General features: G+C 44.6%; 1 long non-coding RNA gene across 1 annotated transcript; it reads right to left on the bottom strand.

Moving 5' to 3' along the window:
• Positions 1-16,860: 16,860 nt before the first annotated feature.
• LOC138521579 (uncharacterized) lies at positions 16,861-60,476 on the bottom strand. Its single transcript, XR_011283076.1, has 3 exons — positions 60,396-60,476; positions 43,373-43,604; positions 16,861-17,530 (listed from the first exon to the last, which is right to left on the bottom strand). It is a non-coding gene; the product is annotated as an uncharacterized lncRNA (long non-coding RNA).
• Between the last annotated feature and the right edge of the window lie 11,613 nt (positions 60,477-72,089).

Below are 72,089 nucleotides of genomic sequence, written 5' to 3'. Positions count from 1 at the left end.
TCTAGGCCAAGCGCGAGAGGTGAAGGACGGGAGCCTGGTCTTCCATTCTCCCACTTCAACATACTAGGCATCAAGTTCCATCCAAGTAAATCTCAAAAATTTCGGGCTTGCATGCCCTTTTTGTACACCCGTGACGTCACAATCGTCGTCATTTACCAAAATCCTTTCCCGAACATAGCGCCACTCTGGGTTGGCTCCCAGAGTGGTAGGTCCAGTATGGAGATATACTGGATGTTTGGTTTTGGTGGCCATGATGTCAGGTGGTGCACTTGGTTCATTCCTAAAAATTGCTACTTGAAAATGTTTACATTAGAACCCCTGATGAGTGGCTGGAGATTCCGGCCACTGCCCCTGTCCCCCAGTGTCCTTATTGGTCAGGCAGCAGGCCCCCAAGCCTGGGAGCAGTGTTGTTCCCAGCCCGCGACACACCTGCTCTCATGTAATGTGTATTAACAAAGTGTGACTATGTGACAGCGAGTAACAATTAGGTCTTTTCTAATGCCATGACAGAAGTCCAATCCCAGTGCATATTGTAGATGAATTGTTGCAATTATGTGGCAAGGTTCACGCCCAGACTTGAGACAGCTGTATCTTCCCAGCTTCCAGGTCTAGGCATCATGTCAGGTCAGCCGGATCACGTGTGAGGAGACCGCTGGGGAAGTGAAATTACTTCAATTTGATTTGTATTTTAGCTTGAGGTATCCTGCCCTGTAGCTGGGCTCATCGTGTCACCGTGAGTGAGGAATGTCACTTGCAACATTGTGGCCTTGGCGGTGACAGTCCCAGCCAGGGTGATTGTGCTGGCTCAGCAGCTTGCAGCTTCGAGTTCCCTGTAAAATGATTTTAGTGTGCTGGATTGTCTGCGGCCTACCTACGTTCTGGTTATTCTTCCAACATGATTTTTCAAGGGTTAAAAGCATGCAACTTGTGGTCAGGTCTCTTGAGTGCTCCTGTCCATCTATAGGGTAAAATGCGAGTAGCATCTGTAAGTGTATTCACAAGCTCTTCTGGCATCTTGCGTTTCTGCGGTGTGATAGCGGGGCTATATGAAAAATAACAAACGTGCAGGCAGACAGGATGTGCGTCACTGTCCTCTAGCTCATAGAACTGTACGCGTATGTTCTTCATGTTGATTGGTGTGTGAGTGCCCTGACTGTGCCATCTGCACGTGTGCTTCCGGTCTAATGTGGCTATGTCGTCTAACGACCTGCAGCATGGCTTGCGGGGACGTCATTCGGGTTGGTCCATACAGTCATATAGTCATCTCCAGCTCGGTCTTGATTGTCGTTGGTTGTGCTGGCTAAGGCTTGTGCCATTGCAGGATTGAGTGGGCGGATGGCTGGATGTCTGTCATGCTGTGACCTAACATTGGGAGCGGTGGTACCGGGCGCTATCTCGGAAAGTCGATAGTTGTTCTGTCGGGAGTGCTTCTTCCGGTTAGGGGCCCCATCAGGAGGGAAGGGACATTCAGATTTTCCCTCTTCAGTCCCCCTCTGGTTGACTTATTGACCACAAAATGATCGACTCTCTTGCTATCCCTCAGGCGCCATACCTTTGTAATTCCTGCTAGATGTCCGTAGTGGTTCACATGATCTTCGAACGACCACTACATATTGTGGGATGTTTTTACCCATGCATCCGAGCCCTACCTCAAAAACTGTGCAGTACTGACATGGAAAACATCATGATGGCCAGAGCTTCCCAGAAAATGCACAGGGAAATGCATGAAGAATAGGCTGCCACTCATTTTTGCCGATGTTATGGGCACAGAAGGGCACTGCCTAAAACCACCATTGGACTACCCACACAGTAGCCTGAAACCATTGGGAATGGCAATGCTGATTGCCAAAAACAACCTAGAATTGTGGGGAATTCATTTTCTTAAATCCCAAAAATGGGTGCATTACCAGTACTCACCACTATCAGAAAGCCGGCGTTTTAAAACGACACCAGATTTTTTTTTTTGTGTAAAACTGAATAAATGAACCCAAAGCAGGCCAAAGAAAGACTTACTGAGGGGTGGATACAATGTAAAGTTATATTCTGAAGTGACTTGAAGGTTTATAACAAGACTGGCTGAGCTGTGGATTTCAGCAGTTTAAGTAAATTTGGACTGAAAGACATTAAAAATCTAAATGTTTAAAAGAAATGAGTGACCTACTTTTGAGTGTCACATAGGTTGCAATTGTTTAAATGTCATAGTTTTAAACTTAGAATCAGCATTCTAGCTGCATATGTAAAAATGGTTAGTTTTATTTGAATGCAGAAAACTGGGTAACTAAAAGTGACATTAGCTGGGGCCTGGCTTAAGGAACTGAATTCTGCCCACCAGCTACCCCCGACAGGAGTTGAGACTTGCACAACTGCTGTGTTCCCAGGCCTAGCTGCCTTTTGCTGTTCCCACCAAAAGGGATATGACACTTCTCTGATTGAATTACCAAGGGACTGGTAGAGACTAAACATAGGACCCAGGCAGAGGGTTTATTGAAGTGGCCATAAATGGCTTCCTCTTGAACAATGGGCCTTCCAGGGCCCAGGCAGATGGTTTATTGGGGGACCGTAAAACAGCTTCCTCTTGGCAGAAGCTGGGAGGGGCAGGGCCTCTGAGCCTGGCAGAAACTGGACAAACTGGTTTCTACACCATGTGACGTGGGAAACCACACCCCTGTAGCCAGAATATGGTTTTAGAAAAAGATGAATAACTCATAGTACAGACTTGTCATAATTATTTAAATGATACCATAATGCTTGTGATTTTTCTGCCCACATTTTAAGAGGTTTTTAGAACCGGTGGCATGATCTGGGGGCAAACTAGCAGTTAAGAGGGTATTACTTAAAATGTCTGCATGTGAAAAGTCTGATACTTCATCAATTAATGCCTGCATGCCTTGCACACATTTGGGTAAATTTGAGTAGGAATCTGATATTGGTAACTTGACCAAAAAGTGAAATATGTTGCCATTTCTCAATGCAAGCTCTCAGGAAGAGCAGATTTGAACAGGGTATATCTCATGTGATATGCATGATGGGTGCATGTAATTTCAAACCACTGTGTAGCTATGAAATATGTCTTTTTGATCAAATATAGATTGTGTGTAAAGTTGACAGGGGTGGGTTCTCTGTATCATAAACAGACCTCATCATGATGACACTTCATTTCATTCCCCCAATCAAGGGGAAGAGGAGGAAGTGGCCAATGACAAGTGGAGAGGGGTAGGGCCTAGGAAGCTAGCATCTCCACCCATTTTCAAAACACATAAAAGCAGACAGACAGGACATATAGGGACATTCTATTCCATCTGCTGCGGGACGCTCTGCCGGGAAAATCCATACTTTACCTCCATCAACCTCCAGAGAGCCAACATAGAGACTTCAATCTATCCACCTTCAGAGGCCAAGACTTTACTTCAGAATTTGTAGCAGAGAGGTCAACTACAAGCTAAATCCCTCTTTAGCAGGCCTCAAATCATTGCCATTATCACAGCCAGGCGAGCTGTTTGAATTCTTTGCAAGAACTCTTGCCATTTGCCAGAGAGCAGTGTTGTATCCAGAGAGAGACCAGCTGAACCGGAGACCGCTGTATCCGGACCCACAGACCTGATCAGAACCAGAGACCCAGACCAGCAGAGTAGAGCTGACCCTGACGCTGTGCGCAGAGACCGTCCGTGGCGAGTGAAGAAAACCTGACCAGATCCGTGGCGAGGCCCATTCTATTTCTAAATATATTGTGAGTATCTCTTAGTTAAAATAATATAATTCAATCTATTTTAATCTAACCAGAGCTGCCTCCTAACTGTCACCTTTCATTTTGTAAAGCTGTCACCTGTCATTTCTAGCTGCTAGCTGTGACTTCTCACTTTGAATTTTAAAATTTCAAATCTGAAAAACGACCTTTACCATATCGCTCATATCTCCGTGACCGTTTGTCTTAGAGACTTGCAGTAACTTTCCTCTGAAAGCTGGGAATCTTGGCTTTTCAACGAACCTAGAACCGTATCCCTATACTTTTGCCACAGTCGCGAAGAACGCACTCGCGAATTTTACCGAGAGTTGCAAATTTCTCCACGTGTGAAAACAGCAGCTTCCTTGCTTTCTTTGCTAAAAATTCATTTGCCTCTTAAGAACCATCCCTGAATCATTGCTAGAGTGAGCCTGGACTAATATTAACTTGACACCACTCACCCTGAACCTCTAGAGGGAATTAAAAGCATTTTAGCATATTTTTCACTTCATTGCCAGCACATATAAAAGCATTTTGGGCCTGTGTTTCAAACTTCTGTAGTCTAAGCTTGCTGGGGTGAACTGAATTACATTTGATTGCATTTCTGAGAACTGTGTGCTTTCCTTCCATTTCCTTGCATTGCATAAAAGGGGGGGTGAATTGCCAGAGAAAAGTGATTACATTGTTGTGTTGAAATCATATTGAGTATTTTCTGTATTGCATTTTTCATTCAACATTACATCCATCTGAACTTATATAAAGTATTCTTTACCACCTTATTCTTCTGTTCCTATTCACAAGTGTGCTAGTGCCAGACTATCCATTATTGATTACTGCTCAGATTAAGTGTGATATTCAATTATTAATTATTATAAAGTGTGATATATATCGTTTGTTTAAATTATCAAATAAACCTTTTAACTTGCAAAACAGAACTTCTTCTTGGCTCAGTGGGGTCAGGGGGATTCCAAGAGAGGGGTGTTATATAGGGGTAGTCATCCAGAGTGCATGAACTGGACATAAAGATATATCAATAAGGGTTTTCATTCAGTATTCTAGACTAGGCGTTGACTTAGCTGTAGTGTTGAATTGAATCCTCTTACAATATACACGCATCCCCTTCCGGGTTTGTAGTACACCCATTTTCCGACATATATTTTTGGGATTCCTTGGGTTCTCTAATTTCATTTATGGCGGGTATTTATCTTATTCCATTAGCTGTTGTCTAAGTCTCTCTCGTTCCATATGTATTTTGTCTCTTTGTTGCTCATTTTCTGCAGGTAGGAATAGCTACATCCCAATCATTTCTTCTGCAGTTGTCTTTGATTTTGCCATGCATGCTTTTATCCCAAGAGGAGAAGCCAACCCCAGGATCAGGCCTACTGCTAGTATTTTTAGGCCATCAGCTAGCCAGGACGGCATTCATGACCAGAGCTATGAGAGCCAACATCCGTCCTTCTTCGTGCATGTTGATTCTTCTTCCATTTTGGCGTGCATTTTTGCAAACTGCGATACTGCTTCTGATAATGTTCGGTTATCCTCACATTTGCTGGTATGAATAAGCAGCAGGAGCGTCCATTTTTTGCGCATACTCCTCCTTCCATAGCTGTGAGCAGGTCCAGAACGTACCTGTTCTGTAGGGCCACTAATAGTATAGCTCAAAGCTCTTCTTTCATTGCATTGAATCAGTTAACTGTTGAGTTTATTGTCATCATTAGCTCCCACCGCGTAATCTGGAGCCATTTTGCATTGTCGTATATCTGGAACCCTGGGTGTACTATTGCCAAGAAAATCATGGCAGCCCTGCTGAACAGCCGATGTGATGGCGGTACTTCATCGAGTGCAGCTCCTTAAGTAATTTCCCTGTTGCTTTACTTTTCGTAATTGTGTTTCTTTTGTGATGGCTTTGCCAGATGGTAGTGTGGTAGGTGATAGCGACCGCTTCCTTCGATTATTGCCTTCATCCATTTTCGGGAAGTCGTCCATCTTGACATGTTTTTGAGGCACTACTAATGAGGGTACATTGACATGTGCGAGGGAGCAGATCACTCCCCAGTTAGGTGGTAGTTTGTCGTATTCTTTTGTCCCACATGCCCAATAATGGTCCATCAGTACCACTGTGCCTGATCCCATGTCTCCTATCTTCTCTATTCTCCTACATCCCTCGTTTGCCCACTTCCATATCCCCGTCGTGCTGGTAACATACAGTTGGTGTTATAAGAGGAATGATTGTCAGTGGCCCATCTTCTTTATCCAGCCATGTCAGCAAACTTGCACTCTTAGCCCATTCTTTGAGACACTTGTCATTTTCTTCCTGGACCTTGTTCACTGCAGCCTTTATTATTGTTAATGGTTTGCCTCCCACCACTCCACCCACCCATCTTTCCTTAGTGTATACTTTCCCAAACAGCAACATTTGTGGGCATTCCCAGCAACCAGGTTCTCCGCCTGTTTCTCTGGTGTTCCATTAGCATGGCAGATAGTCTAATGTCACCTCCTTTGTTTCTCCTTTCTCTGGTCCATCAGTCATATATCGTAGTGCTTGAGTGTGTTGCCAGTAGTTGTCAAACATAGGTAATGTCTTTATGAAGCTATCCTCGTACGGGTATGTTGCTTTTGATCTCCACTGGAGGGTTGCTGTTTTCCCGTGGAATCTCCCTCGTGTTTGGAACAATGTGAGGTATAGGAGGCAGTGTGCCATTGTTGCCGGTATTTCTGTTGCTACAAAGGTTCTGGAAGCGCTCATGGCATACGAGATCAATGAGCAGACATAGCAGCTGTCCCGTGTCATGTGTCTTTAGCAATTTTTGACATGTGCTTTGTCTCCAAAAATGAAAAGATAAAACAACATAATTTTGGTCTATTTATTAATACCTTTCTTTTCATTTTCTTTTTTAGCCATGTTTACATTGTTCCAAGAAACCTATGTAGGTATTACTCAAGCTCTGTGCACAGAGATGGGAGGACAGAGGGTAGGAGGGAGGGTGTCAATTATTTGACCATATGTGCTTATCAAAGCCTTTCAGTATTGGACTGCCCTAGTGGGTGGGACCATACTCATATACAAATGGGTATTTCTCTTCTGTGGAAGGTGCAGTGAGCTAAAACGTGTTTGTAGGCCCTTCTGAATGGAAGAAATTCCATAGAACAGGGTATTTGACCCATGTTCCTTTTTTCGTAGACTGGCTCCCACACTCCTCATTAATTTTGTAAAACTTGTTGTTTCACTCTAAGTAACTAAGGGTTATCCAGACATGGACCCCTTGCTCACTGTGCCTTAGTAATGCTCAGCTTCACCTCATGGAGGAGGCCGAACCACGTGTGTGTGTCTGGGGTTGCTGATAGTACTCATGTTCAGAGGAGATTTGCCTTGCATTTCACTGCTGGACTTGCTTTGTGGGTCGAACCAGACTGATGTGCAAATGGATATGTGTCATCTGTGAAGGGTGCAACGAGCTAAAATGTGGTTGTAGACCCTCATGAGTGTAAGAAATTCCATAGAAGAGGGTATTTGACCGATGTTTGTTCTTGGTTTTGGTGCTCACACACTCCTCTATACTTGTGTAACACCTGGGGCTAAAGTAAATAAGGGTAACCCAGACACAGACCTTTTGCTCACTGTGCCGTAGTGAGGCTCAGCTTCACCTCATTGAGGAGGCCCAACAAGGCCGAAACACATGTCTGGGGTTGCTGATGACACTCTTGTTCAGAGGAGACTTGCCTAGCATTTCGGTGCTGGATTGCCCTTGTGAGTGTGACCAGACCGATAAGCAAATGGAAATGTCTCCTCTGTGAAGGGTTCAGTGATCTAAAATATGGTTGCTGACCCTCCTGAATGGAATACATTCCAAAAAACAGGCTATTTGACCCATGTTTGTTCTCAGCAGAGGGGCTCCAACACTCCTCTTTAATTATTTATTTATTTATTTATATATTTATTTATATTTATATAGCGTGCAAGTAACCCATGGGCATTGAGGCGCTGTTACTTGCAAGAGCTTAGTTACAGGTAGAGAGTCATTCAGTGGTACATTATGAATTTGACAAAGCATAGAGCTGACATTTTGGTTGGTACAGTTGGTCATTACAATACAGTTTATGCATTTGGAACATATGAGATGTATTCGACTGGTGCGAGGCATTTTATGTGAATAAGATGGTTTTCATGGTTTTGCGGAAGGTGCTGAGGGAGGCCTCACCTCGGATTGTTGGGGGTAGGGCGTTCCAGTGAGTGGGTGCGAAATATGGGAAGCTGGATCCGCCCGCTCTGACTTTTTTTACTAATGGCACAGAGAGCATGTTAGTATATGGTGATCTGGTTGGCAAAGGGGCCTGGTTATGCTGATTAGGGCCACCATCATCTTGTGAGCAAGGAATGGTTGATGGTGTTTTGGTGTTGCTCACTTCTTCATTTGTCATTAGACAATTCAGCCAGAACTCTCCATGCAAAACAAATCTAGTCACTTTAATTCCATTTTGCAGAGCAGACAATCACCAGTAAATGGTATTGTATTGTTTAAAGCGTGGTCTTTGGATGAGAGCAGTGGGGTGAAATTCAATTGCTGATGACAGGAGATGGGCTACACCCTGAGTTCTTATTTTATTAACTGGACCTGTACACCAAGATGGATTTGATAGGGATCACAACGGGGACCCCTCTTTATTATTAGATCACTTAAACTTCAATCCCCTTCCCAACATCCCCTGACATCAGTACCATCTAAATGGGGACCTGCCACCGTCCCCCACACTACCTTGGCAGGCTCTCTGGACCCATAGTGTGTGACAGATGCAACAGACTCCATACCTCAAACCTGGTACTACCCATTGAAATGTGAGGCCAGAGGATAGTCTCTGTGGGTGTTCCCATTCCACTAGATGGTCTCAGGCAGGCACTTTTTATACTATGGGCTCCCCTTTGGCTTGGGGGACGCCTGCATCACTACCTCACCATGGGCATCCTCTTGACTTCAGGTTAGGGTAGGGACACTGCTGCTTTCACTGCTGCTCCTGCGGCACCATACAAACAAGGTGGCATCCCCATGGCAACAGGGATACCCCCATGTGTTACCATGGTGCCAGGGGCCTTCCTCATGTATAGGTCCCTGTACTTCTGCATTGCTTTGTGGAGATGCAGGGGTGGGCATTGGGGGCTTCACCCAATCACCCCTGTGATGACGAGGCAGCCAGAGACTTTTAGCATGCCACTCTTGGCTGCTCACCCTGTAGAGCGGAACAAGCTTCTTGCTCTTCACCTCAGGACTTTCACAATGGGCCCACCACACGGTCTTCGATATGGGTCGACCCAAAGGCCTGGCAATTCATTTTTGGACTGGGCAGACCCACAAAATGTGCACTGGGGGACAGCTCAAGGCAACACAGGAGTTATTTATTTTGTCTTTTTCCCCCTGTTCCGTTTCATTCTACTTTTCTTCTGTTTACTTCTCATAAACTGTCTTTTCAACTGTCTTTATTTAAATATCTTCTTTTGATTCTTTTCTCCCCTGCCCAGTCCATTCTTGAACAGGGGAGTTCTCTCCCTTTGTTCTCCTTTCTTTTTTTTTCTTGAACATTCCATCCAGCTCCATGGTGAGCTGACACACGACTTTTAATAAAAGACTTTGGGCCTCACCAGGGGTTGTGCAGAACAGTAAAAATGCAGCAGTAACACTATTACCTCCGCTTTACCGTTCTGCCGAATCCCGAGTTTGGGCAGAAAGTGGGAGGTTTACCTCCAGCTTTTTGCTGGAGGTAAAAGCCTCACCTTTCCACCCATTTTGAGCACTATTAATGCCAGCGCTATTATTCCTGGCGGAAATAGCTCCTAAAAGGGGGAGTGGTTATAAGGGATAGTCTGTGATCATTTCTGATCTTGAGCTGCTACGGTGACAAGAAATACAATCAGCAAATCAACAATGCCAGTGATAACATACGTTTTTTCATTCATAACCTATGGTGAATAAACCTCAAATATGCATAGCACTTCTGTCTGGCTATGCCTTAAACATGGGAGTCACTTATAGAAAACGATACTAGGTTTAAGAGACTCACAGTATACAAGGCAGAATTCACAAGTAAAGATCGCATGCGTTATTTTTTAAGTTTCTTTGGATGTCTGTGTTGGCCCTTATATTTGGTCGTGTCTTTACTGGTCTGTGGTAGAAATGTCTATGATCTCACTTCTTTATGGAATGCTGAACTCCTACAGTAATCAGGTAGTCTGTATGAAGGTTCTCTGTCACTTTATAATAAGGCACGCTGACAATGCATTAATCAATGTAAACATGTATACATCAGTAGTGTAAGAAACATTTACCAATGAGTAAAGAATTAAAAAAAATATGCAACAACACTGTATTAATTCATATGGCTAGTGATTCTGTAACTTACACATTGTAACTGTCTCTTGGAGTCAATGTATGCAGGTAAGGGAATCAGCGTGTTAACGGGGGTGTCCCACTTAGGCGTGCCTACAGAAAATAGTTTTCTCCCCCTAAGACCTCCTTTCACAGAGTTCTCAACTGTGAAACCTGCCAGTGCCTCCAAATACATTCTATACAGACCTATACGTAATACACTAGGAACAGTTTGCCTACAATTCAGCCATGTGTGAATCCCTCTCTCTTTAACACTGGTGAATACATTGTGATAGCCTCTTTCTGTGCAACATGAACCCAGAGCCAGCAGTTATGAGTATAGTATACAGTCATTAGTAATTATTTACTCATTATTAAATGGTAGTCACAATTCTGTTGCATATTAATTGCATACAGTCATTAATGCATTGTTAATGAGCATTATCCTAGAGTGATACTCAATGTTCTCTTTGGAACCGGTACTTAATTTGCAAACGTGCAAGCTTTAAGGCAACACAACCTTTCTTAGTTCTTTTGGGGCTTTAATTCTTGATTTCTCAGTATGCAGTGTTGCAGGCAATGGCTACTCTCTCAGCTCACTCTGGGATTTAAGGTTCAGTTTGTCAGCATGTAGTGCTACAAAAAATGCATATTTTCTCAGTTCAATCAGGATTTAAGTCACAGTTTCCCAGCAGGAAGTGTTTCAATAAATGAACATGTTCTCAGTTCACAATGGGTTTTAAGATTCGGTTTTCCAATGTTCATCATTTCAGGCAGTACTTAATTGCTCAGAGGGCATTGGGATTTAGAACTCCTGGCATGTATCCTTTCAGGCGAAGACTTACTTTCCCAGTATGCATATTGTGAATAATGAAAACTCTTTCAGTTAGCTCTGGGCTTCAAGACTCACTTTGCCAGTAAGCTGCTTTTCAAGCAATGAATACTCGCTCAGTTCGCTCTGGCCTTTAAGGCTACTTTTCTAAGTATCTTGTGTGCCACACACAGTTTTGTCATGCTTATTTATTTAATGGAAAGTACAGGGGAAACAATGCTATTTTGGCACAAAAATGCTTACAAAACCTTTAAACATTGATTTACAGGGCAGAGGATGGGTGTCCTTCACAATGGGCTAGAGGATTCGGATAATAAAACCAGATGATGCAGGAGAAGTAGAAACATGAGAAAGGGACAAGGGCAGTAGAGCATGATATAGTAACGGGATAGTGGAGGAAGTGCTACGTTGTATGATGATGGTGTGAGGGATACGTGTGGCAGGGTTTTCATAGAGGGGTAGGGGAATTTGAAAACGGGGAGAAGTGGTGGCATAGAATGCGATGCAAGGGGTTCTTCAGAAAGGACGAGAGCTGGGAGGTTGGATTAAAATACAAATAGAGTGAAATGAGTGCTGAGAGGGTGATAATAAACTGACACTGTAGTCAGATTGAGAGAGTACTAAAGAGGATATTAGGTTCTTAGCAGTGTGATAGGGAAGAAGATGGCTTATTTTTCTGATGTTGAGGAGATTAAGTCTGGCTGCAGTGGCAGATTTGGAAATGAATAGTGAGAAGTTGTGAGATGTGTTGAAGACGACTTCAAGGTTGTGAGCAGAAGCTGAGTAGGGCAGACAGTCAGGAGATAAGAATAGAAGAGGGGGAGCGGAAGTGATATCCTGCTTGGATGGGAACTAGAGAACTTCAGTCTTAGTGGAGTTGAGCATGAGCAAGCAAGTTGCCATTCAATGCCATCCAAAGAAAGAAAGATATGCAGCTCATCAGATAAGGAGGCAAAGGAGAAGAAGGTCTGAGTGTCATCAACAAAGATCTCATAGGAGAAGCCATAGCAGGAGATCAAGGAGCCATGAGCAGAAGTACACAGAGTGAAGAGAAGTGGACCCAGGACTGACCTGTGGGGAGCACCAACAGTAAGGGGGTAGAGGTGGAGGTGAGGCTGTTCCAGGACACCTGGAAATCTCTCTGGTGAGATTTGAAGTAAACCAAGTAAGGGGATTCGGCCTCATGCCAAGGAGAGATAGTGTTGAGAGAAGGTCAACATGAATGACCATATCGAAGGCAGCAGATGGCTTGAGAAGAATAAGAATAGATGAACGGTTAGTGGAATAGATGTCATTGCTGACATTGAGGAGAGCTGACTCAGTAAAGTGCAGAGGTCGAAGCCAGGATCTTGAAGGATGTGTGTGTCAAAGAACTCAATGAGTAGTTTGCAAACTACACACTCTAGGATTTTGGAATGGTGATATAGAAGAGAGGCGGGATGAAAGTTGGCAGGGCAGTTATGATCTAGGCCAGGTTTGATAAGGACAGGGATGACATTTGCCGACTTGTAGGATGATGGAAAAGTGGCACTGTCAAAAGAGGACTTGAAGAAGAAAGTAAGATATGGAGCAACACTGGGAGCTTTGAGTGGAGATAGAGGGTCGATTTGATTACATGAAGAGTTAGCCCTTAGGAGAAGGGCAATGATCTCATCAGGGATAGTGGGGAGAAAGGCAAACATTGTTGCAGGAGAGGAAGGTAGAGGTGGTACAGAAAAGTTAGCAGTCTGTGTAATAGAAGGTAATTTGCGAAGGTATGTTAAATGTATCAACACTTGGCCTTGCAAATGTACTTGGTGCCTTTTACCCCAGCTTTCAATGTCCCCAGCTTTACGTGATGGCCCAGGCTGCTTTTCTGTCTCTCTGATCTCTTGTCCTCTCAGTCTAAGTTCAGGTTTCTATCCAGGGGCTCGCCTCCCCATCCCTCGGCAAATACTAGCCACTGTTTTGTTCTCCACCCCACCCTCTCTCATCCCTATGTATGTGGGACTTTACTTCCTTGTTGCAGGCTGCTTGGCTAGCATTATACACTACTCTCTCTCAGCTTACATGGACGTTCATCCATCACAGCCCTTTGGATCTTTCTCTATTTGGCAGCAGTGTTCTCCTTACCCTTCCTGGTGCTGAGAGCCTCTGTCTCTGATCCCCAGTGGGTGCCCAACTGTATCCCTCACTCCCCAAGTCCTCTCCTGCTTGTCAACCAAGTGGGTAACAAGGTTTGGCTTTACAGTTTGGTTGTAATACTGTCAATGCCCCTCTAACTTCCTCAAAGCAGTCACTAGCCCACACTCGCTTCACTGCAGTGTTTCTGGGGTGATTGTGGTGCTGCCAGCCTCATCACCTGACCACAGCCATTGAAGCACCCATTGTTTAGTGCCATTGAGTTGCAAAGGGGGTAACATAATTTGTCCTCCGACAGTTGCTGTATTCTATTTTGCATGGCCATTAGGTCTTCGGCTCTTGTTCATGGTGCTCATGCTGTATTAATTATACTGTTTAGTGCTGCGCTCCCCATTGTTAATAGTTTGCTATTCTACATTGATCGGAGGCCAGTATCTACTGCACACGTGCGAACCACAGCAGGCTTTTGCCAATGCTATGCTATTTATCAATGCATTTATTAAGAGTGTTGTTAAGCGAAGCCTTGACATGCAGCTACTCTGTGCTTTTGTCCACCAGTTCGAGAATAAGGTCATGGCCTCATGTGGATTATCACTTTTGATTTTTTTGATTTTCTGATATCTACCCCTGGAGATGGAAGGGAGTGATCTGCTGAGTATTCTCAGATAGGGTGGACTCAGTCCATCAGTAGAGATGTGAATGGATGGGGGGAGGCTAGTCCAATTCCACTAGGGACCAAATGATATGGCTCAGTTCCTCGGTCTGCAATTAGTGTGAGGAGCAGGGCTGCTGCAACTTTTGTTGCTAAGATGCAATATTTATTTATTTATTTTATTTATTCATGCATTTATTTATATATTTATTTATCTATTTATTTATTTATTTATTTGTCGTTCATACTAAAATGAGCTTTTACAAAGCAATTCATAAATACACAATTAATTCAATCAGTTAAATACATAAATAAATACTATTTAAATACGCCCATGAGCCCGAGAGACACAGTGCTCGTCCTGGTACACCCAAGTCTTGCTCCAATAGTTTTCTGGAGTTTTCTTCTCGTGTTTCAATGTAAGTCACGTGATTGAAACTGACACTCATACCTGTGAGCCCGATTGCCTCATTATAAGGCTGGCGTTCCCGTAATGAAGGGGGCCGGTATGGGACCGGCCCCCTTCATTCTGGGAGCGCCGATTACGAACTTCCCATTGCGGGACCCGGATCGCACGCCTGGTAAAACTAGGCGTGCTTTCCGGGTCCCGCGAGGGGAAGAGGGAGGCAATAACGGGCCAGATGTAATCTGCCCGTTATTACCGCCCTCCCCATTCCCATTGAGCCCTATGGGGGTTCAAATGGGAGTGGGGATGAACCAGGTCCTCCTATGTCGGAGTAACCCGGTAAGTCCCCATTTCAGGAACCCGGTAATGGAGCCCGGAACGGAGGCAGCCATGGAGCTAAAAGCTCCATGGCTCCCTCCATTCTCGTAATGAGACCCATAGTCATGTGCACAGATGGCACACTGTCAGCTGGCAGGTGTATGGCGCCATAGAGTGGGTCAATAAAGAGAGTGAGGTTCAATGACCATCATTCTGCAGAAAGAGGAACAAGTGTTTGTGGACGAGCGGGATAAGAAAACAAAAGTTTAAATGCCTTTTCCTCACTTGAAACAGAAAATCGCTTTGAGGGCAGAGGGGACGTGAAAGGGCGTTCCAAAGTTTAGAGCCTTCGGCTTTTAGGATTATTCCAGGGCATCACCTGCATCTTTCTGGTCGCAGAAGCAGCTGAGGTTGGGTTGTGATGCCCACCTTACCCCTCTGGATGGGTCCCATGGCACTTTTAGATTGTTCAGATTGGCTGCTGCTCTACCCTGGTCGGCTTGGTTTAATAAGCAGATAGGTTTGCCAGGTAACCCCTCTATGACTGCCAACCAATGCCATCCTCAGCGCCTGCGCAACCTGTTCTGAATGGTTTAGTCCCAGTATGAGGCCATCTGCTGAGTTCAGAAATACGTCATCTCTGCTTGGTGAAAAGAAGATGTTATCAGTCGAAGTGCAGAGGAATCACCCCACCACCCCCCGTTTGCATGGTTGTTTCTTCTAAACTAAGTCACATGGAAGTTCACCGTTATAGCGTCCACCATTTGCTGGTGGTGATCGCAGTCTAAGGAGCCAAAATCCAATCGGCTCTATGTGGTTTCCCCCAGGAACTAGTTCCATAAGGAAGATCCGGACTCTGTTAACCCAGAAACCTTGCCTCATCTTGGCCCCACAAAGTGTTATCAAGTTGAACAGAGGGCAAGAGTGGTGCCTCCCACGCATCTTGGAGCAATTAGGCATCTCTCAGTAGATGATCGATGACAATGGTCAACATGCTTACCACTGGGGGTGGGCGACATTTCTGCCTGTAAAGTGAAATGGTCGACAATTCTGTTTTCCCCGAAGAGTGAATTCCCTCCTGATTTCGCTGCTTTTGGGTTTAATCACGTTTGGCGCCTTGATGCTTCGGGCGCACAAGTATCTTAGCCAATTTGGTGGCTGAAGCTTTTTGCACACGTGGAGTATTTGCGTGCCCAAAATGAATGAGGTGAAATTTGAAAAATGCTCCAATCCACATTTTATTTTGCGGGATAAATGGCGAAGCAGGCGGATTTTACCCAACTTTTTTACGTTTCTTCTAGTGACTGAAATTTGTCCATTTGGTACGCCCCTACTGACCACATCACGCCAAGTCATCAAAAGTCAGGAACTCTCTCTACAGGGAACACCGCTGCTCATGGGGTGAGCAGTGTACCCGAGGACTATTAATGCTATCCGTGTACATGCGGCCAGTCTTGTAAGGACATGCATCACAGTCAGAGCTCCTGGGACAGTAAATCACTGTTGTACACACCAGGTATTGATGTCTCCATAAAATCTGCAAACATGCATTGTTAGCTTTCATGATGGGCTCGGATTCTGGACTGGCTTCCTTCCTACACTCGGTTGAACTCTCTGCGGTTTTACCACCACCCTGGTGAGTTGGCACTGTTAGAGCAGCACCTCATCCTCCTTGCATACAACGCTGCCATCAACTGCTGGGTAATTTGATAGCAGGACGTTGCTTCCTTTTTTGCCCATGTGTATGAGGGTTGTGTCCAGAAATATACAAAAATGAAAACCAACACAGGCCGTCATCATCTGATAGCACACAGTTCACATTCAAACATGAATACCTGCTCGTGAATCGCAGGTCGTAACTGTTGGTGCAGGTCCGTGGTCCCTGATTTCCATTGGCCAGCATTTCTCCCACCAATGTCCATTGGCCAGCATTTCGTCCATCAATTTCCAGTGGCCAGCATTTCTCCCACCAATGTCCATTGGCCAGCATTTCTCCCACCAATTTCCATTGGCCAGCATTTCTCCCACCAATGTCCATTGGCCAGCATTTCTCCCACCAATTTCCAGTGGCCAGCATTTCTCCCACCAATTTCCAGTGGCCAGCATTTCTCCCACCAGCTAGTCCTTATTGGGAAGCCTGTCTCCTGCGTTGCCTTTCGCAGAGTAGGCCACACTGCCTGGTTGCCAGGTCCTGTTGCCTCCTGGGCTGCCTTCTCTTGCTGCCCCCTCTCTTGCACTGCCCACCTTGCCTAAACCATCACATACAGTTTTCTCATGTACCGAAACATGTGTCGTGGCGTAAGGGTACGATCATTATCAGAATCAAGAGGAGCAAGAAGGGTGTTAGAAGAGGAGCAAGTATATAACTGTTAAACGGAACAACAGGATAAAGAGAATTAAGGACGTGATTTACGGAAATAACAAATGGATTTGAAAATTCAGCCTTGATTTAATCATTAAAGATCCTTTATTAGAGTTTAAATTCCGAGAGAACTGTGGTCATATGGGGATAGGCAGATTTTGGCGCAGGGGAATTAATAGAATTATATTTAATCAAATTTCTTTCAAAAAACTTTGCCCCAAATATATGTGGCGGTGGGTTTAGGGTAACAACTAACGTGGGAAGGTTAAGGGGGAGTCTGCAGGGGTCTCACTCTGCATATATTTGCTGCAAAATTTACAACAAAAAAACATTAGTTGAAAATGATTTCGACGTAAAGATTAATATCAAGAAAATCCCAGTGAAATAAACTGAAACCTGGTGAAATAGACTGAAAAAATGAAAATTGTTTAACATAATTGTTTTTGTTTTGTTGGCGCAGTGTATCTTCAACCTTTCATTCATCGGTACATATAACAGCTTAAGGTTAGAAATGTGACAAAGGGTTGGGAACATCCTTTGTGAATTGGACTTGTACAATAATTCGAGCAAGGTTGTAGCAGGCCGATGCGCTAAGCTGGGTGCCTTGCAATCCATGCGCTCTGTAGGCGAGAGGCAATGACGCAGTCTCTGCTGGCATGCGATGGAGTCCCTGATTCATCTGGAGAAGGCAGGTGGGGTAGACGCATTCTGCAAGCAAGAAAGATACGCAGCTTCAGAAGTATGGAGGTACTGTAGTCTGCTCTGGAAAAAAAGGAAGGCATTTCATGAATAATGTTTCCTATTGCTAAAATACAATTTCAGAATCCGATGCAGAGCAAAGAGATGAAAAAAAAAAGGTTTATACAATATTTTTTGATTATAGCTCAGAATCCTAGATGCCACTAAATCTTTGTACCTGGTGCACTCGAAAAGGACATGTACCAGGTGTGACGGGCCAAATAGAATAATTCTAGAGACCGGAGTTTGGCCCAAATATGGGGACCACTATCTCTGTAGGATTACATATCACCCGGGATCAATACCCATTTCCTTAGTCTTATTTCCAGATAATCACTTTTGATAAACGGAATGCATCCTACATTCTGCTATTGCCAGCTTTAAGTAGCATGCACAAGAGTCGTGCAGAAAGTATCACCGTGCTTTTTGCATCATTACCTAATTGAGTTAGTTAGGTAGCACCCAGAAGTTCATCCTCTCACCAGCCAGCCAGGATCTAACCGCTGCTCACTTTATGGAGCGCTCACTCAGAGCACGTACCGAAATAGGAAAGGATGCAACAGCTACTCTCTAAGATGCCCCTGAGAAGCATTTTTAAATTCAGATTAATGATGCACACCTGAAGCATATATAGAAATTACTATATATATATATAATTAGAGCCTGCACGTCGACCATAACACACACACACACACACACATGTATATATATATATATATATATATATATATATATATATATATATATATATATATATAACATTTTTTTAACTTTATTCATAGCTTTTCCAAAAACAAACATTAACAACTTGAGTGTCCACGATACAGAGGTCGGTTCCAGAATGAATTGTTAGGCATTAATAGCTTGACTAACATTGTTACAACATGTTGCCCCCTTATTACTGCCCCTCCCATTCACACTCTTGATTAGTCAACAAATATTGCACATAAGGGCCCCAAATGCCGGGGGGCCTGGCGTGCAGGGGCATGGTGAAAATATATGCACATTCCATGTCATAGCAGTAAGCTATGTCCTCCAACCATGTCAATGCTCCAGGGGAGGGCTTTCCACTAGGCCATAGCCACCCTTCAGCGGGCCAACACCAGAAGGAGACCAGCCAACCTACGGACATGTTTGGGCAATGATTTTGTACACCCCGGGAACAGTGTCAGTGGCTCCCTCCCAACCTATTGCCCAAGAATGAATGAGGTCGTAGGTCCTACCATCGCCTAAAAACAGGCTATCAATGGGAATCCCCAGGCCAAAGGTAGGAAGTCGGCCGGGCAGAATTTACATCTATTACAGACCTCTGCGGTATTGGGGAATTGGTTATGCAGTTTAGCTGGGGTGTGGTATGCTTGGTGAACAATGTTAAAGTGGATCAACTTGAGTCTGGCATTTAGGGAAAACTTCTGGATCTGGAGCAGGATATAATTCCAATCCTCTTCTGTAACTTCCACTCCCTGTGCAGTCTTCCACCTGTGCCTAGGGGCATCCCCCTCCCATGGGATATCAGTCATGGGGCTCTGGTATAAGTAAAATACAAGGCAACTCTCACCCTGTGCTTGAATGACCCTGTGCAGCGAGTCCCACTTCTGTGCCTGGTCCGAGAATGAGGGAAACCACATCTTGAGGGCGTTTCTAGTTCTGAAGTACATGAAAAGTACAAGAGGTGTAGATCCCCCATTGTCCATCATCTGCTGTATGGACAGAAACCTATCCTATAAGGCATCAATAAAGTATCAAAAATAAGTGACATCTTGGGCTCAAGATGAAGAAACTTATGCTACTGAAACGATGAAGATATCAAGTCATTTTACACGTGTACCTATGCAACGCAATGCAAGCAGATAAAGTATTCTTGACGCTAGCTTCGTAGTGAATAGAATGCGGCAAGTGCCAACGTATACATCTAGCAATGAGTGAATTATGAACTATTCCACAACATGTTATAGCAGAGCTAGACCAAATAAGGAAATCTTCTTTTCCAGTGCGTTGCAGTTGAAAAAGCAATTGAGTTACAGAAGCGGAGCTCAGAAAGGCGAGGCTGGATGAGCCCCAAGAAGCTGAGGACCTCTCAGACTTGGATGAGCAGAAAGTAGCTGCAAATCGTGTGAAATAACAAAACTCCTGTTCAGAAGGCATGGACAAAAAACAAGAAAGCATCAGACGTCTTAAAATATAGTATTTCAAATGCACCAGAGTTTGAATGTGTGGTCTTCAGTCACATGGAAGAATGAAGTTGGACAAACATAACGGACCACACCTGCGCATGAAGGCAAAGCGTGCCTTCCCTTCCCTGAATTCTCCAGAGTAAGCAACATTTCCAAGGACAAGTTCAAAGCCTTAATTGACAGCAGACCACTGAGGTGATAATAGATGACATGCTAATTGGTGGGAAGCTATGGTTATGACCTGCTCACCAGCACCTGGAAGTCTCGCCTGTGTGTTGCTAATGTAGGTGGAAACGTACTGACGAATGAAAGAGTGGCAACCAATTGTAGGGAGCTGCATAATAAGGGCCCAATAGTTTGTCTAGCCAATGGGACGTTGTGTATTTATATTTAGTGATGTTCATAATGACTTGGTTGAGGGGAGGGCTTAGTTGCCCCACCTGATGTTAAGAAGCCTATCACTTTCTTAGACTAATATGGTAGTATACCTAGATGTTCCCACTGAACCTATCACATTTGCCACTAGGTTTTAGCAGTTTGCCACGTAGGATGACGTTAGTAAGTACGTAGGTTCACATCATCCATGATGAGTTTTTGCTATATAACGCATGTCTTTTCTGAAGCAAATTCAGAGACCATGCTATGAGACGTCCGTTGATTTTCCTTGTACTCCCTGTTTTAGATAATTGATATTAAAACAGTTAACTTTTTGCCAACTACCTGAGTCATTTCGATTACAGATGTTTGAGTAACTTCTGCATCCCCATTCTTCTGAATGTATTGCTACCTTGTCTTAAAGGGCTGAAGCGACTCCTTCAGTTCAACCGAAAAGAAAGAGAATGGGAGGCAGGAACAGGTGAACGGGAGGGGCCTTTTAACTTGAGACCCTTATTTCTTCTGTGCATCCCGCTGTGTGTTCATTCGCTATGATAGATTACAATCTGTACTCGGTCATAGGGAATGAACACAACGGAAGTTGAATCATCAACATTAACAAAATGAATAAAGACAGCACTCGTAGTCGGAGACATCCAGGATGATGGAGCAATTTGCAAAGCCCAAGAAGCAAACTGCACATACATCATTTTTACCAATTGCCTTTGCTTCGCATAAAAATAACAAAGAAGCCTTCTTTTCTGCCTAGTGTGCCTAGCCTGGGCTGCGTCCCCTTCCATAACACAGGCAGCGCTGAACAAAATAAAATGTTTATTTCTGCCCTAACTTTTTCCGGAGGAAAACACTTGTGGTACAATGCCAGCCAAAAAGTGCTCACCTGAGGAGGTCACCTCAAACACACCGCTGCTGCTGCCGAGGAGGGAGAGCTGTGGGTCAATGTCCTGGACCTGTCTCCAAGCAGGAACAGTGTCCTGCTACTGAGTGCGACCTGCAACAGCAATATGAGCAACCTCGGCGCGCGATGTACTCAGTGCTACAGCAGATGCACAGGAAGTGGTGCGTGCAGCATTGGGGCGGGGTCAACTCTAAAAAACGGTGGCGTGGCTGTCAAGATGTGCTCTTTCAGAGCGTTTGAGGCAGGTGAGGCCAGATCCAAGAACCAGCGAGAATAAAATGTTGCTGGATCTCGGATCCAGCATGATCCGCCTCAATGACAGCACTAGTTGCTCCCAGGGATTTGCTTAATGCTTGGGCCTTTTATTTACATTTTCTGGGGTTATTGTACTCACATCTGGTTACTCTTTTAAATGCTCAGGACAGGTAGGCACATCAACCGCTCAAGGCAGCAATGCAGGAAGGCACTTCCTTACAGTGTGTGCCCCTGTTCCCAAATCCTTCTCAAGCAATCTAGTTCTGTCATAGGAAAGACTTCTGCATTCAGATCCCCCTGGAAAAGTGTTCTTAAGGAGGTTTCCATCAGCTACATCCAGGTGGAATCCCAATCAGCTTTTATCCTGTCGAACAGACTCCTTATATTGTTGCTTTCCCATAGACTTGTTCACTCTCCCTATGTTTTTCACTTTAAATGTCTAACACATTCCACCCAGTTTGTAGTGCGGGTTACCCCATACAGTAGAATTCTTAAAAGATTCCACCCGGGCAGCATCATTTGACATTTTGGATTGGAACAGAGCATGTGATAGGTTGCCATCACACATTCACTCAAACTAGACTCCTCCTCTTTGCTTCGAGTGTCCCATTGTATTTTTCCAAGTCATAGGGGGGTGTGTTTAGCTGTTAGTTACCAACCCCTCTGAAATTGTGATCACATTGGACTGACATAGGTTTTCTTTTATATGGTATATCAAGAAAGACATCTGCTTTCTTCAAAATACCTTTTTAATAGGCTCCTTAATGGAAGGATGCACAGAGGCTTTATGGACCCTACAGCTCGGAGGTTGGGGTTTGTCTAGACATCAGTTCCTCAGAAGTTGCCTTTAATGGCTCACTAGACTTTTGAACATATTGACCTTGTTATTCTCTTAAAAATAGAAGTCCACCAAATTGAGCTGAATCCAAAATGTAGTCTCCATTTAGTTCTATTTCCTTGGTATTTTAAAACAAGGCCTTTGTCAAGGGTACACGCAGCTGTGTTCTTTAATCTATCTAATGGCATATGCGGAGTGATTGATAATGGTGCCTGTTTTACAGAAATATGACACTAACATTACCAGTCTCATGACAGCTCTGGATAAACATATAACATATAAATTAGGTTATATTAGAGTTCAAACTAAGTTGATCATTTTAAGGAGGAAAAATGTTCCTTGTGTAATTTGTATTTGTAATGACAATTTAATAAAGGGTAGGCCAACAAATGTAACTCTAGCAGATAACTTGTAAAGTAAATTAGGGCAGATTCTCAAACATTGTGTTGGAGCAGGTGATGAGAAGCATTATTGCATCACATCTCTTGTGCAAAAAAAGGTGCACCTATATCCACAAAGGGCATCTTAATGTTTGCATCTTAGATGTGCGTAAATTCATATGTCCTTTCCACTCCTTTCAAGCATTTGCTAAAATAAGCAGGCATTTTTTGTGCCTTTCAATGCACATCCTGAATCCATTATTGAGATGCATCTTTAAAATGTGCCAAAATCAAGACATTCCCCTACTCCTGTTTGGACTACATGGAGGGGAGGCACAATGCAGGAGAGGTGTATTTCTGAACCTTTCATGCTTTTTCTTTGAGGTGGGAAGGCAATGGTGAAGCATGCTGCTCGCCCACATGCATTTCTGCCTTCAAGCAACGATAGCTAGGAATGTTTATCTTTTGGCACTGTTCATAGCGGCATGTGATAGAGGTGGGTGTTATGGATTCACCCCCATTCTGGATCCTTTACATGGCCTCCCCTCAATAAGGCCCCATATGGCATTGGAATGGGTTTACCGTTTGCAGGAAGGCCTGCCGTGGATGCCAGGGTTGTCTCTGGGTTAGTGGGCCTGCTCTCTCTTTCTCGTATGCGCATGGGCAGCAGCGGTTCTCTGTACCCGATGCATGCCATCCCTTGAAACTGACAGCCTCTTCAGAAAGGAGGAGGGCCACATGCCAAGAGTGACAGGAAGGGTGCAATGACACCGACTTACTGATTCCAGGTGTGGCGATAAATGGATATCTTCCACTACCGATGTGCCCTTTTCCCTCAGCACCAGTGTGTGTGGTGCCACGTGGTGGCATGCTCCTCCCACAATGACTTGACTGCCAACATTGATTCCTACTTCCTGAGGAACTGGGCATGTTTACCCATTGAAGGGAGATTCTGGGACATTGAGAAAGCCAGTGGCACTGTCATCCGAAGCTTACTGCCTGGCATAGACTCAGGAGGACTCATGTTTTCTGCAATAGCAGTGGCACCAGAAATCTGCAATGACAGTGACCGCATGGTACTCATTGTCTGCCCATGCCTGGGTTGCCCCTACGCCTTCTAGCTTGCAATGGTGGTTTGCTCATCAACTTTACCCCTATCAAAAAGATATTTTCTATTTTGACATGTATAGCAGTGCACCAAGCCCTCGGGCATCTGGGCGCTAGTTACCTTTGTAGGCATAGTCCAGGTGGGTGATACATGAGTAGTGGTAAGCGAAGAGATGAGTCTTCAGGTTTTTCCTGAATCGTTGGTAAGATTTCTCAAAATGCAAGTGAGGTGCCAGGTTATTGCAGAGGTTGGCCTCGATCGCAGGGAAGCTAGACCCACCTGCTCGCTTACGTCTAAATCTTATGGTCAATAGGCGCTGGCTGCTAGAAGATCTGAGTGGTCTGGCTGGTGAGTATTTTCTGGCTGGTGAGTATTTTCTGATCCCCTGGACAAGGTAAGAGGGGGCTTTGCTGGCCAGGCAGTGGTGTGCATTCGTGAGGGTTGTAAAGTTGATTCTTTCCCGAATGGGGAGCCAGTGGACTGATCACCTTACCTCGGAGATGTGCTCTGATTGTTCAGGATATCAAAGTTCCATGATAGACAGCCATAGCACAGGGAGACTGACCTTTCCGAACTTCACTGAATGTCGCCTTTGAGATGCCAACCCTGGGCTGCCAGCAGCAGGGTGATGAAGGACTTACATCATCCCCCATTGCAGCACCAGAAGCAGGCACATCTGCCTGCGACAGAGTGTATGCTCTCAGACGCTTGAGTGCTGACAGCAGTCTTCGACTTTCTATATGGGGAGGTAAAATGTATGAGCTCTTCTGCACTCAGAGCCCTGCCAGCACGTTACTCCGGCGAGGGCTGCCTGCAACGTACATAGGCACTCAGTGCTGGAGAAGAGAATGGAATGTATGCATTCTCAGAGTTCCTAATTAGAAAGCATGACAATCATGGTAGGTATTGCTAGCTCAGGCCTGGGTCGTTAATATCCGAATGTAATGTAATTGGTCTTGGGTACCACTGTTCTGCCACTATTAGTGGCCTCGTGGCACGGTGTGACCCACAGAGATACGGACTAGTTTACGTTAATCTACAAGAAGAGAACTTGGCATTTTCTGTCCCCTAAGTTGTTTTGGTGACAATTTCACAAAACGTATTGCTCTGACAAAATACTGACTTGTAACACATTGTTTAAAACATGAAATGGATCCAAGTGATTGCTGATGGCTTTGCTGTTTACCTATCCAGTCTATGTGAGGGGAAAGTGACTCCCTGCCCTGTTAGCAAGCTTGAGGGATCGGGGGACCCTAAGCTAAGCAGGATAATGCATTGAGGACAATGTAGGGGAAATCCAACACCACAAGCAGCAGATCTCATCAGCGGTAAATGCATTGAAAGGCCTTATTTAATGTGAACAAACGTAATTCTATTCACACAGATCAATAGCCCCACGAGCTTCAGGTATTTGTGACTGGCTCAGATGTAGCACCTGTTAAGATATTCAACCCATCTCAATACTTTGGCATTGACGCATACATTGTTTTCTTCGGAAAAAAAAAGCCGAAGGGCTTATTAACCAGTACAGTCTTGGTTCTCTCCGCTTTAATTTGACCTTTTCTTTTCTGCCAACTTAGACACAGCTGCGAACTCATTATGTGAAAGGACTAAAGGATCCGCTTTGCAATGTACAGTCTTAAGTACACCATGGCCTCAAGGCCTGGATGCACCTTTGACCAAAATCATTACCTGCACTATTGCAGAGAAGTCATAAGTTCAATTATGCACCCTTATCGGACGAAAGAGGATTGGGGACAGAGGCGTCGCTTGGCGTGTCAGGGCCGATGGCGGGCATAGTCACGGGTATTTTGGTTGTAGCCCCTAATAGCATCTCAGGGGCTACAACCTAGCCCCCAGTCCTGACAGTCCCGACATTAGTGTAGCCCCAGATCTATTCCAGACCTAGTGATACCCCTGTTATGTTGGTGTTATGCTATGCTATCTTGCGGTCATTGAGCACGATTATCCCCACTAGAGCCCAAACCAAAGCATGCCACTACTCACTGTAGTATTATTAGAATAAGGATGTAAGGGTGCTTTTTTAAAGATAGTGTGTGTAAGTTTGATGACCTCAACTTTCCTTAGATAGACAGGGAGAGAGTTCCAGAGCGTTTCTGCCAGGGCTCAAAAAAGCTCCTGCCGCCTGATCTTTGCTTCTTGCACCATGAATGTACACTCTGCTGTGTAGTCCCAATGTGAAGACCACAGGGGCTCTGTCATTTAAGTAGATCTCTAATGTCCTGTTTCATAATATCTACAACGAGTGTAGGTGCTCCTTCATAATAAACCGTATGCGCTATAGAAAGCGCTATACTTGCTATCCTGTCTTTGGCAGGTCGCTGATGCAGTGATCTATGCACTGGTGTGATGTGTTCTATCCAGCCATGTCTAGTTAACGGGAGAGAGGCAGCATACTGGAGTCTCTGCAAGAGTTGGATCCAACAATCAGGGTTGGGGGGGAGGGCGGGTGGGATACAGATATACACTGTTACCATGGGCTAGTGTGACCAGACATCTCGGTTTCGCCGGCACCGTCCCAGTATTTTGCCCTTGCTCCCAGGGTCCTGAGAGTTTTTGGGCTTTTAAAACCCTGTCCTGGTATTGGAGGGATGGGTGCTACGGTCCAGTTTTTTCTGGGAACCGATGAAGAAATCCTGGAATCGGGCACAGCGCTGCTGTTCCTGCTTAAGTTAATTCTTTTCACGCCACCATTTCCTCCCCTTCCCATCTCTGGCCGCTCTCCTCCAATGAGAGGATTGTGCCTGTGAACATCCCCTGTAACAGGCAAGTGACATAGAAGTAGGACTACAGTTTTATCGGAGTGCGGTTTGTGTTTACTGTAGTCCTATTTTTATGTCTATTGCCTGTCTCGTTTTTCTTTTTTTCTCTGGTCACCCCACCATGGGCAAGCCGAGAACGAACCAGAGCAATCACAGCCTTGACTCTACCTGGAATTTTCACATATGTAAGTAAAAGCCTGTTTTTAGCATAGTTAAGACATGTCAATTCATGGAAAGATGACTATCAACAATAACTCCCAAATGTCTACCAGGGTCACGGGCAAGCAGGGCTGGTGCTGCATGTGAGCAACATGGGCAGCTGCACTTGACCCCGCCCTCCTGGGCCACAGCACATAGAGTGTGTTCAGGCCTGCTGCTTGGGCCGTGTCCATGTGCTCAGAATAGCTAAGCTTGGTGCACAGACGGCCCATGCTGCTTACCTGAGGCTAAAAAAGTTACGTGCAATCATGGGTGGGGAGCGTGGGGGATACAGTGGGTGGCGGTGCTGGCGGGACTGTAACAATGTAACAGTTTGACTGAACTGCTGTCACCATGATTTCACGTGACGTCACGAGCCCTATGCCATTTCAGAATGTTCGACGTAGAACATCTGAAACAGCAGACTCGCCAGCAGTGGCACTGTGACTGTGGAGTCTGACTTTGGTTGCTTGGAGGCCGTCTGGACTTTGCGTCGTGTGCCAGTGGCGGTGCCCATTTTGCAGGGATTTCTGACTTAGTCATCGGACAAGCCTCGAGGGCCAAGCTGATGCCCGACAGTTGTCTGATTTGCTGCTGGTCTGTGTCTGCGCCACCCGTCATTTTGAACAGCGTCTGTTCCGGGTCTGTTTGAGAACTCCTGTATGCTACATCTACAGTCTCTCGCCCCCACCAATGTTACCTCAAGGATTACTTAAAATGACTGGGCATTATTGCACTGTAGAGCAGGCTTGTCTGAGATGGAAGGGCTGGTGGGTTTAGGCACAGGACTATCAGCGACGTCATTTTGGGGTCACCAGGACTCCTGCGACCCCTGAGGTTTCCCTTCCTACCCCTGTGGTCTGCCGTGCTACCGATAAAAAAAAAAGTTATTTTTTTTCTTCTTTTCTTTCCATTGAAGCTCCTGGGCTGGGGCCAGTGCATTGTGGCTCTTTGTTTTTGGAGTGACTGGAATTTATGTTGAGGCCTCTTAAAAAATACAGGGGGTTCCACAAGTGTAACACTTTGAGCAGTGACCCTAAATAAGAAAGAATGGGAATAATAAACAATTTTCTCTTTCTGGAATTCTATACACTAATTGCTAGACTCATTAAAGGGCTGAAAGTTCATGATTTATCGCTTCCCATAATGTCACTTCAGGGTGGGGTCAAATGACATCACTTCCTGTGATGTCATCAGAGGTCAAGGTTCACGTGATGTCTCTTTCGCTACCCCTGGCATTTGGGTGAAATGACGTCCCTGAGGACTATCAACACATTCTGTGCTGGGGGAGGGAACAAGAAGTAAATCAAAGGTAGTCGGGAAACCGAAGTGAAAGCATGGAGGTTGAAGGGCAGAGTCCTGGGCCAAACAATGTAATGCGCCTCTTCCCATCCCATTTCTCCAGAAAACAGACAGGAACTCTGAGAAGTATATCTCTAAGCTGTAAAAAAGCAAGTGACATTCATTTGTTTTCTTTCTAAAGCGGCCACCTGTCCCCGTGCGGCTGCTTCCTGGTGGTGTTTTTCGTGACTAGTGCTATTTTGATGTTATGTTCATCAATCCTTCTCTAGCTGAACATGGATGTTCTCCCTTCGCCCTTACTCCTTAAGGCCATTTGCAGTACTTTGATGCAGCCTTCGTTTAAAGTACAGGGAAGATGGGATTGGATTATTTTAAAGGGATAACAGCATGCATTTTCTGCCTGAACGTGTTGATAATCTCTGCAGGGGATCTCACCTAGTTGTGTGTGTGTGCGTAAGAGATAACCTTTGCTACTGCACTGCACACACACCCTTTCCACACAGACACCATCATTCATTGAACATCGTCAGACATTCTCAAGCTTATCATTTTGCATAACATAAGTAATGTGACTTTTAGACGTCAACTATTACACCTCAAACTGCACATTTACAGATTTCCTTGTTGCCAATAAATTGCTTCCTGGTAGCAGAGCACGCAACCTTATTTTGCATTCAGCGCACGTTACACTTGATCAGTGAAATATTTTGTCGTTAAGAAGGTGATCTTTTTTATTATGTAACTGCATGCTTCCACAACTGCAATTTGGGATTGTTTTCAAAAATAGCCCACGTTGCGTGAAACGATTTGCACGTCTTCCATAAACAAGCATTGGTAATGCGAACAGTTTGGGCTTTTCACTGTCCATGGCCATGTTAACCTCTATGGCCATTGCCACCCACTTTCTGCCCCTCTCACCCAAAACACATCCTTCTGGATCTTTGAGATAGGTTTATCAAGACTTACCTTCAAACTGCATGCTCAAAGTGCCTGCCAGTGTTTTATTTTTATTTTTTTTATTTTTTTTTCAAAGCAGTCTTCCGATAGTTGACTTAATTTGTGCTGTGAACATGCCTCTGGTGAAATACACATTTCTTAACCAGGTCTGCCTTTGACCACTCTATTTCTAACTACTCTCCATGTCCTGTCAAAACAGTTTTGGCTTGTGTATAAGTATTAGGCCTTTGCCAGGCACTGCAGTTGTATGTCAGGTAATCACACCATTCTGCATGTGCTACCATTGATGGCCAGCTAATACAACTACAGCAGTGCATGGAAAATACCTTGTCCATGCCAACACTAAAGACCAAACCTTTTGTATTGCCAATGCTTGTTTTTATAATGACACGTTTGATGCAGAATGAGACTGGATTGTGAATGGAATAGCAGTGAGATGAAAGCGCTTTCACACAGCTTGCTGGGTGAACAAATCAGGATGGTATTGCGCGCACAAACGGCACAGGTGTGCATTTCCTATTCATGACTTGCAAATGGTGAATCTGAAGAAACGCCTCTGGGATGGAACTTACTTACATGCCCAAGACTGATCGGTTAGTGGCAGGCTACCCCAGCAGTGCATGGACTCTAGGTACGTGCTCTCAATTTATAGGCAAAACCTATTTTAAATAAGTGTTTTATGTGCATGTTTATTTAAAATTTCTGGAATTTCCAAACCTGAGGCAATATTTAAATTATGAAGAATTATGTACGGGCAAGTAACCCTTTCCCCCTGTGATATTACTTCCTGTGATGCCATTTCCTGTGATGCCATCTTATTCAAATTAAGGGCCCACACTGCTGAGTTGGCATCCTTCGGGCTCAATCATATCTTATCTCTTATTTGGAAAACAAATGGAAGTACTGCTCTGAAATCAATGTCCTCAATCATCTACAATCAGGTGAGCATCCTTGGTGGGGCACTGAAAAGGCCTTCCTGTCCACGTGATCAGTCCTCTTTCTGTTTTCAGCCAGGGGTCAACTTCATGTGCTGTGGCTTTAAGATTTTTTGTCCATCTTCCAGAATGGAAAGCATACACTGTCCCACCATCGAGTACATGCCTTAGATGGCCCACAATGCCCTTCATTGGATAACAATCTTCTCTCAGCCCCTCAACATGATTTCATGTTCATTTTTTTCACTTAATAACAAGTATTTGTGAGATCCCTTAGCAATCGTCTATTTCCAACAAAGGTCTGAGAGCCCCTCTATCGAGAACGAACACTAACCTGTTCTATGTGAAAGTCCCCACCTGGGAGGCTCTGCAACCACGTTTTAGCTCAATGTGCTTTTCACGCAGTAGGAATAGCCATTTGCATATCAGTCTGGTCCCACCCACATGGGCAGTCCACTCCCAAATGCTAGGCAATTTTCCTCTGAACAAGAGTACCATCAGCAACCCCAGACACGTGTTGCAGCCTTTTTGGGCCGCATCGGGGAGGTGCAGCTATGCCTCTCTAAGCATGTCTACACTTTTACACATGCCCCACTGTATCCACGGATTGCCCAGCAAGATGTAGGATGCAACTTGTATGCAAATGGCAGTGGTGCGTGATATAAATCCCAGTAGAATGACATATCGATTCACATTGACACCTTACCGTATCCAGATCCAAAACATGCTAAACATGTGAGGCTTTAAAATATTTAATGGCTGCTCACTCGGCCAACAACATTAATCTAACCTGAGACCTCCGTCATTTCATGATAGCAGCCTCTGATCCTATCTCCATCTCAGAGACTTGAAGTCAACGCCCTACTCTCGAAACCTGTTTGTGAGGTGGACATCATGTCTGATGCTAAATGTTCTCACCCCAGAGAAGGACAGTCCCGCAAGAGGGGTACTCTGATCAATTCCATGCAGATTAGACAATGCTCTTAATGAACAAACCCTGGATTCCTTGCTTCTCCTTAAAAGGAGCCGAAGGCACCCGTTGCCTACATTTGTGGAAGATGGTCCCCCACTTCAGACCTTTATGACATTAGCTTCACGGGTTGGTGTGGGTCGAACACATGTGTCCAAGGTTTGGGGCCTTGCGCATGCAACCCACAATGAACATTTTGCTCTTGTCTTGTCCAGTTGCTCGCAATTCTCCCTTTCAACCGGATGTCACTTGGTGGCCAGCTTTTTGTTTATGGGCTTACAAACTGTGGGCCACTCTCATAACATCAATTAAGCAACAAATGCAGCTCAGAAAGTGCCAGCAGGATAGCTCTGTGGGTTGCAAAATTATCTTAATAAATTAGGCACAAACTTGGCCAATTATGACTAACAACAAAGGCCAAGACAGGCAACCGCAGGTAATTACCATGCTTTACACAAAGCCTTGCTGGTAAGATAAGTGAGTGCATTACGCACTTGCTTCAGAGAACTGCATGCAGAACCCACATTCACAAGTTCATTATAATGGAGGCCCACCTGAGATCATCTTGGTTATTTTTTTTAATTTGTATTTATTTGAAAAACAGGGATGTCAATTTCGATCAGAAATGACTTACGATATCACATTTACAGGTGGCAGAGGCATGCCCCAGAAGGGTGCGAGAACAATCAGTGAGCCACTTTACAAGGGTGTGAGAAAGTGAGACATAGACCACGGACAACACATAAACAAGTGACTGTGGAAAGCGGTGTGAAGGTGTGTGCAGGCTAGTATTGGTGAAAGAGATTCATAACTGCATAGAGAAAGCCAGAGAGAGCATAGTTAATGGAAGGGGCATGAACAGGTGAGAGAGACAGGAGAGAAGGCCTCACACCATCAAGGTAAGCAGCAAGAGGGCCCTGCGTGAATTTCTTCTTTGTCATTTTATTGTATTTTATTTATTTATTTGCTCATTTTAAAGCACACTATAGAGCAAACATTGTTTTTCAGGGCGCATCAAGACAAGGGGATGGGGACAAGGGATGAGGAAAAAGGTATACAACATAAACAAAAACGTTCTTAACAAGTCTTGAAACATTTGGACCGTGAGAGCAAGGGCGAGTGAGGGAGGAGGGGGTAGTGCATGAAAGGGGAGCAAGGGGAGGACAATACTAAAAGCATCCATCATTCCTACTCGGCTGTGAGACGATTTGGAACGTGCAAGTGATAAACATAAAAAAGGGAAGCGGGGAGGACGGGAAGTGCAGGGTAAGGTTGGAGCAGGGGTGAAAAGGGAAACAAATACAAGAGACAAGCAATCCTACTGGGATCGTGCAAGTGTTGTGATATAGAAGGGGGAAGGGGAGGGGAGCAGAAGTGCAAGGAGGATGGGAGGAGAAAGGACGCGAAAGAGGTGGACTGGTAGAACACACAGAGGGAATGATAGAGCGCAGAATGGGGGAGTAAAGGATGGGAGGGTGGGACAATGCAACGGTGCAGGAAGCAGAAGGGAAAGGAAAAAAAAGGTCCGGGTGGGAAGAAACACCATAAGGAAGGAGGAGTGGAGACAGTGGGATGGGAAGGAAAATAGAACAGACAAAACAGCAGAGATCACAGTTTTGAGCAGAATACAGAAAGGTCAGGCAAATGAACAGGATAAGTAGGAGGAATACAGAGGCAGGCCTAACAATAGTAACGTTTTTCAAAAACCACGAGGGCAGTGGCAGGCATAAACGGAAGAAATAGAAAACAATTGAGCAGCAGGTGGGAAGCAATGGCATAGAACAACAACGTCGGAGTTGAGAAGTCCCACGATAGAAACAAGGTTGCAAGAGCTAAAGTTCAGGAAGCAGCAGCGGTGGCAGCTTAATAAAGACAACAGTGCGTTGTGAACAAGTCCAGAGGAAAAGACACCGGGGTCATGGCCCAAAGCAAGAAGGGAGACACATGGAACTAAGAGGAAATTGAGGCAAGTCAGGGAAGAACAATGAAGGCAGGGGCCAGGAGAGCAGGACTGAAACAAGGGAGGACGCGCCTTGGAACAGGCAGGACAACGGGGACAAGGGGGGTTCCATGAGATGCCGTAGGAGTGGAAGGCAGAGAGAGGGGGAACGGAGGTCGGGTGTGCAGCCAAGGTGGTGAAAGGTTGCAGAGCTTACCTTGCGGCCATCAGAGTGGTGATGATGATATCAGCTGGCGAAGGAGGTCTGGATTCAATCCGGAGCGGCAACAGCGAAGACAGAGAGATCAAAGAGGGTTGCCTATTCGGCGGCCACGGCCGGACGGGCCAGACAGGGGACAGGCCTTGGTGTGGGCCTTATTGTGGGACCAGCTTTGCCTGCCGGCTCCCCCGGATTGGCCCATTTGGATGAAAAGGCAGCCAATCTTCTTCCGATGCTGCAGGAAGAATGGAATGGCGGCGGCCATTTGTAAGAAGGCACAGTACCTTCATATCTGCAACTTCAGCCCAGCTGGGCCCAACACGAGAATGAGGAGGGCTGAAGTTCAGTAGAGGCTGGAAGGACTGAGACATGAAAGTGAACAATAGAGTTATCAGGGGTAGAGGGATCAATGGAGAGGTCTGAGTAGAAGAACAACGTAGAGAAAGGCATGGTCAAAAGGGCCTTCACTGGAGTGGGCAAGCGGCCCATGGAAGGAGTATAAGGAGTGCTCAGATAGGACGGAGTTAAGTTCAAGGTGGGCGGGTGTGGATGGCTTGAGAGGTTTAAATCACCCCATTCCGACAATGGTGATGTTGGGAAGTGACTCAAAGAAAAGATTGAGGTCAAGGAAGAAGGAGTTCAAAGGGCAGAGGTTGACAGAGAGCCAGAGCAGAGAGAGGAGTAGGAGGGAAGAGTTGAGCTATGCATATTCAAAAGAAGAGGAGGGAATGTACGAAGGGAGCTAGGGTGAGGGGCCTCAAGCCCACTCCCCCTACCTTTCCCAACAGTTCAGGAAAGAGTGGGAGAAGGTAGCAGAGTCTGTGTGGAGAGCTGCTAGTGTGGCAGCATCATGGGGCAGAGATCGCCGTTTCTGTGATGGCAAGCAGGGGAATGAGGGAGATAGGAGTGAAAGTGTTCTGTGATGCAGGACGGAAGAGCGGTAGGAGGTAAGAAGAGGAGCATGTGCTGTGCGGTAGGTGAGGGGGATAGGTAAAGTTGGAGATCCTGGCAGAATAGCAGTGTCTTGTTTGAGGGGTGCCGGTGCACATGAAATGGAGGGAGAGGGGAGAGAGGGAGGTAGAAGTTGGACCAGGTTATGGCTGAAGGCCATGAGAGAAGGGGATAGGAAGAGTGAGTACGGGGAGAAAGGGAGGAAAGGCAAGGTGCATGATGGCGTGAGGGGGGCAGACGTAGGCAAATAAAGGCAGTGGCAGAAGAGTGCAATCCAAGGAACAGAACGAGAAAAAGCAGGAGGGTAAAGGTTGGCTGGAAAAAAAGCTGGAAACAGTTCTCATTTAGGATGGTGTGGGCTGTACTCTTCTCTGTAAGTTTGATCATTTGAGCACCATTTACTTGGGCAATTACATCATCTACAATTACAGCGCTTAGAAGTTAGAGGAACGTACGTGTTTTTTTTAATTTTTTTTTATTTTAGTTCAGAGAGACAGACTGTGCACACACAGTTCCTCCCCCGAAAAGGAAAGAAGCCTCGGCGAGTCTTCAGCGGGATCTCGGGTTGCCTTGTGTGGTGCTGGGGCGCCGGGCCTGCCATGGCGGAGAGCGCGGCGTGCGCAGAGGTGCTCTGTTACCAAGGCCCGCTCTTAGAGGAGGCGCGCTTGGCTTCTGGCCAGCCCTGGATCGCATACCTGGGCCCTGAGCGCAGCGCTGACGGATCGCCTTATACACGATGCCAGATCTGTATCGCCCCGCAGGGCTCACCTGGCCGCCGGGGGCTGGGCTGGGCTGGACTGACAGGTTAGAACAGGGCCCGTTGGATCAGGTGTGGAGCCACATGCCTCCATGAAGCGAATGCCTGTCGCTAGGCTAGCCTGAGTGATGATCGCCTGCTGAACATGATATGCGCCTGTAAGCACCCTGCCCTGCCTCCTGCACCGCCCGCCTCCCCTCCATGCCCCCTATAGTAACCATGTAACACACTCCCGATACTGCCAAAGTATCTCCCCCCACCCTAGACTTAGTGAAGGTTGGGGTAACTGCTAAACCCACCCTCTCCACTAGGGAGAAAACAGGCCCTTGGAGAGAGAATGCACGCCTGATTGCCGGAAGGAAGAAGCATGAATACATAGCGCAAAGAAATTACGCGAATGAATGAAGGATGAATGGATACTTGTGTGAATGAATGCACACAGGAACGCATACATGGATGCATGCACAAGTGCATAGATGCACGAATCAGCCATGTGTTCATGAATGAGGGATATGGGTTCAAAGCAATGCATGCGTTAATGAATGAAGGTACACCCAGATACATGAATGAATGCATGAATGAATGCATGAATGAATGAATGAATGAATGAATGAATGAATGAATGGCTAATGCATGAATGTGCTTTGGAAGGATGGATGAATTAATTGACCAATGTGTAAAAGGCTGGATGGACAGATGGTAGGTCAGTTGAATGAATGTATGGATGGGTAGCTGGAGGGGGGAGGGGCCTGTAGAGTAGAGCTGAATGTAGCTAATTTCCTTAGCGCTTTTCTTTATTGACTGCAAACAACTGTTTGTAAATGAGAGCAGATGGAGTGTCTTTCTGAAAAAAAGGCGGGGTTCCTTTATTACCGAGGAGCATACAGATGCATGCATGAATGACGGAATGAGTGGATGAATACATGTGTTAATGACAGATTGATAAGATGAAAGAAAGGACGGATCCCGGATGAACGAGTGAATGTACGAATGAATAGATACACGGATGTATGGCTGGATGGAAAGGTGGAAGGCGTGGATGGATGGATCATTGCCCAAAGGAGAAACCTGAATAGTGCAGCATTGAGTCGCGGAATGTCTTATAGCGCTTCTTGTCTCAGGAAAAGACAGCTGCTGTGTTGCAACAGGTGATTTTTGGTTTGGTTTGAATGAAAGAAAATGGCCCTAGCGGGTAATTATGAGTCTTCCTGATACACCTATTGGGGTTGGCCAAATGCCACCAGGGGTGCTCTAGGAAGACGTTCAGTAGTAAGTCTGGAGGTAAAAATTCGATGTGGGCCACATTTTCTTTTAACCTTTTTGCTGTACAATTTGGAAGCACAGACGCTTCCCTTCAATTTGACCATCTGCTTGGTGGGTGTGCAACTCGCCTGGGCTTTTTTGAAATTTCTAATTAAAAGGAAGGCTGGTAGACCAACCTCTGGAAAATGTGTGGCGCTAATACACACCCATTTTCATATGCTCACGCCACGACAAATGCATAGACCTGTGTACCCTGGGTAGACAAAGCCTACATGCACAGTCCGCCCTGTCATATTTAGTTGGGAAGATTCCCCTTGTCATGGTCAACCTGATTAATTAACAAAGGCTCCATTCATCTGCCCGGCTCTTTAGCTGGTGGCAGAGATTTGCATACCAATCAGAGGGTAATTCAAACAGGCCCACATGGGGCCTGGCTGCAGAGGTTATCAAAGAAGATAGGAATCCCTGACAACCTTTCATATGCAACCGTGTCAACCTGAAGCCAGCTCCCACCCTCAATATCTATGACAGTGAGCTGTCATGTCTGACAAAACGAACATGTTCAATGCGCTCAACCACTACTGTCAGGGTCAAAGGATTTTCATAGAAACCAGGGTCAAACATCAATTTCAAATGATGACAAATAGCAACTGCGTTTTTTGTTGACTTGCGAGGCAAGGAAAACAGCAGCCTATATCTATTGGGATCTCACCACCCTAACCTTATCCTTCCTACATACCCCTCACCTTTGTGGGTCACTAGTCACCTGATAATTTCAAAAACTAAGAACATTCTGCAATCCAGCACTAAGCCTCCCTGGAGAAGTATCCCACCTCCCACAAATACAATGAATACTTTCCTTCCTAGATTGTCCTTTTCTAGTGTTCACTTCTGGTTACCACATCATATGATGACTTCCGGACCAGTAATTGCCACCAAAGGGAGTAGACACACCTATCTTAATGACGGCTTCTGCTCTCTTATAAGCAGTCCATTGTTCATACTGGATTTAACTAGCCCAAACAAGCCCATGGGCTAAAATGACATTGGTTCAATTTCTTGCTGAACAGCACGTTTTCTAGTCTTGTCATCTGTGTATGCACAGAGGCAGCGGCAAACAAGCAAGCAAAGCCAGCCGTCAATAATACAATGAATAACGACACAGTCCACTTGAAAGAATAATAATCCTAGGCAATTTACTCGCATGACCTAGCTAGGGGGTTTGGTTTAAATTCCAATTTTATTTGAACATTAATTTATTTATTTTATTTATTCACTTTATTTCTCTTCCCCCCCCCTGCACTCTCTAGCACATTTCTGCAATCCATTCCATCCACACGCCTGTAGCTGGCTTGCACATACATTTTCATATCGGAGGAATCTTTGGTGTGATTTTCCAAGAGATTGTCCTGGTATTTCATCAATCAGCATCATTAGGCAATGAGATGCATGTTCATTTGTATTAAAAGTAAGTTCTTTCACATGTGTGTCATTGAAGTGTAGAGGAGCAGATGGACATGTCATCCCTAGCTCCCTCACCTCCTTCATATTGGTACAGCAGTAGAAGAGCCCTATGTGGGACACCATGTATTGTCCCAATACCGCACAGAGTGTATGAGAGATGATAAGCCCTCAGACAACGTATCGAATGTGCCCTCACAAAGAAAGTGTGGAAGGATGTCTGCACACACAATTGGACATCGAAGAGCTATAAGTGAAATCAGACAAAGGCAGAGTGACGTTATGATGGAAAGACACAAAGACGCACTGACACGATATGCAAATACTTAAAGAATGAAGATGTAACTAGAGTGATAAGAAAAGCATGTAATTGAATGTGAAGAAATCATATGCACCAAAGAAATAAGTGTGGAGAGATGAAGATGAAAGTGAAAGTACATATGCAGAAAATCAAGGTAGCTGAGGCATATGGAAGCTTGCTGTAGAAGAAAATATAACGTGGCTAAGGTGGCCATGAGAAAAAGATGGATGCCGGACTTGTGTGGAAACCAATCAAGCTAACTCAGAGAAAGGCGAGGATTGCAGAGTCAGGAGATGCTAGAAAACAGCTTTGTTTGAGGAGCAAAGAGGAGTCTATTGGCCTGGGATCATGGATGCCACATCAAGGAATATTTGTCATAAAGGGAGTCAATAGGATAAACTATGAACATAAGACATATTTCTCTTATATTAAGGGAGGACGTAAACATCTGCAGTCACCAAGTATTGTACAATCAAGGATGCAAAAAGCTTCTGTGAGGAAGAGCAACCACGACTCCAGAGACAAAAGAATAATGGCACCCAACTTAATTGAAACAAATAGCAGTAAATAAAAGGTCAAAATGGGCAAAATCGTGGTCTACTCGAATGTGATTCAGAAGTCGAAAAAAAGGGCTATTGATTAAGCTGCTGATGAAGATAATGGTGTACGTACACTCCCTTGAAAGTCCTAGAACAGATAACAGCCTGCAAGGTCCACTTTGAAGAACAGCATGATTCAAGGCCACCTTTCTCATGGTGGCCCTGAATCATCCTGTCCCCATCTTCATCTTGTATCCAGGCTTGCAAATTGATGTGTTACTACTGACTTCTGCAAATGAATTCACTCTCACCTCTTGCTTCGCCACTCTTTTTGTCTGCTTATTCTCTGTTCTCTCCTTCTCTCCCTTTCACCCTTTTCCTATCTCCTCCTCTCCTCCCCTTACTTTCTTCTATGCACTTACTCTATCAGAATTGTCCCTGGACCGAGTATGATGTCAACCATGGCTGTCACCTCCAGCCTCCTCTTACTTGCCCCCCCCAACCCAGCACTATCTGAAATGTCGTCAGGCCTAGTATGATAGTAGCTTGTTTTGTTCCTCCCCTCCCTTTTTGCACCCCTCTCCCTCACCTTTTGTTTTCTCCAGCTCTACCAGAAATGTCATCAGGCCTAGTACGATAGTCGCCTGTCTGCTTCCATTTCCTTCCCACTCTCCCCCTCCCTTCCATATCTATGTCTTAGCTCTTCCCCTATCTGAAATGTCATCAGGCCGAGTATGATAGTTAATTTCACATCCTTACTGTTCATGGCCTGTAAGAATGTTATTGTATTTTACCTTGTTGTCTCCCTTGCCTTGAAGTGCTTTGAAACACATTGTATATAGGCACTATATAAATAAACTATCATAGCATATCATATCAAACCTTGTTTTAGGGCCTGACCGATGAGAGATGATGGACTAAATGGGCAAGTGGGGAGTAGTCGGACGTTGTTCTCTGCACCTGGGTTTTGTTTTGCTTACGTGCTGCTAATGAGACGACAGTCTAAGGTTGGAAGAGAATGCCAACCACTCACAGTGTCTATATAGCACCATGCTATACAATGTTGCCCAGGCATAGCCACTGTTGTTATTCTGCTATAATCTATATTATACATATCTAGAGGTGGTTCAAGGTTTGCCTGCTAGATAAGGGGCATCCAGTGATATTACTAATACTTGTATGTTATATAGATAGATGTGCTCCCTTAACCAAACCCTCCCTTCAATAGGTTTTACAGTTTGCCATGTAGGATGACATCATAGATGACACATACTGAGGTATAAAACCTTTGTGTAATCAAAACTGAAGTGTGAGTGCATGACTACAGTTTGTTGCTCATCAGATTTTATTTGAGCTGATAATAATGTAGTACTTTGCCATGTCCTTTGAGTCTGCCTGGCGATTTGGGACTGAGAACATTATTGGTAATTCCATCTAGCACATGAGATGCTTCAAGGTGCTAGAGCACATTTTGGTAGCAGTGCGGATGGATCTGGTCCAGTAGACCCGGGCCCAGATCTAGACAGTGGACTATCGACTACTTTCGCCATTAGCCGAAAGATTTTGGAGCTTCCTGTGGAGATCAGTGTGCAATACACAGGTGTGAAAAGATTTGTTCAGCAGGTGCCCCTTTAAAGAAATTCCTGTCCTATTCCCGCAGGTGCCCAAGGTCTGAAGGCGAACCGGTCTGTTGGGGAAGAGTCGATGCCGAGGGACTCTAGCCGAGCCACGGATGTAATTAAAACATTGAAAGTACTTTAAACATTTATATAAGTGTCAGTATTTTTGGGGATAAGAAAGAAAATGAATAAATACCTCGATTCCTGGTTCCAAGAGGGGCAGAATGGTACGCACTAAAATTCCAAATAGGGGTATTATTTAAGGATTCCTCAGGCAAGTCCAAAAAGAAGAGTGCATATCAAACTCCAAAATGGGGTAAAAAGTGAGATGAGATACATTTACTGGAGATAGCAAAAGAAGGCATACACACAAAATTGAAAGTACACAACTGTATGGGGTTATAAATTGGTGAGTGTAAAACTTTTATTGTGTCCAGATTAGGAGATATAAAATGATAGTAAAAAATTAAGATGATGATCACATTTTTAAATCAAGAGATTGACGTCAATCCGGAGGATTCAAATCAAAGGAGAATAATACATATTTAAAGAGGACATTTTTAAAGTGACAATAATAAAACAATGAGACAGCAGAAATTGATAGAAACTGTAAACGAAGGAAGAAAAAGAATATTATTGCATAGATTTTTAAAATTGGTCAAAAATGTGTTTTTTGGTAAGGGACAGTAAGGGACAGTGATTGATGGTGCTTGCTAAAATCAATCAATGTTGTATATTTGATAAAGTAAATAAAAGGATAAAAGGATCTGGTAAGTATTGGCAGTGGAAATCGACTTGTCACCATGGGGGATACTCCCCTTTTACATCTAGCTGGACAATGCCAAGATATACACCCAAAATAAGGCAGTATCACGCGAAGTGAGTGAAGGGCATGACTAATAAAACACTTATGCCGTGGCCCCAGCAAGGCTTGTTGTCAAAAACAGTATTGCAACACATGAAAACTAACTTACATGCCATATATAAGGGGAAGAAGTTACAGGAAAGGTTGGCCATTTTAGAGTTATGGAAGATGTACCAGAGTGAGAAAGCTGATCCACCTGAGAAGGAGCGGATGCTTAATCAACATAAAGGGGAGGATGTTATACTTTCAGCTCCTCTTTCCCCTTCTGAGAACAAGAGTACAAGACACTGAGAAGCAGGGATTTTATCCTTTAAACGAATTTAAAGCAGCAGCGGAGTGTGTTAATCCAACATACAAGCCACTCGCTTATAACAGTGAGAAAAATGTGGAAGAGAGCAAAAGTAGAGAATGCAAATATATGTCAATAAGCGATGAAAGTAAACAACGTGATGAGAGAAAGGACAGACACATAGAGATAAAGGAAGAAGCAAATAGACAAGGATAAGTGATGGACAAGGCTAACGACGTGACAATAGTACAGAATGGATGGGTGGGAGAACAGATATTAATCAAACTAGATGACAAGGGCATCAATGGTGTTAGAGAAAGAGTAGAAAGAGAAGAGTGGGAAAAGAATGAAAGAGAACAAGATAAAGCATACAAGGAAGAGAAAGAACAAGAGAGGTAGTGAATGGAAGAATGAAGAAGGTATGAGGCAAGGAAAGAAAAGAAGAGACCTGAAGAGAAAAAACAAGAGGAGCTAGAAACACAGAGAAAGTACATAGGTCGCAAAGAGGAGAAGGGAAGAATAGATGAACTGGAGTAAGGGACAAAGGGATGACAAAATAGATCATTTGCATGGTGCAAGTTGAAGCATGAGAACAATCGGAATAAGAGAGAGGATCACATCAGCCCCGCGTGGATCTGAAAGGGATTCCGAAAATATAAACATGGGCTGACAAGCATGAAGTAGAACAAAAAAGGAAAGGATTGTGGATTTATATAGGAAAATAAGGGATAAAGATGGGTATAAAACCAAAGAGAATGTCAAAGAATCTCTATTGAAGGAAACAGGAGACAGATCAGATAATGCAATAACAGATGAACATAGAGCACTGTCTTTAAGTAGATTAGATCTTGATGCTGTGGAAAGGGATGGAAGCCATACAAGCTGGGGCATAATGATGTCAGATGAAGTCATGGAGGAAAACTAGAAGGCGTGAAGAGCGGACACATGCAGTTTTCCCCAACTGGGATACCGCCCAACTGTATTTGCGTTACCGCCCAACCGTACAACAGTATTACTGCCAGATCATGGGTTGGGCAGTAAACGTAATTCCCCATTCCCCACTGGGTCCATTGGACCCATGCAGGAATTTCCGGCACAATTAGCATGCGCTAATAGAGCGGTGCTAATTGCGCCCAAAAATGCAAATTTTTCTGGCGCGTTTACCCCCAGCCCTGAGCTGGGGGTAAACATACCATACCCATGTTTGGGCAGACCAATAAATGCAGCGGTATTAGCGTTACTGCTGCATTTAAGAGCTACCGCCAAACTCGTGATGAGACTGAATGTATTGACTTACCAGATCCAAAGAAAAAGAGCACACTGCATATTTTATGCTGCCAATTATAATAACATTACACACATTCTAATAGGCTGTTTTTACCTATATATTACAGTCTTACCCAGCTCTGATAAGACAACACATGGACATTGCAACATTTCTTGGCAATCCTAAAAACAGTCATATTATCAGAATCATTATCGCTATTAACCTGCAGTTTTTGATATAAAATTGTGATTTACAAAAAATAACATTACATATTGAAAAAAACAAGATGTGAATGTTCCAACATATAAGAGACTCACTACATCAGGAAAATCTGAATAGTAATTGTGTTTTCATTCTGCATTATGATTTGTCTTTTCTTCCTCATTATTATGGCATTTAGACACATAATGATTAAAAATGCAGATACAGTGGTTGACAATGGTTGACAATGAAACATTTCTTATGATCCCTAACAAAAGCACAAGTAGCATTGTGAGGAATTCGACCATCCACATGGGGAGTGTGCGCTCGCCTCAGCTTTTTTAAAAATTTTGTAAGAAATGGAATGTTAGTAGAGAAACTTCCGGGAAGTGTGTGGGGCTTATCTGCACACATTTTCCAATGCTCACTGCACAACAAACACATAGTCAAGTGTACCAGCGCAGTCCTCCTGTCATGTTCAGCTGGAATATGACAGCCACGTGTACATCAAAGTATCTCAAGAAGGGGGAAGCCAAAACCTTCCTCCGGCCATGGCCAGCCTAATTAAAATATAAAAGTCTCCATGGATTCGCCCTGCCTATTGTTAAGTTTGTGTGGTGGGAGCACATACTGATGAGAGTTAATTGAAGAAGGCCTACGAAGAGGCCTAGTCACAGAACTAACAAAGGGTGGGTAACCCCAACACCTTTTTGATATGCGATGTGTCACCTTAAAGCTAGCTTCCACCCCTCTGTGTGAAGGGCAGTGAACATCATATCTGGGCTAACTGTTTACAGTAGGCAACCCCTGCAGGGTGATCCCTTTCAAAGGGAAGAAGTATGTGATTTGATGGAGATAGAATGTCTGTTCTCACCACAAACCTCATGTGAGAACTGTGCTTTGATCAGGAGTCACAGAGAGCTCAATTAACCAGAGAGACATGTTGATCCACAACAGACAAGAAGATGGGTGGGACTTAATGGTACATGTTGTCACCCCTTACCTTTCCTGTTGCAAAGCACTCTGATTATGACTTCACACATAACAGAAGATTGTTGGTGGGGACCCCGGATTGGTTCCTTAAGGTAGGCTTAGCCTGCACCAATCACTGGGCTTTAAAAGAGGACTGAGCCCCTCTTTTAGCAGATCATCTGACGTCTTTGAAACGAGTAAGAAGGACTCATGTGTACCCTGGCTGAAGGTGGTGTCCAGTCATTTGATTGAATACAAAGGATCTGTGGAAACAGAAAAATAATATGAGGCCGGGAAGCCCAAAAAGAAACACACCAACACAGGTTACAAAGAACATACAAGTGCTTTACTAAAAGCTACAACAGTTACCAAAGTCAATTGACAAACGGATAGCTATTCGGCTCTCAGAGTAACGTAACGAACTTCAACGAAGGTTCGATGCATTAGTAAGAGAGACCGTACATTGGAATACTTGGGTCTTTTATATGATTTGTCCAGCCCTTGGACAACCCTCTCGCGGGTTAACCATTCTAGGGATCGGGCCTATGGGTTCCTAGCCAGGTCAATCCTATAATATATGCATTTTGATTAGTTTTGCTGATATAGTTGTACATTTACACATAGGTCAGCAATAGGACAAGGTCTCAGTTCGCGACCCCGACAAGTGGCCTGCAGGCATATTAATTATTCATGTGTACGGAGGTCACAATGACCAGAATCTTACTCAGAATGTCATTCGGCCTCCATTTTGATGTTCAGGGTGACTTCCATCGTACAAGAGAACCTAAAATGGCGGCTTAATCCAAGATGGCGACTTACATTACTTCCTCTAAGGTCAAGACCTTGCCGCGGAGTTTGTTCGCATATGATGTTTTAGACAACTTGGCGTAGGCCAATACACATACAATTGCTGAGATAGGAGGCATAATATTGTTTCAATTCCGACAAACCCTCCTTTTGGCCTATGCCAAGTGCTAATATCACTTCTAATACTTTTGCAAATAACTCCATGCATTGTCATCCATACATCCTGAATCATTATCTGTAATGTCTATAGCCATTAGGTCGTTCATCAGAACCTCTTGTAACACAAACTCTTTAGATGCTGTATCTGGGGCGTACATTTTGTGCCCTACTGTGCTCACTGCTTGAGCACAACATCCCCCTAGCATTACACATATACTAGGTAGACATAGAAAACAGCAACAAAGGAATAGCAGGATTCCCAAAATAACCAAGATAACAGAAAGCACCTTCCAACCCCAGGATCGTAGAGAATCCCAGAACCAGGCGCTAATATTCCAATCTCCCACAGGAACATGCACCTCAGAACTAAGGATGTGCAGGTTCTGTATTGCTTTAAAAATTGTCGGTGAGGAGTCTGGTACGAAAACACAGCAAGGGGACCCCACTAATTTGCATACTTCACCACATTCTGCCAGAATGACATCTAATGCCATCCGCTTTTGGAGTGCTACCAATCTTATTGCCTTTCCTTCTAGTGTCATATTGTAGAGTATATCCGTGGTCCGGTTGATGGTTCTCTCCAGTACTCTTGCTAGTCCCCTAATATTTTCAGAGTTTGATATCTGTCCCCAAAATGGCACAACTGATTTCGCTATATCTCCCAATACTTGCCCTGGAGTATCCTCATCCTCGTCCCGCCGTGGGCGAGCCTTAGAAACTTCCAATGTACTAGCTACAAATACCCCAAGTAACAGGATTCCTAAATAACAGGTTCCCTGCCAATCCTTGGGCAACCAGGGAAATGCTGAACTACCACAAACGAAAAAAACAGGCCCCCCTACATACAGAGGCCTGTTCTCCCCAGTCAAGTTTACAATGTTTACACAACCTTCAAAATCTCCCATTAGCCGAGTGCCATTTCTTTGTACACAAAAGGGGACTGAATCAGGGCTATGATTAATAGAGTAGGCAGGAGGCACGGCGTCCTTATTGCCTATCGGAGCCATTTTAAAGGAAATTAGAGTTTGAAAAGGAAGAGATAATTTATCAGATGGCCTAACATAAGCAAAATTAGGTCTACTTCTATTTGCAAAAAGCGAGCATCCCAGGGGAGTCAATTCACGTTTCTCAAAATCATTTAAATTAGTTCCATCAAAGTTCCCTGAGACGCTATCATTCCAACGGCCAAAGAATAGTGCTCTAAGAGAAGAATAGCAAGCAGTCGTTAAAGGTAAAGGGTGAAAATACCATCCTAGCCCCTTGTTCCCATGTTGCGGTAAATGGGTACAAATCCAGCAATTACTCTTATTCAAAATGGCATACGTTGCATTCATTACTATCATTAAAGTGTTATTATGATACTTTCGTCTATGCTGGGTATCTCTAGGTGACAAGGTGTGCAGGTGTGCAGAGGGAGTCAAAGCAGTCGGTACAATCTCAATTGGCAGTAGAGGTTTTAAAGGGTACATTTCTTCGAAGTACCAAAGTCCCACAGCAGTAATTACACAAATTCCAATTATTATTAACACAACACAGCAATATGTTTTCGGGGCCCAGGCACATGGTTCGTTGTCCGAGTTGGTCACCCCCTTATTTACAAGTCCAGTGCGGAGAGCAGCGGTGGAGGTGGCAGGCATCGTAGTTTCTCAATCGACGACCCCAATGGTAGTTGCTGGCGACACTACGGTCGCGTGACTTCTTAGTCCTTCCCAACCCTAGCCAGCAGAATCCCCTTTTTTTTCCTTTTGTTCGAAGGAAACTTTCTTTTACAAGAGAAAACTTTCAATCACTTCTTCTTTCCAAATGCACTGGAAGACCTGTGCCGTAGTTCTATTTTCTTTGTCGAAGGTCGTACCTGGTGGTACCCAAAACTGTTTGATCCGGAAACAAGGTAACGTCACTTCCTGAGGGAGGCGACGCATCGGAGGCGACGGAAGTTGCAGAACTTGAAACAATGTTTTCCGGAAGTGATTTTTCCAAAGAGTGCGGAGACAAAATGGACTGTTCCCCAAGCTCCACAGGCTCAGAGAAATTCTCCGACGCACTCACAGCGCTGTTTGCTACTCCAGGAGCAGAGATTGTAGCATCAGCGAGGGGTTCTGCTTCTTCTGTAACGTGTGGCATCGGGTCAGGAAGTTTCTTGACATGCGTCGCGTGGATCCAATGTTTTTTTTCCAGCCACCCGCACTGCTGTCTGAGTGACCAACAGCACCTGGTAGGGTTCCCTCCAGCGAGGAGCGAGACAGGAAGACCTTTCGTAGGCCTTCATTAGTACCCAACTTCCAGGCTGAATATCGTGTCCTGGGCCCGTAAACCGTACAGGTAAAGCTGATTGGACCTGATGATAAATGAAATACAGGTTTTTAGTCAACTGGTTGCAATAGCCTACAAGCAATACATTTTCTACCTCCCTCAATGCTTTAGGCTTTGGAAGACCACAAATGTTAGCAGGTCTCCCCATCACTACCTCAAATGGAGAAAGCCCAGTCTTAGTTTGAGGTGTGGTACGCATGGCTAACAATACAATAGGTAAGGCATCTGGCCATTTCAATTTGGTGTCGGCACATGTTTTGCAAGCTTATTCTTTAAGATACCGTTATGTCTCTCTACCAACCCAGAACTTTGAGGGTGTCTAGCCGAGTGAAATCGCTTTTCAATGTGTAACGCTGTGCATATCTGCAAAATTACTGCTGCAACAAAATGGGGACCATTGTCCGACCAAATTACCCTTGGAAGCCCAAATCGTGGAAAGAATTCTTTTACCATAGTCTTTGCAGTGGTCATGGCAGTAGCATCTTTAACGGGGAAAGCCTCGACCCATTTACTAAAAGCACAAATAATCAGAAGAACATATTTTAGATTGTTACACCGTTCCATCTCAATAAAATCAAAGTGGATGACCTCGAAGGGAACAAAAGGGGGCCCAAAGCTACCCCTTGGAGTTACTGTCCCCTTCCCCACATTGTGCTGTAAACAAATCATACAATTCTGAACATGTCGCTGTGCAGTCTTCAAAATTTTATCATTCACCCAGACTTGTTCTAGCATTTTCGTGATCTGTTGAGCACACAAATGCGTAGGACCGTGTGCGATCGTAACCATTGCCAGCACATATGAATCAGGGAGCAACCATTTTCCTTCAGATGTATCCACCCAACACCCATCATCATACAGTTTCCCCATTCCTTCGGCCCACCTTTTAGACTCTTCTATTGTGGCATCAGTTTGAATATCTCGCACAGACCCAATACCCTCATCCATTACATAGGCATCTTTTGTTTCCCTTAGAGCATACATATCTGCGCTAAGGTCTGTAGCCGTTCGCCTAGCCATCTGGTCAGCAAAAGCGTTCCCTTTTCCCACATCATCTATGACCTTACGATGTGCTGCACATTTCATGATCGCTAACTGCCTAGGGAGTGAGAGAACTGAGGGCAGTCAGGCTTATGACCCTCCAGAACAGGTGTCCTGAACTTAATTACAGTAATGGAAGGAGGCGTGTGCACCTAGATTGGGCCTTCTTGCTGCACATTGACACCTGCCCATGATAGAGAAAATAGAAACCCGGACAGAAGCAATGCCTATGCTGACAACCCTGCATAGGAAGATGGAGGATGAAGCTGATGAGACAGAAGATGACTGGTTCTCATCTCTGTTTTCTTGGGTTCCAAACTGGCTGGTGAATGCCTTCAAGCTACTCCAAGCAATACTAGTGTTGGTATTGCTACGATTCTGTCTTATTAGGATCATTATGGGACAATGCAAGAAGACAGCTAAGAAAGCTATTGGGATGATGGTAATGATCGATTTGAATGGGGACCATACACAACAGACTGAAGAGACCACCTGTGAGAACATAAAGAAGAGTTTGCTGGCACACCTAAGGATGACATTTATTACCCAAAGGATCATAAAAACTATACTGGATGTTGGGTATTCTGTCAACCAGAATGCTGTAGAATGCTGTCACATGACCTGGATTGTGGATGAGCATATAAATTATCCAAGTGACCTGAGAGTGCTGACAAAAGTATGGATTGTGAAGAAACCAACATATAAAGAGAAAATAAAGAAGATCGAAAAGGAGAAGGTGTTTGAGGACTAAACCAGAGGGGGGAATATAGAGGAGCATATGGACACATCATCCTTAGCTCCCGCCCCCTCACCTCCAACATGTTGGAACTGCAGGAAAATAGCCCTATGTTGGACACCAGTTATTGCCCAAATACCGCACAGAGTGTATGAGAGATGATATGCACTCAGACAACTGTATCAAATGTGCTGTTGCGCTGAAAGGGGAAGAATGTCGGCACACCATTGGACATCAAAGAGCTATAAGTGAAATCGGAAAAGGGTAGAGTGAGGCCATGAAGGAAAGACACAAAGACGCACTGAAACAATATGCAAATACTTAAAGAATGAAGATGTAACTCTAGTGATAAGAAAAACACATAATTGAATACAAAGAAATCGTATGCACTAAAGAAATAAGTGAGGACAGATGAAGTTAATGTACATACACAGACATGTAAAGTAGCTGAGACACATAGAAGCTTGCTACAGAAGAAAATATAATGTCACTAAGGTGGCCATGAGAAAAAGATGGAGACCAGCCTTATGTTGAAAGCAATCAAGCAAACTCAGAGACAGACCAGGGTTGCAGAGTCAGGAGACGATGGAAACAGCTTCTTGTGAGGAACAAAGAGTAGTCTATTGGCCTTGGATCAAGGATACGACCTAAAGGAACAACTGTAAGGCAAAAAGGGAGTCAAGAGGATAAACAATTTATGTAATACATATTTCACTTAGATTAATCGAAGAAGAAAACATCTGCAAGTGCCAAGTATGGGACAATCAAGGATGCAAAAAGCTTCTGTAAGGAATAGCTACCAAGTCTCCTGAGGCAAAGAGGAGTAATGACACATAGCTTAATTGAATCAAATAGCAGTAAATAAAAGGTCGAAATTGACAAAATAGTAGTCTCCTCACACGTGATTCAGAAGGCAAAAAAATGGGCTATTCATTAAGATCCAGATGTAGATAATGGTGTACCTACACTCCCGTGAAAGTCCCAGAACAGAGACAGGCTGCAAAGTCAACTATAAAGAAGAAACCTTGGCTTAGGGCCTGACTGATGAGAGATGATGGACTAATTGGGCAAGTGGGTAGTAGTCTGACATTGTTCTCTGCACCTGAGTTTAGTTTTGCGTACATGCTGCTAACAAGCCAAAAGTCCAAGGTTGGGAGAGAATGCCAACCAATCAGAGTGTCTATGTAGCAACATGCTATACAATGTTGCACAGGCCAACCTACTACTGTTATGCTGCTATAATCTGTATTATATGTGAGAGGTGGTTCAAGGTGTGCCTACTAGATAAGGGACATCCAGCGATATTACTAATATTTATATGATATAGAGGTACATATGTTCCCTTACCAATCCCTCCCTTCAATTAGTTTTACAGTTTGCAATGTAGGATGATGTCATAGATGATGCATATGGAGGTATGAAACCTTTGTGCAATCAAAATGTGAGTGTGTGGACTACAGTTTTTTGTTTGCCTGATTGCCCGACTTTATTTGAGCTGACAATACGGTAGTACTTTAACATATTCTTTGAGTCTCTCTGGTTATTTGGGTCGTAAATCATTATTGGTAATTCCATATACCACATGTAATGCTTCAAGGTGCTAGAGTACAGAAGTGTCATCTCTAGCTTCAGACAAGAGCCCCAGGATTGCTCAAAAAACTATTTGCACTGCACACTAGCCGGAGCAGCAGCTTAAGATTCCCAAATCTGTCTGAGCAAGTACAGGTGGCCACATTGACTGCTTGCCAAATCAAAATTGCAGTGGATCTTCATCCTTACCCAGAAGACATGTGTCGATAAGATATGCATCAATGATGTAGTCTGCAGTGGACTTGCTGATTTGTCATAGGGGCCCTGATGCATACAGCAAGTTGGAGTGGGGGAGGAGTCTGTCCCAGAGCCGCTTACCGTTTTACCCACTCTCTGAAAGCTCACCATTATTATTATAATAGCTTGTTTATAACACACTTAATACCAGGGATTGGTCTCTAAGCACGGGATTCGATGCGTTGTTTTGCTTCCAAGACAAACGTGTTGCCCCTGAGCTATCCCCCCTCACCACAGTGGTGCCTGAACTAGTGTCAGAGATTGTGGTGTATGAGTGTGCACTATCCGATAAAAGTCTTTGCCGTGGTGGATTCCCACAATGGGTTAACAATCACTTATGTTTGGCTCCTAGTTCTTGCTATAGCCGGGCTTTTAAGCACCTATTGTGTGCACTCTTACACATGACTACCAACTTCTCTTGTCAATGCCAAAACATTGTGTTTTCGAGAAATCGGGATATGGGCGGGCACATGAATCTTGAATACTTATAATATTAATGGGTATATCCACTTTTAGGCGTCCACCAGAAACCTGAGAAGCACTATTTCAGGAAATATATCATCAAAAAGAATTCTGATGATTTAAATCATCAGAACTGACTGGGGACGCCATGATGTAGTCACAACTACTGCATAGTGCACACATTTAGGATTAATACATGTTTTTGAAATTGAAAAACCGCCTTTGGATAATCTTCATAAGCATCCTTTATTGGTGCAACTGCCATGTTCTCGTAGCCGAGGTGGCAGAAACCATAGCCGATGCATGTGGAACCACGGGTGCCGGACCGGTGGAGTGAGGGGAATGTCCCTCAAGTCTTATTGCCTGCTCAATCATGCGCAGATGCCCGAAATTAAGCCTTATTGGCTCTCTTCCATTGATAACATGTTATCATTTTCCAAATCATGTATTAATCCTAAATAATGTGTACTATGCATTCGTGTTCACCACATCATGGCGTCTCCAGTTCTGATGATTTAGCTCATCAGAACACTTTGTGTTTTCCTCATCTTTTACCCAAAACGTTTAAAACACGCCACCTTGACTTTAAATCATGGTCTCAAAAAGATGGTGGCATGAGCCAGCCCATTGAAATATTAAACCTGCATCTGTTTGGAGGTGCGTGCAACATGTGTGGAGCTATCTGCTGCCCCGGCATGCTGTCAGCCTCACAATGGTCTTTGCATACGACTTTATTTAACTGAGGTAACACTGTATTTGAACTAGTACTACCATGCATGAGACACAACATGGGGCAGGGCATTCACAATGCGAACAGTTATCAGTAAAATGTGGGTTAATCGGCCCAAGGCTGTTGGGGGGGGCATTTGGGACATGTGCATTCAAACTAGACAAACAGATGATTGCAACGTATCCATCTGCTGTGGTTTACAGATGCTTGCAGGTGGAAACGGAGTGGATCATGGGAGCATGATCTCTAGGACTGGTGGGAGTCCAAGTGGTTGGTCAGGATTCAGCATCACAGAGCCCAAGGGTGAGGTCTGTGGGGAATGGGGGCAGTAACTCTGGCTGCTCCATGAGGGCGTTGAGTGAAGTTGATACAATTGGGATGAGTGGGGTTAGAGTGTGGTAAGAGGGGTAACAGCTGTGGGCGCGCCATGAACAGGAGTTCACGAAGTGCCCAGGAGAAATGGTAGGAGAGGATGTTTAGAACAAGAGTGAGGATGGCGAGGGCATTCTATTGGCTGCAGAGTGTAGCAGTTGAATTGAGTGTGTCTGCTATTTTTCTCAATCCACACAATAACTGGGCAGTAGCAACCAAACAATGTACACAGGTGTGCAAGTAGCTACCATAAAAAGATGGCTTGTTTGCGGCTGTGGCTGTACTGGTCTTGTAGTCAGCCTTCTGACAGCTTCTTGGTAACCCATGGTGTGCAGAGTTGTTTGTCAGAATCAAGTTGTGGTTTTCCCTAACGGCATCCCCTTGCACTACCCTTTCTTTTTTTTTTTTTTTTTTATCTTTGTGAGCTCCTTATTCAACCATTTGTTTGCAGATTTGCACACACGCGGCTACTTGACTGGACCTGCAGAGCGATTAGTACTGTACTTTTATCATGTTCTTTCCACTACCTCACACGTTTTTCCACTAGCTCCCCCAGGAGAGACCCACAAAACATCATTACTGCCTCTGGCAAAGCTTAACAAATTCCTGGATCTCTTCCACCACACATGTTACCCTGGAAGATGCGCCTTTACACCTGGAGCAATGGAAATACACCTGAAGGCAGGCACAGGGCGGGACAAGGTGGCCTGCATAGCTGTGCATCTGCAGCGCTTTGCATTACTGGAATGTGTGCTCCACACCACTGCCATTTGCATGGTCTCCAGGAGCTCTGGCAGATCTGAAATAGGGGGCTGGAGTAGGTTATTGGGGAGGATGGAAAAGTTCAAGATAGATTTGCTGCTGCTGTTTTGATGTGTGCATAAGTACAGTCCCATGAGCATTACATGTGGGTCAATGTCCTATGTCGAGAGCAGGGCTTTAAGTGGGCCGGGGCCTGCCCGGGCTCAGCCCGGCAGGCTCCAAAATCTCGTTTTGAGGCGGGTACCTGCTGGGCTCACCAATCTCCCCTGGCAGCCCTGGCCACTACACAAAAAGGCTTTTTTCTAAAGCCTGAAGCTCTTGCTCGTGTGCAAGAGCTTCAGGCTTAAGAAAAAAATGCCTTTCAGCCATAATGGTGGCACTGCACCTGCAAGGCTTCCCTTTAAACAAGAGATGGCCATGGGCCAGCGCCACCATTAAGGAGAAAACTTGAGGCTGCTGGAAGCAGAGGCCTTGTTTTTTAAATTCTGAAGCTCCTGCGCATTCACTGGAGTTTCAGTCTTTAGGAAAAAGGCCCCAGCTTCCAGCAGCCTCACCCTTTCAGCATTAATGTTGATGGTACCCCTCCCCCGCCTGGCAAGCCCATAGAATATAAATGCAGAGGTCAGCACCCTCTCCCCCATGGGGAGAGGGTTCTGATCTCAACGAAAAGCTGCCTGGCAGGGGTGCCATTAGCCCATTGAGCTATAAAATGAGCCGGGGCTCGTCAAGGGGGCTTGGCCTAATGGGCCAGCGGGTGACCCGCCCGCTGTTAGGCCACGCCCCCTTGATGAGCCCCGCCTCATTTTGTAGTGCCGCTTAAGGCCCTCGTCGAGAGCATAGAGTCGAGCATTGTTAACCCATGGTGCCAGGGTGATTTGGTCGGGCTCTGGTATGTAAGTTGTTTGTAAAGGTGGAGTGTTCTGTAGTTTAATGTCTGTCGGAAAGGTTGATCAATTTCTATGCGTAGGGGGCTCAGTTGCTATATTTATTGTGTGTTGGACCAAGAATTTAAATATGATATGCAAACTGCACAGACAATATTGAAGCCACAACTTGGTTTGAAAAAAGCATAAGAAAACATTAGAGGTCAAAGCAAATCATTAAAAATGCCTGAATAAGCAAAGCAATCTGGCCCCCTCCTCATGCTCCTACCATTGGCCTCAGCAGACGAGCACCATTTCCCTTTCTCATGTTGCCTCTGTCAACCCCACACCTGACCCCTTCCTCTCTCTGCCGCACAAGCCCTCTTTTTATCTCTCTGTCTCATGTGCACTCTCTCTCTCTCCCTTTCTCTCTCGCACTCTCTCTCACACACGCTCTCTTATGCCCTGTCTCTTTCACTCTCCCTCTGACGTGTACTCTCTCTTTCTAGCTCCCTTTCTCTCTATTGCATGCAAGTGCACTCTCTCTCACGCACTCATTTTTCTCTCGCATGCTGTCTCTCACGTACGTGCACTCTCTCTCTCGCTTTCTCTCTTTCACTCTCTGTCTTTCTCATGCACACTCTCTCCATACCTGCCTACATTTGAAAATCAAAATTCCTGAGATGTATGCCCCGCCCACAGCCACACAAGACCCCGCCCATTTGCCCACGGCTCCGCCCACACGCCCCGCCCTCCTGTCAAAAAGGTAAACTCAGTTGTTGTAGCCTTCAGTTTGTTTACTATAGCACTGAAAATAATTAATTCTATGCTATAGTAAGCAAAATGAAGGCGGCGCCGCCGCCGAAATAATAGTACTTTCAATCCATGTCATTGGATTGAAAGCACTATTATTGCTGCAGCGGCGTCCTCAGTGTGTTTACTATAGCACTGAATTAATGATTTTCAGTGTTATTGTAAGGAAAAGGAAGGCGGCGCTGCCGCCGAAATAATAGTGCTTTCAATCCATATCATTGGATTGAAAACACTATTATTACGGCGGCGGTGCCACGTTCATTTTGCTTCCCATAGCACTGAAAATAATTCATTCAATGCTATAGTAAGCAAAATGAAGTCGGCGCCGCAGCTGAATATTATCATAGTGATGCAGGGAGAGGGCATGAAACTTTTCGCGCCGTTTCCGGTCCCGTCATATTCTCCAACTGATTGGCTACCGGCGGCAGCTACCGGCGGCAGCCAATCAGGTGGAGAATATGACGGGACCCAGAAAGAATCTCAAAATTCCTGAGATTCACTGAACTTTTCCAGAGACCCAGAGGAATGCTTGAAATTCCGGAGTCTCCGGAAAAACTCTGGAGGTTAGGCAGGTATGACTCTCTCTCTTTCTCTCTCCCTCGTGCTCTCTTTCTCTTGTTCTCTCTCTTTCGCTCTCTCTTTCTTTCTCACGCTCACTCAATCTTGTTATCTCTATGTCTCTCTTTCTCTCACTGTCTCTCTCATGCTGTCTCTCTCTTTCTCTCTCTCACTCGGGCACATGTGCTCTCTCTTTCTTTCTCTTTTGATCTCTCTCTAATTCACTGTCTCTCATGCTCACTCACTTTTTCTCTATCTCTCCCTCTCACGTGCGCTCTCTCTCTCTTTTACTCTCTCTTTCTCTCTCCCTCTTGTACTCTCTCTTTTTAACTCTGTCTTTGTCTCTTAATCTCTCTCTCACTTTCACTCACTCTTCTGACCCCTCGCTCCCTCTCTCTCTCTCTCCTAGGATGATGAGGGGAATAAACCTTTGGTTTAGAGAGAGGGCTACCTGAGGTACGAAAACCCCAGGTGAAAAGTTCACCGTTCTTAGCACATTGGCTGGCACTCACCCCAAATTGCTCAGGCGTTGCTCTCAAAGGGCCTGATGTGACCTTTGCCCATCAGGCAATGAACAGTGTTTTTCCAGATGTGTAGAGGAGCAGGTGGATACGTCATCCCTAGCTCCCGCCCCCTCAGCTCTGTCATACTGGAGCAGCAGGAGAGGGGCCCTATGTGGGACACCAGGTATCATCCCAATGTACCCTCGCATTGAAAAGGTGGAAGGATGTCTGCACACACCATTGGACATCATAGAGCTATAAGTGAAATCGGGCAAGAGCAGAGTGACGTCATGAAGGAAAGATACGAAGACGCATTGAAAGATATGCAGATACTTATACAATAATAGTGTGACTGGAGTAACAAGAGAATAATTTAATCGAATATGAAGAACTAATATGCACCAAAGAGATAAGTGAGTAGAAATGTAGTGAATGTATCCACGCAGAAAGGCAAGGTAGTAGAGACATATAGAAGCTTGCTGCAGAAGAAAACATAACACGGCTGAGGCGGCCATGATGAAAAGATGGATGTCAGACTTGTATTAAAACAAGTTGAGCTACCTCAGAATCAGAGCTGCAGAGTCAGGAGACGCTGGAAAAACAGTTTCGATGAAGAGCAAAGAGGACTCTATTGCCCTGAGATCAAGGTTTCCACATCAAGGAATAATTGCAAAGCCCAAAGGGAGTCAAGAGGATAAGACATGTATGTAAGACATATTTCTCTTAGATTAAGCAAAGAAGAAAACATCTGCAAAATGCCAAGTATTGGACTGTTAAAGATGCGAGTAGCATATGTAAGGGGAGCAGGTACGTCTCCAGAGGCCAAGAGTAATGGCACCCAGCTTAATTAAATCAAATTGCAGTAAATAAAATGGAAAAATCGTGATCTCCTCACACGTGATTCAGAAGTTGAAAACAAGGGCTATTCATTCAAACTTCAAACGAAGATGATGGTGTACCTACACTCCCTTAAAAATCCCAGAACAGAACAGGCTGCAAGGTCATCTATAAAGAAGAAGCCTTGGCTCAGGGCCTGAAAGATGAGAGATGATGGACTATTAGGGCAAGTGGGTAGGAGTCTGACATTGCTCTTTGCACATGGGTTTCGTTTTGCTTACATGCTGCTAACGAGTCGAAAGTCCAAGGTTGAGGGAGAATGCCAACCAACCAAGAGGACTTATGTGGCAATATGCTATACATTGTTGACCATGCAAATCCACGGCTGTTATTTTACTATAATCTGAATTATATAAATTTAGAGGTGATTTAAGGCATGCCTACCAGATAAGGGGCATCCAATAGTATTGATTATATGTATATGATATATAGGTACATATGCTCCCTTAACCAATCCCTCCCTTCAATATTTTTTACACTTTGCCAGTTTGTTGTTTGCCAGATTGCCCTACTTTATTTAATGATAATAATAAAGTAGTACTTTGCCATATTCTTTGTCTGTCCGGTTATTTGGGTTTGGGATCACTATTGGTAATTCCATCTAGCACACAAGACACTTCAAGGTGCTAGAGCTCCGGTGATTGAACATGACCAGAATGCCTGGTCAGTTCTCCCAGGTGTCTCCACCAGTGTTTGCAGAAGACCTCCAATCCCTCTCACACAGTGCACAAAGCCACTCGCAACAAAGCAATGACCCCTAGAAACCCTCTACCACCCTCTAACCTGGTGTTGATGCAGCTCTATAACCTTTGCTTCCGAATGAAGCTAAAACATACAGGTGAATTTTTATTGGGAGGTGGATGAGATGAGGAGCATGAAAAGATAAAAAGTGGCATGCAGAAGCATGCTCATAATGAAAGAAAGGGACTGTGCAATTAAACAACACGGACATCTCAGATTTGCAGTGTCTCTAGCCGCTTACTAAGTATTGATCTCTGCCAGAGCTCATATGAAAGAGCTACTGAAGGCACCACGGCAAAGGCAGGTACACAGAATGTATCTAGGTGTACTGATGGTAGGGTCTATCCTTCAAGTGATGGAGAAAGGCCTTCAGGGTTTTTCATTGACATGAGGCGGAAACTGTTCCCATAGGGAGTGGCCTGGAGCAGGAAAGGGACTGCTTATCCCCATGAACAGCTGTTGCACTCGAAAGAAGGAGGAAGTGAAGCTTTTTTTGTGAGATAAGGTGGAGTAGATTGGTTTTACAACATTTGATATGATTTCGACGATGTGAGTCATAATTGTGTTTTCATGGTTTAGAAGCTGGTTCCAAAAGTCATGAATGTACATATATTGTATGCAATATAAGTGCCTTTAGACGGTCTAGTCATTTTCAAATAATGCTTCAATGGCTCACAATCATGACGGAAGATATTAGGGGCCGGAATCATCTGCGCAGAACATCAGGGATGTGCGTCTGCAGTGTAGTGGGGTGCTCGGCCAGTTTACGTGGTTTTGCACGCAGATTGATCAAAATATGACAACAGTTACGGGAAATGGTACGCATGTTCTCAGGGTGCCAGTTACAGTTATGGGGGGAGCAGCAGAGTGTCCCTGAGGTGCTGGCTTGGTTGTGGGGTACCCCAGGCATTTTCACTGGACATGTGTGTTCGCGGCCACAGAGCACGCAAAGGGAGGTCAATGTCAGTGGCGGCTGGTGAAATTCTGAAGTGGTGGGGCGCTAAACCTGGAATTAGAAAGTGCATGCAAGTGAGCGTAGCGGGCGAGCTGAACCGACAATAGGGGGGTTTGCTGGGGTTTTCCCCCTATGAAAATTTGGAAAAAAGGGTTACATGTATGCAATTTACAGTACTGTTTTCAAAGGAAAAGGAGTACAAATGTATTGATTTTACAGGCAGTTTTTAAGAATTAAGTTTTCCAATACTCCAGGTTCTGTTACAATTCAAGAGCATCATTCAAATCTGCTTTGCGGGTGAGGGAGTGGCAGGCTATCCTATAGGAGAATGCTGCAAAGACAACTCAGCAGGTTAGGTGACTGTTGCTGAGATTATGTTTAGACCTTCTTATAAATCATATGCTTTTCTCTAATCCTGCTGCAAAATGTGCTGTAAAATGTGTTGTTTCGACTGGGGGATGGGTACAGCTCCCTCACATCACTGTTTGGTAATCTCTACCCCCATACCAAAAATCAAAGGCTGCCACCCATTAATATATGCACTGTAAGTGAACATATCTTAAAGTGAAATATACACATTCAGTTCAATTGATCTTTCCCTTCAGAAGAAAGTGCACAAGACAAATGAGTATTTGCCTTTCAAAAAATGTAACCAACACTGGAACAATAACCTAAAAGAGTTCCAATAACTATACTGGCAAAGAATAAAAAGTACACACCTTGTAAACCCAAAAATTTATATTGAAATATTTCAAGGAAAACAAAATCCAAACAGTAGACATGTGCTTTGATGACACTTTCATGTGGGCTTGTAGGTAAGCTTTTGCACTGGAAACATGCTAACATGGGGTGAAAAATGCTAGTAGCCGAACACTTGACTTGAGTGATCAAACTTTTTTGAATGCTAGCCTCAGATACACCTAAAAGGGGTTGCGTTCGCACCCGGAAAAAAGTGGGTGGATGCTATCCACCCATATGTGTCCTCTCGACTTGTGCCCTGAAAATCAGCATAGGCCTGAGAGAATATAACCTCTCAAGTCTCCAGTCTCCAGTACTGAATCCTCTCTTCCCATATCCTGGGCACATAGTCAAGACTCACTTGCCCTCTCATCCTACCCTTCTCACTCCCATGTTTGGCTTTCAAGAATATTCTATTTTACAAAGAGAATTTGAAAAGTACACAAACCATGTTAAGGTAGTCATACAAATATATAAATCCTTCTCGAAATATGCTAGGCAAAAAGTTTACATTTGTGGCATTAATCACCCCACCTTGAATGGAAGACTAAAAATACCAGGATGCACTTCAGCAGAAAGCCCTTGCTGTGCTTGAAGCCTTCAAGAGACAGCTAGAGTAAACTTCAGATTTATTTGGAGGAAAAAGAAAAACATAAAGACTGTTTTTCTTTTTCCTACAAATGTACTAATTATGCATAGGCTTGTAAAGGCTCCCAATATACCCATGGCCGCCCTCACCTGTGACTTAACTCCGTCTCTGACCCTCCGAATAACAGTGAGACAGCACTGCAGGCTGAGAGAGGAGCAGAAAGGACATACACAGTACGTAAGCGTGGAACATGAGGTGCGAGCAAAGAGGGGGAATACGAGGCAGAGTAGATGGGGCCAGGGGTAAGTGCAGAGCCGGCGGAAGTTGGGGGGCAGTAGATGTCGAAGAGGTGGGTAGATTGGGGAGAGCAGGAGAGGTTATGCTATAAGGGGAGGCTATAACATGTGGAGGTGGTAGGAGATGCTGCTGGAAAGAAGGGGGGTCGTAGTGGTGGGGGTAAACAAACGAGGGGCTAGGAGGGGAGTCAGAGAAGGAAGGATAAGTTAGCAGTTGAAAGAGTCGGACAAATGGTAAAGGGGAGGTAAGAAGGGAAGGGTGTGTGTTGAAGAAGAACACACAGAAGACGGGGCGAGGGGGGCTAAGAAGATGGCGTGGCAAATGAGATTAGCAGACAGGTTGAGAAGGGGAAGGGCAGCGCGTGTTGGTGGGGGAAATGTAAGCGGGGCAGACGTGTAAGTGGGGGTTAACTAGAATGGGCTATGGAATAAAATTGCCAATAGCGGTCAGGGCTTGCAAATGTAGCACATTAAAATAGAGGGGACGAGGCAGAATAATAGGTGGCCGAGAGCGAGGGTTCAACATTAATTTATTCAGACTAAACAGAAGGGAGATACAAATGGGAGATAAATGGGCAGGCCGGGTGTAAAGGGAGAGAAAGCGCACGAAGGGGCAAAGACGACACGAAAGTGTAGCAGCCGAGAAAGCAAGTATGGAGAGCGCTTCCAAGCGCTAGCCCCCTTCAGTGCAAAGGCGTCACTGAAATCCGGCCCCACGGTGGCAGTCCCTGGCTGAACAAAACAATGCTATACTGCAGTGTTCTTCAAACGGGTGGGACGGGCCCTCCCAGATGGCTGTTTTTATTATAAAATATAAGTATATGTTCTACTACAAGAGCCTGCTCCCCCACCCCCTTTGGACACCATCAAACGCCGACCTCCTTTTACTTACCGATTACAGTAACTGGCCGTGTGAAGTGGGCCCTCTCTGCTGTCCTGTTCTACGGCCTGGTTGGGTAGCTGCCTGAAACACTTCCTAAGAGAGACAGAAGTTCTAGAAGGTGGCAGGCAACACCCACGTCACTAACACGCTGGTGCCCATCACCCAACCCCGAATGTCATAGGCTGGCAAACAGCCAATGACATTCGCAAAATACCTGTTGCTAGCTATTTCCCGCCCCCTTTCTAAAGTAAGAGGCTGGCTGGTGCGCTGTTTGCGCACAGATTATAATCTGGCGGGGCCACCCCTCTAGCGCCCCGCCAGTCTCCTATATTGTGTGGTGCAACGTAGAGTGCGTGGAGCTACGAGCTCCATGCATCTACAATACAAAAAAGGTGCGTAAAAGGGGACGCGCCCCTGTGTTGTAGCCAGGCCCAGTCATCAACATTGCAGAGCGGTCTGAATCAGACCCTGCTCTGCAATGTTGATGATTCGTGTTTGGGCCTCTCAGACTGAGCGGCAGTCATTAATTATTTATATATTTGTCTTGTGCTGCCAATGCAGCCCTGTATAAAAAAAATAAAAAAAATAAAATTCGTTTTCAGTGTCTGCACTCTGCAGCACGCTATGGGCGCCCTGGGGAAGGGGGGCGGCGCCCCCCCGCCCTATGTAAGCAGCCGCCACTGGTCAATGTGTCTGCTTTGGCTTTGCATAGGGGCGTGTCGAGGGCGTTCTGGCCTTGACTTGAGGATACAGTTACTTCCCGCAAAGAATTCTATGAATCTGCGGAGCGCATATTTTTTATTCTGTGCACAGTGTTGTTCTCAGGGCGCGGCCCCTGCGGGATAAACGGGCACTTGTCCATGAAAAGGGCCCACTTAGCTTACTGCCTGATTCATGGAAGTTTTGGCGTGAAAAACGCAGATTTGCGCATTTTTCTGCCCGAAAATCCCCATACTTCAAACAGGGATTTTCGGGCAGAAAGGCGCGCAAATCTGTGTTTTTCATGCAAATAATTCCATGAATCAGGCTGCATATTTGGTGCGTGCAAGAATGTGATACACATTCAGACCTGGACCTTGGGTTGACGTTGTTGAGCCTAGCCCCCACACCATTATACCATGCAAACAGCAGTGTATGCGACACACCCCTGCCCCTCATATGTGAGATCAATATGAATATAGTTTCCATGACACTTTGGAGGAAGCTTATATTTTGTAGAACTCTGGTCCTTGTTGATTTTGTGAACTTCAATCTTTGATGCAGCATACCTTTAAGGTATCATAACTCAGCAGTATACCTTGATGACATTGAGTCAGTACCCTTGGGACATCTAAAATGTCATCCTACAGAGTTCTATGTTATATTTATGTTAGGATATTTTGCGTTACTTTGGTTTTATTGGAATGCTGAACTTCTAAAACTCATTTAAGGTGTCGTCATGAGTATACATCGCTGATAGGGAGTGACTACTTTTTAGACGCTAAGCAGCCATTTTAGGGATCATGTCATCACTGCAAAGGTAAAAATGCTGAATCTGAAAATGTCAGATGCCGAAATGCACATTTCCCCATAACTATATATGTAGTGGAGGGTTAGTTAGTAAGACATATAACGAGAGTATGGGAGGGTTTGGGGTTCCCCCCACATATAATTGCAGGCAAATACTTGGGAAAATCGGCATTATAGATTTGCAGGTATCACATAGATGTGTCTTCTTATAGAGTTTTATGTGCTAGGTCTGTTAGTTTATGTTATGTCTGTTAGCTTTTATGCAAATGTCGAACTCCACCAAATCACACTTGAATGTGTCATTCCCCATCTGTATACTTTGCTTCTGATAGTGTCTACTTTTGACTAATATGATAACTGAGCAGCGATACATTCCAACTAAAAGCGGAAATGTTATTTAAGAAAATAGTTCAAGATCATCCAAACCACATTCGCACAATGCAGACATGATTCTCTTTCCATGCCACCCACCCCACCCACCCTCAACACATCCCCACTATCGAGAGGAAATGCAAACACTGCAACAAAGAAACATGTTTCAGGTGAGACGAATGTACGTAATCAAAGGCAAGGTCCTGAATGGCCACACATTGGCAAAGCCTATTGCTTACAGCCTTCTTGTGCAATTTAGACTCTTGCAATCCCCAGCTGGAAACACAAACAAAGGTGCTGCAGACATTATGGAATTTGAATGAGGCTCCTTCACTATCAGTGGCAGCTTCTCCAAGCAAATGCTCACCTCTGGGGTGTTCATTCTATTCCACTTAGTAGCTCTGCTCGAGCTGGCCGCTAGAAGCAGGTATTGCAGCAAAGTAGAAGGTTGCGGTGTCAGCTCTTCTATTTAAGAGGGTTAGACCGGGGTAATCTAGAATATGAGAACTCAAGACATTTGCGATGAGAGAGCATAACTGCAACCAAGCTGTTTGCAGTCATGGGCTTTCCACCAGATGTGTGTGCACTGAGGTCGGGACCCAAAAGCCGCAAAGGGGCATAAAGATGCTTTTGTTTGTTTATTGGTTAAACAAAAAATTCAACCTTAGCAAATCAAGTCTTTTAGAAAATAAAGAGTTAAGTCAATTAAAAATCAAGTACAGAAAAGAGATAAAAAAGCATATCCACAAAGATAAAAAACAAAGTTTCAATAAATACAATTCAAGATCTGATAATCTCGTAGTCGATTGTGCCACAACGCAAAAAAAAAACCTAAAAACAATGTACTCAATCCATGAAAACCAATACATGAGTGAATAGAAATGCAACTCATAAAGTGGTAGGTATTACACCTTATGTGGCCTAGTCATGTTATCCAAATGACATCAGCTCACTGAGTCTCAAACTGTTGAGGAATGTGATGACTGAGACCACCATAGTTACTCGTGTACCCTCTAAACATTTCCCCCCAAATGATTCCTGGTCTGCCCATACAACCAAATCAAAATATTTTTGGGAAATAGCAATACCTCCTCGTTCTTAGTGTAGAACATTCTGTTAGTAGATGCTTGAGAGTTTTGATTTGACACTTGGCTTTGCAGAATCTACATTCAGCCTCTAGCCCCGACAACCTCTTCTGTCTATTCAGACCCTCCTTGGAAGGAAGGAAGTAACAAAGTCACAAATAATCGTGCCGTATCTTGGCACCAGGAAATTTCACCAAGTAAGGAGCCAAAGTCCCCCAACTTCTGTGTTCATACTGCAGGTGAGATAGACTGATGTATTTATGCATGTTTTCTGTGTTTGCGCACCAGTCTGGAAAAAAATGTTTTTTTTTACCCATTCTTGATTGCTTATCAAGTCATTCTTACCCAACTGCAGTTTGCACAATAAGATTTCAAAACAAACAATGAATTCCACCAACGTAGATACTTGGCAGTAATTTATAACGTCAGCAAGAATTTGATACAGTGTGTTATTAAGTGCTGGAGAAATGTAGACTACAGTAACAAAATGTGCCAGTGGCCTTTCGCTTTCAGGGAGGTGAGTCGAAGTTCATGTCTAATGGCACTCACTGGCACGGAATTGGCAACCCCCAAGACTTTGTACCAGAAAAGACCCTCAATCTGAGCAAGGAAATCCAAACCCCAGTCTTTCAACAAGTCAATTCCATATAATGACTTTGGAGTTATTTTACCCTCAAACAATGTAATTAGAGGGATCATTGAGAATTTGCAATAGCAGAACTTAATTATTTTCAGTTGTGGAATATAGTGTTCTGCTTTCGCCCTCAGATGATTCTTAAGGAATTCTCTATCTGGAGAACGTATGATTATAAAGCACAGCTAGATTGTTGTCTTGACCCTTTCTAGAGTCAGCCCATTCATGGAACAACTTTGCTTGGTTTTTCATGCTCTCTTTACAAGTGACATTACTTGTGTTTTTTTTAGAGTTGCTCTTGATGTTTTTTTCCCTCGCAAAGCCTTCAAAAGTCACCAGAAAGCGACATAGCCGTGTTTGGGTGCAGTCCAGCAGCACAAAGTTTTCTGCATAGGCCAACAAACTTATAGGAATATTTCCAATTTTTGGAGATGCAAAAGAAGCTCTCTCCAACAATGGGTCCACGTCTGAGACATACAGGTTATATAGACAGGAGACAAGAATTCACCTCTGTCTCAAACCATTAGTTGCCAGAATTCTCCCAGAGAGACTACCCTCCATGTTGAATCTTACTTAGACATTGATTTCCTCATGCAGTTTAATGTCCAGTTTTAGCAAACCTTCTGGAATACCCCATTTCCCTAATTGTGCCCAAAGTCTGGGCCTGGAGACAGTGTCAAAAGCATTGGATAGGTCCAAGGTTGCTAGATGTATTACAGCATATTTCCATTTTATGACTATGTCCTGAAGGCAGCTCAACACATACCCATTCAGGTGCGTGTCATGATTTCTTCGGGAGCCTGTCTGAAAAGGAGATAACAAGTTTTTACTTTCAACACAAGCTTCCAGATGCTTCAAAATGAGGCTTGCACAAATTTTGCTGTCTGCATCTAAAAAACGAATGGGATGGTAATTTTTGCCATCAGATCTATTTCCTTTTTTTGTAAATGGGAATAATGTACACCGGCCTCCACGTTAGTGGGTAAGTTGCAGTCTTCAGGATATTGTCAAACAGGAGCTTCAGGATCCCTGCCCACTCTGACTTGGCTCCCTTGAATACATTGTTGGAAGTTTTATTCAGACCTGGGGCTCTTGAGGTACTTGCTCTCTTAATGGTCTCCAGCACATCATTCATATCATATGTGATGGCACCCATAAGCCCTTAATCTGCCACAGTATACATATTGTGAGTGCTCTTTTCTGTTACTGACTGCACCCCTTCAGTGACATAAATGGATCTGTAATACTGAAGCCAATCTCAGTCTGAGACATCATTGATGATCTTTTCTCCAGAGCCTTTATTTTGATTATTCAATAGGGGCCAGAAAAATTGTGTGTCTTTCTTCTGGAAATAAGACAGAATTTCTTCAGCCTCTGTCTGGACCATGATTGCACAGTGACTTTTTACCCAATTCTCATATTTAAATTGATCTTCTTAATTTGCTCCAGACACTCATTTTCATACCAATGGCATTTCTTGATTTGTCCTATCAAGAACCTCATGTCTTTCTTTTTTTCCTCCCACTGCCTCATCATATCTATGAGTTCTCTTATTGGGGGGGGGGTAGGGTGGTGGGTTGATTGTTCTGATGTTCAACATGTGTAGTGTCTAAAGTGCCCTGTAGAAAATTACCAAAATTCTCATAGGCAAACATCAGCAGTTACCAATCATGAATGGTATTCTTAAGTACACCCTTGACGTCTTTATTCACCTTGGCTATCTTATGTTGGTTCCATTTAAATCTATTAAGGGCAGAGTTGAGCCCAATGTCTAAATCATACTTCTCTCGAACTCTTCCCGTTGGCCAATTGAACGAGCAAGTCACTAAACTGTGATTGCTCCATATGTTTTGTGTGATGTTACAATCTCTACATTTGGTCATCAGAAAACTCTCAAGAAAAATGTAGTGCAGGGCTGATCTCTTATTACCACTATGCCAGGTGAAATGCTCCCCTGTATCCACATTAGTGGTACTGTTTAAGAAGTACCACCCAAAAATATTTAAGCACATTTTCCATTTGCTACCATTCAAACCCAACAATTGGGGATCCACACAATATTTATCGTACCATGTGGATGTTTTGGATGACAGGGCTTCATCTGCCTCCAAATCAAGACAAGTTGAGTTAAAGTTGCTAAGGACAATGATATGTCCATCTTTGTGGCACTCCATCCAGTCCACGAAGAAAGTGAAGAAGGCTTCAAGAAAATAATCTAGATGCTCTATGCCCTCATGCCAATGTATGTTACAAATTAGAGGTTGTGATAGCATGAGTTCAATAAGAGTTCCCCATCCAGTGGCCATGATGCCAGTTCTGAGGTCGTGTTTTTTTTAATAAACTTTAGGCCACTGCCAGATCTGAACATGGCTACAAGACCCCCTTTTGGCCTCCCCATCATGCCTTTGCTTGCCAATTGTGAGATCACTGTGTATCCATCAATTGTGGGTGCTTTCATCAGCCAGGTCTCCTGGAGAAAAAATAGGTCTAATGTTCTTAACATACACCCGACAGATGGATTAGGGAATAGCTGCTTGTGACCTCTTGTATTCCAGGTGGCAGGTTTAAAGGCTATAGGTTCATTTTTGGGGTTCATGACTTGAGTTGAAGGCTGCTGACGCCAGCCAGGACCAGTCCAGTTGACACTCACTCCCCTCCCCTGTCACTCTATCAGGGGCCGACATATTGACCTGTCTGCCCACATTCATTGTTTGAGTGATTGGAAATGAGGGTGTATTATATTTATGCTGTTCATGATTAGTGGTAAAAACCCACCCAATCAAATGTGTGGCCCTGGGTTTGCCAATGGTTTTAATGGCAAACCCAAGTCGCCCCAATGTCTCTGCTTCCCTAAATTTTAAGTAAAAAACTACTCAGGCCTCAAAGCAAAGCACAACTCTGCCTGAAAGAGCTTGATCCACAAATTCTACGTTCTCAATATTTCTGGTGGATATAACACTGAGATTGACAATTTCGGAAAACAAAGACAGAACAGCAGAGCGGTTCAAAACCAACCCCCTATCTTGGAATAGTTAACCCTCCAAAAGGAGTTGATACGAGGCATGTGGTTTGGCTGAACTCAGTTTGAGGACACCGTCCCGAAAAGAGACAGCAGATTTGTGAGATGTGTCATGAGGATCGCCATTTCTTTGTGTCAAGCCACCTAAATCCCTGCTGCCCCTTCCACCTTTCAAGATTGAAAATGTAGCATTCTGACGATTGGTAGAAGACCTGTGCACGGGTTCTTTTGGCTGTTGGCCTAGCTTTTCATAAATATGACCTATGGCCTTTTCTCCCTTTAAGAGTACTGGTGCCAGGTCTGTCCCACAGATCTTCCCCAATAGTCTGCGACCTCTGAATGTGCTGTGGTGGGAGCTGTGGGATAGGCTTGTGGCAACCCTCTGAGTCAAATCTCGGTGTCACCATTGTTAAGTCCACGAGAGTCTACACGATAGACATAGGCATTAGTTGGTAAGGGTAGTGTACTGAAAACCCTGTTTGTGATTTTGCAATTAGTGTCAATGCTAACACCATGTCCCGTAAAGACTGCCGGCTGTACTTTTGCGGCAGAAAGATGTATAATTGCAAAATTCACCTGCACTGGGGGTTCCCCAGACGGAGCCTTGGTGGAATTGTTCGAGCTATTAGGCACCTTGCCCCACTGTCAGGCTGTTGATTTCATTAATGAGACAAGTAGATTCCCCAGAGACTTTAGAATTGACTCTGCTCGTTGCTAGTAACCTGCGTCCATGTTGGCGTTCTTCAGCCTCACTTTCTTCATCCGAAACATACATGGCTGTTGGGTCAGTGTCGAGGTCTTCTACAACGGTTTCAAATGGACCATGGAGTTGTTTGCTCCTACCCCCAGGCAGTATTTCTGGTATGGTTAAATTCTGCATTGTTTTAGATGAGGGCTGTATATGTGGACCTTTTGACACTTTCCTTTTACTTATTTCTTTGCTTGTTTTCCCTTTTTCCAAGGCCCGTTCCTGATAATAACTACAGTGTTAGGGCCCATACAAATGGGTGTGTCTGATCCCACCACTCCACCTATTTCAGTTGACTGCAGAGGGAGAGCGGGAGGAGCCGTAGTTCCACCAACAACAGTAACCGGGTCACTGAGAGGCTGTGTGTCTTGGGCTGTATTGTTGGCTGCCTCAAGTACTGGGTTGTCTGAAATAAAGACCATCTATGAAGACTCTGCTGCTGCTGCTCTCTTGGAAAGTCTCTGCAATGAAATAACAGAGTGGGGGAGGTCTGTTTCAATCAGTGAGACCAGTTATGTCAGATCTGTCCTGCCCAGGGAGTTATCTCGGAACTGTGTTTCCTTGCTTGGGGTTTTTTGTTTTGAATGTCCACCAGCACCTGGTATGCTGACGAACATCCATGTTCATATCCTCAGACAAGCCCACCAAAGTGGTGATGTCTCGATTGATCGAGGATAGGGCATTCTGTGCGTGCATTTCATTAGAAGTTGACAGCCGCATGGAGGGACAAAGTGAGCTGCGCCTGGAGGACAACTGCAGTGTAGACGCACAGGAGGGGCTCGTTTCTGCTGTGCTATCATCTTCTGAAGAGTCTGTGTAAAATGCCGGAGATGTTGACTCCGTGCGCCCACGCCCTTGTTCTTTTCTGAGTGCATGGGGAGTGATTTCCTCCATGCTGTGTAAATTAACGTTCCCTTCGCCTGGCAAAACCGCGACGTCTAGTCACCCGATGTGAAAACCCTGTTCTCTTGGTGGGATGCCTGCCTGACCATGGGTGCGTTACAGTTTGCAAGTTGCCAACTTAGTGCTGCCTGCGTGCATGCTATTCTTGCAACCGAGAAGTCCTATTGTGTGGGTTCTGGGAACTTTCTAATGGTTAGGCCACTCTTAATCCAGTGCTAGTCTTTTCTGAGAAACATCGGCATTCACCAAAGTTCCCTTCCGCAAATGCCTCTGTGTCTTGAAAGGTGACAGCAGCATGACGCCCACCTGCGTGCAAAGGCCAAAATCAGTGAACCCTCACTGAGCATTAAACTCTTCAACATTATGGTGTATTCAGGTCAGCTTGGACAGCAGTACTAATCCCAACCTGATAGGAGGGAGCATATAGTCGGTATTCCCCCTGCACTTGCCTTCTTGGCCCCACCCAGCAGTTACCCTGCACCCCCACCCTCCCTTGGGCACTTCACTCCTGCACTTCTCCCTCAACGCCCCACACCTGCATTTAGCACCTCGTTCTTCACTTGCACTTTAGGATTGCCATAAGGCCAATATAACCGTTTTGTTCTTCTTCCTATGTTCGCCTCCCCAATTTGTCTTTTGGCGCCTGGAAACAGTTGTGCGTAGGCAACATACAAAATGTCAAATAAATAAATAAATGCATAACCTATGCCAGTACCTTGATCCCAGCATGAAATTGTTTGATAAAGGGATACCGGGGCGGGGACGCATTTTGCACAGCTTATCACGGGGCATGTAATTTCTTTGCAAATAAATTACAGTGGATGCCTTTCCCCCCATATTTTCTGAAGCCCCATATTCCTCACGCTTCATTGCTTTCAAAGAATCTTTGTTAGTCCACATCAAAAAGCTAAAAGCAGGGAAAAAAAGAGGTCTGCGATTGTTGGTCACTTTTTGAAGATGTCTGCCTTTGCCTGGGGTGGCTATTCAGATTCCAGGGGTAGCACGTGCCGCCAAAGGCCTCTCTGGACAGGAATAAGCTTCTGCTGCTTCGAATCAACAATGGTAAAAACATGTATTACTCTGTAAGTGTGTAAATAAAGATAGGGAATTCAGGGCCAGGTGCTCTGGGCACTATCATGGTATAGACTGTCCCCCCTGCATTGGGGACAAAGAAGGGCAGTCAGCAGGGGTGCTGAAACCCTGTTGGGCCACTTGAGTCACTAGCATGTCCTGTTGCAGCTACATGGACAGCACAGAGTTTTGAGGACTTTCTAATTCAAAAGGGATCAAATGTCTTAACACGATTTCTGAATTTCTCATTATAAAATCCAACCCTCTGATTCCTGGGGGGAAGTGGAAAGCAGAACATACTATGGCCCTCATTACGACCCTTGCGGAGAACCATGGTGTAATTTGCACCATGGTCCATGGCGCTAAGCTGCCAACTCCGCTATGGTGGTTGGCGGACTTACCGCCCCATTCCGACCTTAGCGGGGAGGTAAGTCCCCAATCCCCATTTACCCTTCCCCATTCCCATTTTTGCCCCATAGGGTATAATGGGAGTGGGGAAGGCGTTAATTACGCCACCGTAAATTACGGTGGCGTAATTAACAACAAGTCCCGTAGCGCCATGGATTTTTCCGCCTGGAAAAAGCAGGCGAAAAAAGCACCATGGCGCTACGGGAACTCGTAGTCAGGCGGAAAGGTACGCCATGCTTTACGCCGGCGTAAACCCCTTTCCGCCAGGGTCGTAATGAGGGCCTATGTGTTTACATCATACAATAAACATGCTGTAAGGTGTACTGCTGTGTGCCTGATTCACAAAGAGGTGCACTGGAGCAAATGAGGAGATGTCCTCGGGCATTGCAGATTTTCACCTGCCACCTTACACCTGGCCCAGAAAGCCTAAGAGCAAAACAGATCTGGAGATGTCTGGAGCATCTCTGAGATGCTCAGGGGCACTTATGATATGCACAGGGTTTCTCAAAGGCTCAATCTGGCTGAATCAGTCAGGAAATTGAACCCACAGGGGGCCCTTAAGTCAGTAACATGTCATACAAACATGGGGATGCAGAATAACTCTTCCACCAAATCATAAGACCGACTCAGAGAGCTGGCAACATGTCTCATCTGACTGTTTTATTTTCAATTGTCTGAAACAGGGAGTTACAATGGATAGCAACGGACGTCGCACAGCATATCTCTCAACGCATTTTATAAAAAACTATTTTTATAGCAAAAACTCATCATATGTGACATCATACTATGTGGCAAACTAAGAAAACCTATGGGGCTTAAGGGGAACAACATAGTATACTTTCTATAAGGGGTTGGGTTGTGATTGGGTCTATACATTCAGGTGGACAACATATGCCCACCCCTAGTGCAAGTCATCTTCATCAGTTATTAAGTACACAGCATATAACTGGTTCTCAAACTATAAGGCCCTTCATTACATGACCCCCTACAATTGGTTGGGATGCTCGTGCCATGTCTGGAACATTCAGCTCACTAGCAGCACATAAGTTGGTACCCCAGGTGTCAGTGGGTGGACCTGACCATGTCTCCACACCCAATTAGCCCAACATCTCTCATCACTCATGCCTTATGCCATTCAGATTATCTTTGAACTTGGCCTTGCAAAGTACCATTGTTCCTGAGAATAAAAGGGAGTATAGGCACACTCTTATCGCAGTTCCGGTCTGCACACCCAACTCCTATTTTCATCCTTAGCTCACGTGACAGGAGACCGTATTTCAGCCTGTTTTGCAGCATTTCATTGTTTTGAATGAATAAACTTGGCACTCATGGTGTTCTTTCCTCGTACCTTAAGAAGGGCTGAGTCAGCTTCTCACGTTCACTGTTCTCCAAGGATAGGAAAGCAGTTCTTGGCTGCTCCACTTTTTGACACCAGGCCAGACAGCTATTTCAGGCCTTGATCTTCAGCTGTTTCCCAGCTGAGACACAGCCTTCCGATCCTTCTTTCCTCACAGGTCTGAGCTTACTAAATGTGTGACACCGATGTCCGGATTCTATATAATGGCGGCACCATCTGCAGTCTATTGACTGCACATAGCCAGCTTTTAAGATTACTTAGTCTACTTGCGTTGCTGCATCTGTACATTTATAAAAAAGACTTGTATTTTCTGCAGTGCTCTTCACACGTACAATCTGCATTCCGCACATGAAAGTTCACTCGATTCTTTACTTCTTCATCAAATTCTATAAGGTCTATACATTCTCTCCTTCAGCCACTCTTCCCAGTGTGTCACGGTTGCTTCTTGTGATGGCAACAACTTCTCTTTCTCTCATCGTCATATTCCTCTGGGGATCTCCTCCAAGAGATTGTCATCTACAGGGGTACATCATGTAGGGTCTTCTCAATGGATACCTTGTCTCAAAGCCTATCTGTGGAATAGGCACCATCACTGGT

This window comes from Ambystoma mexicanum, chromosome 13 (genome assembly GCF_040938575.1).
Source record: "Ambystoma mexicanum isolate Mex_15411 chromosome 13, UKY_AmexF1_1, whole genome shotgun sequence".
NCBI lineage: Eukaryota > Metazoa > Chordata > Amphibia > Caudata > Ambystomatidae > Ambystoma > Ambystoma mexicanum.
This window is presented reverse-complemented; position numbering and strand designations above follow the sequence as displayed.